Genomic DNA, 50,870 nt, shown 5'->3' on the forward strand with positions numbered 1-50,870 from the left:
ATAATTACTTGAAATTGTCTTTTACTCTTTATTTTCATTATTTTATTTGGTTTAATTGGTTAAGGAGTAATAACTGAATGACTTGAAAGACAGAAATCTACATTATTATTGCTCTGTGAAAGTGATAAAGTTGTCATATTTACTTTTGTATTGTAAAATATATGATGATTTAACAGAAAAATGGTTCAACAAAACTGTGAAATATTCGGGTGTAATGATTATTAAAACTAATTTAGTCTCCCAAGCCTGCAAAGTAGAGCAAAATGAACCATTTAATCAGTGTTTACTCTGATTTCTCCAGTATTTTGTGCTTTATATATAGTTTTTCTACATTTTCTTGTGAACTATGATGGTCTGAAAGTATGATTTTGTTGTTTTTTAATCTGTATTTTGTTAGAAATGGAACGAGTATTGACCCTGTTCGTCGCTGCCTTGATGGTTTACATGGCACCGGGTATCCAGGGAACAGAACATTTGTCCTTCGCCAATAATACACAGGTTATCCTTTATTCCCTTTCATCCAGCTTGTCAGTGTAAATACTGTAAAAACCCTCCTGACCTTTGTACTTTAAACAGAAAGCTGTAGTATAATGAGTGTTTGACAACCTCACCTCCACCTATCAGCTCTCTGATGGATTTAATACTGTCAATTTTAGCTTGAGTAATTTTTTTTTTCTATTTACATTTCAAAGGTTAAACAAATGAGTGCCTAGTTATGATATTTAAAGCTGTTATTCTTGATGGTTTTTACCTGATATAGCTTTAACAAAGCTGTTTTTCATATATAAGGAGTTTTACTGTAAAACTGTGATAAATAAAAACCTTGAACTTCACTTAATGTTCTAGTTTAATTCAGCAAAGTTAACCAGAAACTCATCCAGATAAAACGGGTTGATCTTGCTCATTTTACACCGAGTCAGCATTTACGTCAGCATACACATCAAAACAAACAAAACATAGTATCAAGTGGAAATAGTGGCTTTAAATTTTAATCCCTCACTACTGCAGAGGCCAAAAAAAAAAGGTGCTGAAACAGACTTCCTACTTTAAAGGCATCACAACTAAAGCCTTCAATTAAACATTTTTTATTCTTTAAACCTTGGATTAAGTTGTTTAATTGTAATTTATAATGGAAAAGTAATCCACACCAAGGTTTGTAGTGACCTCTTATCTCTGGAAGTAGACTTAAAAGTAGGAAAACATACTCTGACTCCATAAGCATTTCTATTTTTTTTTATCTTTTATTCAGGTGTCGAACTTCACTCGGCAAAGTTGTGGAGTCACCGAACTGTGTGTTGAGACGCCAGACGACTGTGATCCTGCTGGAAACTCAAGCTGCCTGTTTGCAGCTATCAATGCCAGCATCCCAATGGCTCCCAATGGCACCGATCTGGCTATCAAACTCAGCGGAGAGTCCATGGGATACATCGGACTGGGACTCACCGTGAACTCTTCAGAGGTAACACAGAAACACAAAATACATGCTTGTTTTTGAACATTTTAAGAATACAAGAAGGATGTGTATCCCAATTTTGGGACTGGATCCTCCAAAAGGACTTTGGTGCTCCAGAGGAACTGAAAGCCAGACATCCTGCTCCTTTTCCCCAAATGAAGCAGTCCAGCCTCATAAATGCCAAATTATTATTATATGTTGACTTTCCCAGCCAAAGAATTCCCACCAGGAAGTTGTTCTCTTTAACAGCTAAGAAATGCAAATACCATGTGACGTAGGTCTCCTGATACCATATATGTTTACAGGTTAATGATAACCACCTGACAAAAGACTAGTGTTAAAACATTACTTATTGTTACTCCGTGTCCAAGGCGCCAAGCAAAATAAACCCGACTCTCTTCTGTTATTTATTAATTTAGGATTGTGTGATTTAGGTTTTTGGTTCAGAGTTTATAAGGTTTATGACTTAAATGTAAATGATGCACCAGGAGGGAAAATGTATTGCCCTTAATTGAAAGTATCTTAAAATGTTTTATCCAGAATTTTTTTGTTTTTTCCCCAGGAGTATTTCCTCATTCATATTATGGATAGAGGGCGTATTGCTGTACAGGTTGTAAAGCCTCCTGAAGCCTCATATTGGCCTATCCAAACAAAAACTTGACTAGACAAAACTTTGGCGTTCCTGGGAAGGAACATAGAGTTGAAATACCAGTCTTTGTGTGCACTTAAGAAAAAAGAACAAATAAATAACAGTGACACAGATAATCCTGCTTTCTCATTGTGTAACCTGCTCAGGGGTGTAGCACCAAATTCTGGGCCCCCATACATAAGCCTCCTGAAGATTTAGATCTGCTAATGGGTAATGGACATTTGCTGTATTATGTGCTAGGTTACTTATGCCATAAACTAGATTTTTAAATTATTATCAGCATCAATATCATCAATAATAACTGCTAAGCATGTTTTAAAATGAGTAGGCTCCTGTAATAGTTACAAATAGCATTTTATAATAACTGTTATAAGTCTATTTAGCCTTCACCTAAGAGGGCTATTTTTGTGCGCTTGGATGTGTTAATGGGTTGTCTCCATTCAAAGCAGTCTCACGCATTTCAAGCAGTTCACACACTCTCACGCCACACCTGACCCCCCACCCCCCACACCTCAGCAGATTGGGATGCGATCTCACGCCATTCTTGGGAGAGCTGTTTAAAACCTGGTATTTCATCTATCATAATGTGCTTTAACATTTGGGCTGAACTAACCTTTCCCTGAAAAAAACGTTGTAAGCATCTGGTTGCCTACTCTTTGCCTTCTTTCCTTCTCCTCTCTCTCTCCTTTATCTTCTGGCAGCCTGATTTACTCTTTGAGAGAGACATGTTGCTGCATAGAGCACTGTGTAGGAATGAGTCGCTTAACAACCATAGACTGTTTATAAAAAGTTAACAACCGTTAGCGAGTCCTACCAGGCGGAATGAACCATTTTGCATTTTTGCAAGGGGGTGCAGATATCCTCAGACTATCTTAATTTGATTAAAGCAACCATATTATTGAACTTTCATAGCAACTTTGATTTTATTTTAATATTTATGACGTCGTTTTTTATAACATTTTATAATATGATATTTTTTTATAATACGATATATTTAAACAAAAGCCCAGGGCCCCCCTGTGCTTGGGGCCCTTGTACACCATTCCAATTTCTCCCCCCACTTCGACGCCCGTGAACCTGCTGATAGGTGGATATCATGCATGAAGAGATTGGGTCATCAAATTTTCAGCCACAATAAATGTTATTCAACATGACATTTAAAAAAAGTTGTATAATGTCCTACAAGTGAATCAGTTAGTGGTAAAAGGTTAAAATCTGCTTAGCAACAAGCTTTTTACTTACAAATTTATCAGACAATCCTGTAAGTTTATTACAGGGTTTGGTTTGAAATATAATTTAAAGTCAAGTAAATTAAGCTCTGACTGACTATGGAAAGAATAGCAGAATATCTGAGACTTGTGTTGTTGTATTAAGCGTATTGTGAAACCTCGATATGATGCAAACAAGGAAGCAGAGGCAGATAAAAAAACACAATAGCACCAGAAATGTAACGTGTGACGAAAACTCATCACCAGTTTTAACAAAGACACTTTTTCCTGCTGGAATTAGCCATTGTCTTCACTTTCAGAGACGCCACCTCATTCTTTTGTAACTTCTTCTCTCCTTCTCTCCACAGGGCAGCACCATGCTTTTCATCTGTGCTCAAAACAGCTCAAGCAATGGGACGTTCTTCTTCCGCACAATGCAGAGAAACAATGTCAACACTACCGATGCACTTACTCCATCAGAGAGGGTGAGGCCTTCACTTCACTGTCATATAAACTATTTATTTATTTCACTCTTCATACATAAAGAAAGTTGTTTAGAGGCTCAACAGAAACATTTTATAGAGCATCCTTATTGAATGGATACTCGTATATCGTATATAGATACAAATAGCTGACAAATTAAAGCCCAACATAAAAGTGTCTACTACCGGTGTTTGTCTTATTTAGACGCGTAAAATCTTCCATAGAAGCTCATTTTAGTCTGGCTTGGATCCAGCCCACACCCAACATTGTCTGCACTTTCATGCAGCCCACATGCACATACCACACGATATGATGCCACTTGGGCGGCAAGCTCTTGTTTCCCTAATGTAAGTCACAAGTCAGCCATATATCAACAAAGAAAAACCAGACAAACCAGAACTGGCCTACGTTTTGATGAATACACGAAGCTGAGAGAACTGAATCTTTATCCAAAAAAAGGCCTACATTTGATTTGGGATATTTGGGCCATATTTAATTTAATATACAATTCATCACATCCATTTCTTCTGGGCTAAAGGAGGAAGGCCATTAGTGCGGCATTATTGCCTGAAATGGTCCTCTTCTGCATGATGCGATTCATCATTTTCAAACCTTCAGTGACTCCTTATAACCTGTAAGGGCGTATCTGCATTAGTTACTGTATGTTCATCCTTTTCTTTGTCACTTCTTTGGAGATTATCAAATGCCAAAAATTACACAATGTTTCTACGGTAATGTTGTAATGTAAATGTTGGTTTGTCTGTTTAAGTGCTGATAAGAAGCTGACACTTGACAGCCAGCGTCTGAACAGGAACATTCACAGGATGTCCAGGAAGATGATGTTTGCACAAGTTAGCCTGTGACCATAAGATAATAACCTATAGTAACCCAAGATAATAAATACATAAATCTTTTCCATTTCAATAATTAAACAAACACTATTCTTTTCAAAAGGTTTATGACATATATCAGATCATATATCTTTTTTCAATTAGAAGGTGAACACATATCAATAGCCAGTGGTGGAGGAAGTTTACAGATCTTTGCTGAAGTAAAAGTAGAAGTACTGTCATCTAAAAATAAAAACTTGCAACACTTAACTAAAAGTACATAAGTGTTATCAGCAAAATATACTTAAATTATACCACAAAACAATAAGTTGTGCAACATTTCTTTAAAAATATGATATATTATCTATTTTAAGTACAATCTGCCTGTTAGTTTTCACACCATGCTGAGATGTGCAGGCCTGGATAGTAAATTAACTTCATAAAGACATAACAGTGATTAACAGTAATTTAAATTATGCAAAAATTACAATGTTTTTTCTCACTTAATTTCACATTCATTGCTATATTTTGCTGTATTCTACTGGATTTGTTTCATGTAACTTATTCTTCTTCGCCCGTATCTAAACTAAATGTCACCTTCTTCTCCAGACAGTGACAGAAATCCGAGGCTGGGTGAAAGACAAAATGATCCGGTGTGAGTTCAACATCCCGGATGTTAACGCCACCAGCACCAGGTCCAGCCACGCTACCACCTTCACCATCCTGCTCGGGACTGGAACCTTTGATGGAAGTAAGTCAGACAGACACACATACTGTATTGTACATATCATGTGAATGTGAGTATATAAGCATACATCCTACATGCTTATATTGAGCTGTTGTGTGTGTATATGCGTGGGTGGGTATTGATCTAATCTGTTATTATTACGTGTTATTTTCTTTCATCACTTGGTGTCTTTGATAGTTTTTACTCATTGTGTAAAGTGTCTTTGGGTGTCTTGAATAATCACGAGTTGCCCCCTGAGCATGCAGTATGTTATTACTAGTGTTGGGTATCGGCACTCAAAACCTTTAAGGTATTGACCAATCGATACCTGCAATCGATCCTTTTTGCCCCCAGAGCTAGAAAATATGACAAAATGTATGGCCTTGCTCACAGCCAATCAATGCAAGCGTTCTTCAGTTTAATGCAGCATGTAATTGGCCCACTTTGAAGACTATAAAAATGAATTTGTGTAAAAAATCAAATCATTTAGATGTGGAGAAGTTGTGGTATTTTATGTTATTTAATGCTTCTACTCACATGATGGGTAATGAATGAAGTACTCAGTTGGTATTGGTATCACTTTAAGGTTACTTGGATTGGTACTGGTATCATTTTTTTAACGATACCCAGCCCTAGTTATTACATAAAGTATACTTATAAAGTGCAAACAAAAGTAGTATAATATGCTTTCACTGAGGACAAATTGACAATTCATTGAAAAATAACCTTAACTTAATGTTATTTCCATGTCAATACACACATATATTTTACACCAGATTACTAATATACAGGCCAAGGCAACAACTTTTATCTTGTAGGAAAAAATAGACTTTTCAGGAAGCAAACAAACTTGCAAAGCAGCAAGAGCAATTTGACTGTTGACTTTATTCAAAGTTGAGTCAAATTTTATTTATATAGCCCAATATTACATTGCAATTAACTTGCCTTGAAAGTGAATACGAGAAACTGTGTCTCATCATTTTTTATAACATAGTGCTGAATGAATAAAGAAGAGGTCTATGAAAAGAGGAAGTCTATGTGCATAAATTTACTGGGCTGGATTAGATTAAATAAATAAAAATAAACAAAAAACATCACTTTATATATATTTTTAACCTACTGCCCTCTCTGTCAGGCTGATATTGTTTTCCACCTTTCAATCATCACATGTGATTATTATGTTTGAAAGTGAAAAGACAAATTAAGAAAGTATGAAAACACTCATTTAAAATCTCATTTAATTGATACTTTAAGCATCTCACCCTCACTGTCTAACCTTTCCCTGTTTTCTTTCTCTCTTGTCATTCTTCAGACACTCTCAGCCCCTTTAACGTCTCTCTGGACAGCGGCCCTCTGAACCTCCGCGACCCAACCAGCAATGTTGTTACCACCACAAGTGGCAGGGCACCTACATCAGCAGCGAACGGTAACGTCCAGTATCCTAATCACTTGACACTGATCCACATCTGGATGGTTTCACTCAGACCTCATGAACTGTTTTTATTCAAACTACTTTCTACCAAAGAAAACAGTGCCTTTGAAAAACAGCGTGTTTTGGATTTCATCAAGAGCATCAGGAACACAGTTTAGGCAAAGTTACAGATCCCTTAAATATATTTATTCATATGAAAGATAAAGATTTACATGTCTGCACAAGATATAGATGATGTGAAGTGTACTTTTCCATGACTGCGATCACCATGAATCAATTGAATTCTACTGGACTGTAAGAGTCACAGGCTGAAACCGTACAAACGTAGCAGAGACTATCTGAACGCTACAAGCCGAGCTGAATGAAAGAATTTAAAGGGGCAAAAAGTGTAGTAACATCTAATTTTTCTGACTTAACGCTTCTTGTCTCTTTCCCATCCAGCTGTGCTCCTCCTGCTGAGTGTCCTCTCATTGTCCGTCATGCTTTGAGCCTGAAAGAGAGTCAAGGTGGGGGAGGAAGTTGTGGCCAGAAGGATCCAATGAAGACAATTAATAAGCTGGATTTATGAAAGGAGAACCAACAAATTGCATATAGTACATATATATATTTTTATTGAACTTGTTGAGAACTTATGTTAAAAAGTTTTGCACTGTACCCTTTTGCACCTGAGATGTACTCTGAACTGAGAAAAAGAAAAAAGATGACGTTCAGATACGCATTTGCACTTCTTGGGTTTTTAGTGACTAAATAAATCCAGTTTTCTACATCGAACTTTAGGAAGATGGTCAATAAATTTACACAAACGAAGAGAAGTACTGTAATTTTAGTTTTGTTGCTTGTGTGTGTGCAACAAACAACATTAAAACCGCCCATCTGGCACCGCAAGCAATGTCTGCAAACGTTAAATTACAGGCTTAACGAGTTTGAGCTGTTTTCCAGTACATGTTGGCATTTAACTTCCAACGGTTAACAGATGACAACAGGAGAAAATAAACAAACATCATTTAAGAGAAACCCAAACCAAGCCTGGATTGTAGGATTGTTTAATGTTTTAATATTTACATGTTAATGTTAATGTACTGTGAATGTAAGAATGTAAGATATGTGTGGAGGATACAGGTGAAAATGTCATGTAATCTAAAATAATAATTATATTAATAAAGTTGAAACTATGATTCTAAGTTTATAGCATTGTGTCATGGACTCAAAACAAAAAACAGCTTTTCCACATATTGAATTACACCTCATGGCATGGCACACACATGGTGCACATAACAGATCAAAGTAATTGGGTTACACACTCAGCAATGTGCCCATTTCACCAGGAAACCTGCAATCTAACGTGACGAAGACTTTGTGATTTATCAAAAGAGAAGATCTCTGATGTAATGGGATCAAGAGTTTGAATAAAATGATTCAGAGTCTCCTTGAGCTACTGGTGTTACTCCAACTGTTTGGTACGATTTGTTCGTGAGTACAACAAAGGGAAATATTATCTGGATGAAACTGCAGCTCTTTTGTTTCTTGCCTGTGAATGTTTGTTCAGTGGCTTGTTAGACCAGTTGAGGTGCAGAACAAGAGGGGCCTGATTCACTAAAAGGTTAGCGTGTGAAAAAGCGTGTGCAAACTTGACATGAACCGCAAAAAAATGTGCAGGTTCATCTACGAACACTGCACTATCAGTAGCACTGAGGCTTGCGTCTTTCAAATGTGCAAGATAATACGCGCTGTACACTTAAGTACAAGGGTGTCAAACTCATTGTAGTTCAAGGGTCACATAGAGCCCAATTTGATCTCAAGTGGGCTGGAAAAGTAAAACTACTGCATAATAATCTACAAATAATATATCATCCGTAATATTTCTTTACTATAATAAACAATTTACTGTGAAAATTAGTGCAATTTCAACGTTATTTGTCAGGGTTGTTTTTTTCCCGATTTTTTTGCACAGAAGCTGCTGGTTGACAATATTTTGCACAATGTTCAATATATGAATGGTTTAAATATGACCATAATATGTATGTATTCTTGTATCACTGTGTAATTGTATTCTGGTCAGGGTGGAAAAAAACCCTCTGAAGTAGCAGAACTGGAATAACTGCAATTTTCATACTTTGAAAAGTTATCGAGTGGGCTGGTAATTGGGCTGACGGTAAATGTGTCTATAAATAATAGGTTTCAGGGGCAGGTATTAACTGGCTGCGTGCCGTGCAAAGATTACTGCGATTACTGTGGTGAGGAAGAGACAGAGGCGCAATGACAGAATACATAGAGAACAGGTTTTTTTCACCTGTCTTACGATTTTGAAGTGGAATATGTTTGGTTTTACTAACAGGCTTAAAACTTTCCTTTTTGATAAAGCTTATAGTTAGCCAGCTCCTAGTTTATGCTGCTATAGGCTTAGACTGCCGGGGGACTCCTACCTCCATGATGCACTGAGCTCCTCTCTCCTCCTCTCTCTCTCTCTCTATCCATCCATCTATATCCAATAACATTCATGTACTATTAATGCATTCAATAACCTACACTTCTTTCCCGGAGTTGTCTGTGCTTTCTCGTCTCACAGGCAATCTGGGGCTGTAGACATCCGGATGACAGATTCCAGTCCCTGACCTTCTAGCTTCAATGTTTATTTTCTATGTGCATCTCTCTCTCTCCTATTGTTGCTCTCTCTCCCCTCTACCCCAACCTGTCGAGGCAGATGGCCGCCCACTTTGAGCCTGGTTCTGCCTGAGGTTTCTTCCTGTTAAAAGGGAGCTGCTTGCTCATGTGGGAATGTTGGGTCTCTCTAAAATTAAAACCTGAAGAGTTCGGTTTAGAACCTGCTCTATGTGTAAAGTGCCTTGAGATAACTTTGTTGTGATTTGGCGCTATACAAATAAAGATTGATTGATTGATTGATAACAGCATTGACTTTGTCACAAATACTCTCCCATAAAGCGTTTTTTTCTGGTCATATTTTTTTGCTATATCTCAATGTTTATTAACCTCTTCCACTAGAACCTTTAATTCCATGGGACCAAATTTCATTTTGTACTTGCAGGCTTTCTGCTCAACCAAACCCTCCATTAAGACACGCAAAACCCTCATTTAAATACTGCTGCCTGCACTCTGTTGTCATTGGCGCAGCTATTCTTAGATCAACAGCAAAACACACTGCAGACACAATTTAGTACCCTTTATTTTGGGATCCCCAAGTGTTCAAGTTGGTAAATTAGACAAGAATAGCAGGATGCAATCACGCTCAGTGTGACCGTCTGCTCTATCTGTGAACATCATTTATTTATGGGGCAGATATGTATGCTGACTTTAACAGGGCTGGAATATGTTTGACCACCTTTACATCAAAAAGGTCCAAGTTTTACAAGGACGAGGATGGTGTGATTTATCAAAAGAGACTTTAGTTTTCAGGCACGTTTTATTATTATTATTAAGTGCTTATTGGAAAATATACCAGAGCTCTCAGACGTCTCCCAGATGTAATTACGACTTAACATATTTACAAGACAAAAAAACTGATGACACTAATGCAGTGCCATGGTTCAACGTTTGTCAAGTCTGTTAACTATGAAGAAAGTTTATTTTGTTGTTTGTCTTTGCTTTCTCCCCGCACTGCTCAAGCTTTCAGGCACACAACTTTTTTTTCTCCTTTTTCTTTTTTTTTTTTTTTTAAAAGCAGAGCCCGATTCCTGTTATCTTCCTCACAATGGAAACTCAAGGAGAACGATGGTCAGTTAACTTCTCAGGAATCACTACTGCAGCGTTTGGAAAAAACACAAACCAACGCAGCGTATCAAATTTTAATATTTTATTGCAATTTATTCCTTTACAATGAAACTTAAACTGAATAGTATAAAAAACTGACATCAACATACAGGACACACACGGTCAAACAAACTTACCAATGAGGAAAACAAACACGTCTAACCCTAACAAAAAAAAAAAAAAAAGTACTTCTGTAGTTGAATTTCTGTCCTCGCATTAAGACATGTCCGTCGAGCTGTTGTCTCTGCGAACATTATTAGTCCATGTTTTTTTTTTGCCTTCTTCTGAAGACAAGTAACGACGCAGTAAAAACACAAACCGAAACCTACAGCTAGTTATTCCTTTTACAGTGATACAGGACAACTGGCCAGAAAAATTACAAAATAAAAGAAAGAAAGAAAAACCCAGAAAGAAAAGAAACGGCTTGAGGAACAATGAAACGACAGAGTGTGTGCACCATGCTTGTGTGTGTGTGTTTGCACGTGTGTTTGCCTTTTCGTATCTACATTATGAGTGTTAAAACAGGAGTCCGAGTTCCTACTGGAAGCTGTATGTACGCTGCATGCGTCTTGTGTCAACCGCGCCTACGAGTCCTCTTCGCCGTTGACACTGTCAGCATCGTCGTCTCCTTCCACGTGCTCGCCTTCCTCCTCTTCCTCCTCTTCTTCGTCGTCGTCCTCCCGCTCTTGACTCTTCACCTGCGCACACGGAGTGAAAAACAGATGATTTAGTGATGGAATATGAGCAGCACAAGATGTGTTTTCAAGCTTGTAAATTAGACAAAAAAATAGCAGGATGCAATCAAGCTCAGTGTGACAGGCTGCTCTGCCAATAACTGATTGCCATGTTTGATTTATTTCCTCAAAGGAGAACAAAGTTATTTATGGGGCAGATATGCATGTTCACTTTAGACATGGCTGGAATATATTTAACAATCAAACTTTTATAAAGACTTCATCATTTTTGTTTCATACTTTATAAATTGTTGTTCTTCATGTTACTTCATACACCTCATGTATAATTTACAAGTGCAATTATTTTGTAATGCAGATTATACAAAAGTCAATAAAAAGAAGAGGGGGAAAAAAGGGTTCATTTTAAGAGATTACTTTCAGGGTTACACAAATATACTTGTGTGCTACTGTTGTTAGTTAAAAGGACTGAAAAGGATGTGGATCTTAAATTAGAGATTATTTTCAACAATTGATTGATCTACCGATTTTTTTTATTTTATTGGTTCATTAATAGTTTATTTTGTCTGACCAAGAATTCAAAACCTAAAGATATTCAATTTAGAATGATATAAAAACAAAGAAAAAGCAGCCAACTCTCATATTTGAGCAGCTGGCACCAACATGTCTTACTTGATACACTCGATAGAAATGATTAATTGAATGTCAAGAATGTTAGAAATACATTAACTAATGTCTTGGACCTTATCTTCACTACTGGCTTTAATTAATATGTGCTAGACTTTGTAATCCACCTCAAGATCACCAATCAAACTGCACCGTTTTAAAATAATCTGATTCAGACACCCTGAGTGAAGAAGTCAGTGCATCCTGGTTAAAAAATTGCTCTTTTAGTCTCACCTCGTCCTCCTCCAGCAGGTCTCCCTCCTCTTCATCTTCATCGTCGTCGTCCTCATCTGAGTCATTCATCTCCTGGCAGTCCCGCTCCCTCTTTATTCCGTCGTCCTTCTTGTTGCTTGTGTGTGGTGGCGATGTCACCTCACCCGGCTCTGTTTTCTTTACTTCTGACAGAAAACAAAACGAGTTAAATATTTTTCTATTATAATAAATACTGTAGAAGAGAAAAAGAGAGATGATGGCACCTCCAGTCACAAGAAACATGAACTTTCTGTACTGTAGGTTTTAGAGTTTACAACCCTGCTTGTGAAATATATGAAATTACACCAGCAGGGGGCAGTAAGACTCTCTCCCCTCCCCAATAACACATATCTGATCCTCTGGTAGTTTTTATCCATCTCGTACCTGACTTCTTGCAGTGGTCCTTCTCCATTCGCTCCAGACTCTCCAGCAGATCGTCCACTTTACTTTTAATCTGAGTCAACTCCCGCTTGATGGTCTGCAGCTCGTCTACTTTCACTGCAGAGAGAGAAAAAAAAGAAAAAAAGAGGGAAGAAGAGGATAGTGAGCAAAAGTGAAAACAAAGCATCTATATCTACAGTTAAATACACTCAACTTCTCTCCGAACATAAGCAGCAAATTCTCACATTAGAGACATCGGAACCAACTTATATTTGGCCAGTTTGCTTAATAACTGAGTAAAGAATCAATGATCATAATTAATGCTCATCACTTTCTCATTTCAGCTCAAATCAAACAAGTCAAAAGTGTTCAATTTGACACATTTGTACAATTTACAAACTGGAACCAGCTCATGCCTCTTTTTTGTTTCATAAAGAATAATTGATCATCAAAACTTCATTATTATCTCCTAATAAATTAAATAAGAACAGAATTGTGCAAGCCTGTATCTCCGAACTTAAACCTTATGACACCTCGACAAAATTAAGCAACAACCTTATTGGGAGATGTACCTGCATTTCGATAAACTTTTACATTAAATGGAGATTTTCAGTTTTTCACTGTTGAACCAGTTTATCACTGAAACAGCTTAAATGCTGTCAGTATTCAACAATTAAAATGACAAATGCAGAATCCTTTCCATTTTTTGATGCCACACAAATTACAAAAATAGGTTAATAAAGCTTCAGATAGTCTTAAACGTTCAGTTCAGTTTTATTGTCATACATGTTAAAAACATGAAGGAACGAAATGTGTTACTCGGGTCCAGCAGCGTACAATAAAAATAACGTTTAAATAAAATACACCCTAATATTAAATAATCTAAAAACCTATGTTAGTTAAAAAAACCAACAACCAAGCAGCATACAGTGCTTGTGATTTGACGAAGGGGGAGACACTCACTCGTTCTGGACGATGAAGTCCTCTGACTGGCCTTAGAGGAAGAAGAGAAGCTGCTCTTGGTTCGCCGGCTGCTTCCTCCGCTGCTGAGGCTGACCCGTGGACGCTTGGACGGGATCACGGCCCGCGACAAGGGGGGAGGGGGAGCGGGGACGCGGGACGGGTACGAGTACATTCTGGTATCGAAACAAAGAAGTTGACAATTAGATTTAGAGTCCAAATTAGGGGACTCTACATTTAAGTGCTTTGTGAGAGGAATATACAGCTGTGGTGAGTTTCAATTAAAGAACAAATTTAAATTTTTTTTTAAAAATTAGAAAAAGAAGAGGATGTTCAAGAAATACGGAAAATACTGACAGATAAGTGACAAAAAAAGGTGATTTCATTTTACTCACCTGTTGTAATAATCTCTCTGGAAGTCGTAGTCGAGGTCAAACGAGGAACTGCTGCTACTCAAGACAAAAAGGAAAGCAGAGAGTGTGAGAAACTGTGAAAGAAGATGAGAGAATAACTGCATTCTCTTTAAAAATGTACTCCTGCTGTGTGAGGATCAGCTGTTAATCACGATGACTGACCTGTACATGTCTCCAGCTGAGCGTTTGGTTGTTTTTGACCGGTGTGGTTTGGGTTCTCCAGCAAGGTTGATGTCTGAGGGGAAAAAAGAAAACCAGGTCACTTATTCTGTCAACTTCAATTAGACCGTTTATAAAATGATATCATCATTTATCTTTCAATTATATTCTGAAAGTGTTTCTCAAAAGAAACTGTAATTATAAGAAACAATATCTCCAGTTAGTTTTAACAGCGATGTGAATTCAATCACAGTTTAACTTTTTTGTTCTGGGCAGATGTTATAAAACAGTTTTGATCCGGCAGCTCGTGTTGCGAACTGCTGGAGTTTTTCCCGACATAAACTTGGAATATTTACAGGGGAGATGGCAATTAAAAGCTAAAATTTCAGCTTTTAAAACCCACCAGAACAAGAGATGAAACCGTGAAATAGTACTGTAGTAATGAAAGCGTATAATGTACAAATTTTGTTTTTATTTTATCCGTGGTATTGACCTCATTGTCTCCTACTGCGAGTCCAAAAATCTGAGACCACTTTCCCATTCAAGTGAATAGGAAAAGTTTTTTGGACCCTACTTTTACAAGTCAGAAACCCTCCAAGAAGGGGCCACGAGGTAAATCCCAGAGGTAGTGACACTCTTAACACGATTGAGAAGCAGAACATTTTGTTAAATATAACTCGGCAACACAAAATTATGTTTTTTTCCCCCCTTTGCTCGTTGCTTTTAAATGTGAATTACAGGCTACTTTTACCTCATCAAGCCTCTAAAAAAAATGACTCGAATCAATCAGTCTGACAAGAAAAAGTAACTGTTCACAACTATTAAACATATATGGGTCAATGACAAATAAGGGTTGGCAAGATGAGTTTGTTAAAATGTATTTTTGTTGGTTTTATGTCAGTTGAAATGACATTTGCACCATTTTTTTTAACCAAAAGTAAGACTGAATGCTCCTGAAAATGTCAAATGGTGTAACCACAAAAGAATGATAAATATTAAATATTTTATCCACCTAAAGAGTATTTAAGTGGACTTATACAAATAATTACTTCATTTTAAAACATCAAATGAAAAGAACATTTAAACTTTAATGCATTTTGTCAATATTGAGCAGGACGTATCCTAAAAACAACCATTTTTTCTAAATACATTTTGACAAACGATGTAGTATTTGTTAAAAAACAATGTGTTGCAGAAGTAGATTATATTTGTTCCACGTGTAAATTCACATTTATTTTCCAGCATATAATCAGATTTTTTGGAAAAATTACTGGCTACACCAATTGACACTGGGTTGCATCACTTAATTTACCCAGATGCAACAGTCCCTCGTATTAAAGTTCAGTCACTAAAAAATATGTATTTAATGAAAAGGCCTAATTGTAGGAGGACTGTACTCAACGTCTGACTTGAATTCTCACCAAGTACTTGTCCGACAATCATCCGCCCATCCTCCCCGGTGACAGCAGATCGGGCGTTCCTCTCATTGGCGAACTGAACGAAGGCGTAGCCCTTGTGGATGGAGCAGCCCACGATTTTTCCGTACTTGGAGAAGATGGCCTCTACGTCCGCCTTGGTGACCAGCAGGGTGTTGAGGTTGCCGATGAACACCCGTGAGTTAAGGGAGCGGGGGTCGGTCTTGTTGGTGACGTTGCTGGCGGCCATCAGGCTGGCGGTGGTGGGTGAACGACTAACGGGAAGACACACAAGACACGCAAGATTTTAGATTTAGCGGCACTGTGACACTCATCACGTCTTCACTACAAAACTGAGGATGGTCCCGGCTGTCGTCGAGGCTAATCTCGGCTGTAATGACAATGATTAGCACACAAGATCGGCTGGATTTCCCTGGAAAATTAAAAGGTTAAAGAAACCAGAAAAACATGCTGACATTGAGACGAAAAGAGCAGGAAGTTGTGTGTCAATATGAGATCATTTACCTTCTTTGTAAAGACGTGACACGAGTCCAAAACTGTCCTAAATGTCCTTGAAATTACTGGAGGACTTCTGTCATCTGCTTTACTTTGAATTTAATTAAAATCAGCCACTGCTGGCTGCATAACATTATTCCCTTTCTTTTCATTTAATGACCACCAATTTCCTCCCAATCTAAAAGTAATTCCCCACTAACGGAAAACTTGTATAGCAGTATAAATGGAGTGGAGAAGATCTAATTGTTAGTTGCAAATTAATCCACAATTTACTCAGACTTAAATTTGAGTCTTGAACTAAAGAAAAGTGAATTGATGCCGTTATTAATAACTAAAAAAGTCAGAACCGCATACAAGCTCTGAAGTCAGAAAGTTATCAATATCAGTGTGTTTAATTCTCCTTTTCTATTAAATGCATCATAGTGAAACAAGTAAAATAAGAGTATGTTTAAAATGAGTCCAAAAAAGCTTGTGTATAACAATAATGACAAATTGATTTTTAAGGACTTTTTAAGTGAGCTTTAACGCCTCATTTAGTTTATTTCCAAGACTTCAGCTGGGTTAGGGTTTTGATGTTCACGTTAAAAAAGTGAATCTGCAGATGGAGAAACTTTAAAAAGGCATACAGATGAATTAGAGTTATGTTTTAATAGAAAAAAGGCCACCAATTCACATTTTAAAATGATAAATAGTGGTTTAACTTTTTTCTTTTGCCCCAAATCAACCAACATTAAAAAAAGATTTTTAAGACTCAGTGTACGTGACAAACATTTAAATTCATTCACACATGACTAACAAATGTTAATTCAGAAAAACTCCCACCCATGTGACAGAAACAGGACGTAGCCAGTTAAAAAATAACAAAGTATTTAAACTCGATAACTTCATTACATCTTTTTTTTTTTTTTAGTTTTGGCAAAATCTGTTGCTGCTTTCATGCAGAATTAAACTAGTTTTTTTTTTTTCCCCCTGAGGTTTTTAAAAAGCATTTTACATCAGGAGGACGCAACATTTAAGCTGCATCATTATAGAAACACAAGTACCTTCTGTCTTATGCCCATACTTTATTTATCAATAAGCAGTATTTCCCACAGATTTAAGGATTTTTTTGTACGTCATATGTATAAAAATCTACCTTTTTTTATTATAGCTACCTGGTTCAAAGCCCAAAAAAGCCCAGAGAAGTGAAGTGAGCCCTTATATTGCAAACATGAAAACAGGAGAAGTCACAGTAACCCCCCCCCGCCTCCGGGCTGACATAAAGGGGGAGAAGAAGGGGAGGGTTTTTATTGGGGTTTTTTTCTTTTTCTTTGTTGTGAATAATCATCACTCACTCCATAGCTTTTGTGTGCAGGGCTGTCGTCTGTCTGATGTTTGACACTGTGGGCTGGGTTCAGTTTGGGCTGGTGTCTCGAACCTTCACCTTCACCCCTCTCTGCGATTTTTACTGAGGTGACAGAAAACACACCTCGGTCAAACTGAGCAGGGTTATCGTGTGTGCCAAGTCTTACCTGGTTGGATTATGTACAGGAAGGGGAATGACGAAGTTAAAAAAACAAAACAAAACAACAATAGTAGCACAGCTCTAACAAAAAAAAACAGAGGCGCAAGTTTTAAGGAAATTACACTAGTATTAACCTGTTTCGGGACACAAACCTTATTAATACCATTTAATATATTTACATAAAAGGTGAAAAAGTAATATGTAACTATACAGATAAGTTCAGTGAGTGATTAGGCCCTAGTTGGTCCATATATGCTTGTGACTGTGAGAGAATTCAGAAAGAAATGTATATTATAGTGTTAGAAAAATAAAAAGGGGAAACACTGAGTTTTATCTGGAGATGACCTAATACTTATGAGTGTGTAAATAAAACTATGAAATATACTTATAATCATGTAGACTTATCAAAGTCATATTTACACTTCGCTGCAAGCAAATGCAGGTTTCTCTAAATGAATAGATTATTAAACTTTATACATGTAATTTTCATAGGAGGAGGATTGCTGAGTCATAGATTTTAATGTCTCATTCATTTCATACTCCTAAAACATGGGAGGAATATCAGTTTTGGGGTGACATTGCAGATATAAAACAATTGATTTTTAGTCTGATTATTCATAAAAACAAAACTATACATAGGTTATGACAATAAAGTAAATGTGAGTATATTTTTCAGGATCGTTAACCCAGAAAAAATGTTAAGTTTCACTACTTCAAGATAAGAAACAGGGATACGTTAAATTACGATAAGAGGGAATATCCGTTTGGAGTGACATTACAGATATAAAATAATGAATTTCTAGCCAGATTAATTATTAATCAAAACAATACATAGGCTTTGACAATACGGCAAATGTGAGTATCTTTTCCAGCATCATTAACCCAATAAAAATGATAACTTTTACTACTTCAAGATAAGAAACTGGGATATAATACATTAAAATAAGAGGAATAATCATTCGGAGTGACATAACAGAACTAAAATAATTAATTGGTAGCCTGATTATTCATAAGGTATGACAATAAAGGCAAATGTTAGTATCTTTTCCAGCATCATTAACCCAATAAGAATGATAACTTTCACTACTTCAAGATAAGAAACTGGGATATGATGAAGATATGTACATGGACTTTCAGGGGAATATCAAAATAGACTTTTCTATTATGTCTCTTATAATGGGATGCTTCTTTTAACACTTTAAACATACTATAGGGCCCCTGTTTTTAATGCCCTATCCTCCAGAGGTTGCAGTTCATGTTAGTTAATTATTTCCTTAACGGGACAACCAGCGTTTGTGTGTTTTCATCTGTGACTAAATGGGGCTTTTATGGGTGTTCATGGAGTGACTTGCTTTTACATATAGATAAACCACCATCATACTCATTCAGATAAATAAACCTTTAATTAATAAAATGTGTGTTTTGTAACGTTATGCAACAAAACTGAGGTCCAAAAAAAAAAAAAAGCGTCACAAAAATTATTTTAAAAATTATAGAAAAAAATATACTCTTCATTATTAGATGGTAAAAAAAATCAATAAAAAATATATGTTGGGAAAAAAAATCTACTCCACAAAAAGAAAAATTATTTTAAAAAATGTATTCTACATTATTAAAATGGTATAAATAAATAAATAAAAAATATTTTGGAAGAAAATCTACTCCACAAAAAGAAAAGAAATTCAAAAAAATTAGTGGAAAAAATGTACTCTTCATTATTAGATTGTATAAATAAATAAAAGTAAATTTAAAAAATATGTTGGAAAAAATGTACACCACAAAAAGAAAAAGAAAAAAAAATTAAAAAAAGGTACTCTTCATTATTAGATGGTGAAAAAGCTTTAAAAAAAAATTCAGAAAATTTGAGAAATTAAATGTACTCTTCATTATTAGATGGGAGAAAAATAAATTAATAAAATATGTGTTTTGTAACGTTATGCAACAAAACTGAGGTAAAAAAAAAAAACTTTAAAAAATATAAAAAATGAGAAAAAAAATGTACTCTTCATTGTAAGGTGCTAATATATATATATATATATATATATATGAAAACAATCTATTCCACAAAAAACATAGGAAGAATTACCTAAAACCATAAACACCCTGCAGCCTGGAGCTCAGCAGCGCCACCAGCGGGCAGCGGGAGAAAACAGGCCCGGCCTTGAGGGCTCAAAGCCGGCTAAGCATGGCTACCAATAGCCGGTCACCCACAAAAATGGAAAAGCATGAAAAACACACAGCAATCAGACCAGTTCTTGTGTTTGCAAAAAACAAAAAAGACCCCCCCCCTCTCCCAAAACCTGCATAATATATATAAATATATCTATATGTTTGATTAATGTAGTGACTGGTTGATGAGCAGCAGGGCGGAGCTGAGAGCTAACTCACTTAGCTGGCTGAAAAACCAAAAACAAAGCAGTCCCGTTAAGGAAAAGTCTACAAAAATATAAACGGCCTTTTGCAAAAGAAGGAAAGGTGGTAAAACTGTAGCTTTTTTTTTAAAGGTGCATCCAAATCCAAAACAACTCTTTTTTTTGTGTTCTTTTTTTTTGGAGGAGAAATTGTGTGCAGGAGGGTGAATGGAGCTACCTCCGCTAGCCAGCACAAAATAGGGAGAGAAAAAAACCACATCGTTGAGGAAAAAATCCAAAATTAAAAAGAAAAAAAAACGAAGGAAAAATGAAAAATAGCTGGGAACAAAATACTCACCACGACCTTTACGAGTAAAATGTCTTGCTTTCGGGTAAAATCTGTTAAATAGTAGTAAATAGGTCGTCCTTTTAGGAGCAGAAGCGAGTCGCCCCCCTGTGCAGCGAGCTAGCTTTCTTCTAGCCACGGAGCTAACGGTAGCAGCGATGGCGCAGTAGTGAATGAGGGGCGCTCGTTTTGTGTAGCGGAGCAGTGCGTACCGAGCGGGGTTAATGCGAAATTTCAGCTCAAATTCAATTTACAGCGGATTTATTCGGCGTATAAAACATTACTTAACATCACCAAAGCAACTGTGTGATAAAAACATTAAAATATGTGCATAAGATTAGTTAAAAAAGCTACCAAAACACACACACTCTATAATAATAACTGGAGCATTACATGGGGGCTCCGGTGTGTCCTGATGTTTAAAACGTGCTCACCTGTTGTCTTTGAAAAGCAATCCGTCCTCCTGGCTGCAAACCAAAGCATGTAATGATTTGTGCTTGATTTTTGTTTTCAACTTTAGTAAACAAACACGTTATTGATTGACATTATATTACATTAAATAACACCTCAATTCATGTTATAAGACATTGCTTTGAATAATTATTTGTCTTTTTCCCCACAAAAAACCTGAATTACCAAGTTAGACTTTCTTAAAATGACATCTTCTCCATCATGAAGTAACAGTATCTATGATTATGTCAATATTGTTAATTTCAAAATGTCTCCTTCTTCACTGTAAGGTCAGCTGTCAGTGTTTGTGCACTCGAGGCTTCAGGTTTCCACATCACTCTTGTCTAAGTTTAATATTGGAGCAGGCTCAGCTCCCAAAAGTCACACTCATTGGCCTATTTCTAACTAAGATTCAGGATGAGCACAGAGAAACTTTCCTCTTCTGCAGGTTAATATAAAAACTGATTTTAAGTGTCTGCACATTCATCACTCTGCACAGTGAAGCTCAAACATCCAGCTGTAGAAACAAGTAGAGAAAACATTTTTGAGTTTAAATGTATATTTTAAATTAAATCAGTTTTTCCCCACACAAGTAGTTACATTCATTCTGCACTTTTATGCTGCTGTCTGAACAAATAAAAAATTAGGTTGTATATGATTAGTGGGAAATGTTAATTTACATAGTTGTTGTACTCTTAATTTTATGTAGAGGTGCAACAATTTGCCACTAAATCGATTACTTGCCGACTATTAAATTAATCTCCTACTATGTTGAAAATCAATTAATCATTTTAAGTCAAAATTCTCTGATTGCAGCTTCTCAGAAGTGAATATTTTCTGGTTTCTTTTGTCTTCTGTGACTTGAATTTTTGGGTTGTGGGTGATACAAAACATTTGAAGATGTCATGTTGGGCTCTGGGAAACAATTAATAAAATAATCACATGAATCAATAATGAAAATAATTGTCAATAGCAGCCCTATTGACATGAAGTATGTGTCATTTATGGCCACTGATGCAATACTGAATCATCTATAAGATATTTTGTTCCTCTTTTTGGTGCAGTTTTTGTAACTAATGGCAATTGTTTCCATTTTTTCATTAAAAAATCTCATCATATCATCACAGCTGCTAATTGTCAATCAGCCTGATAGGATTCACCTGAGCACATTGCACTTTGCCTCCATCTCTACATACTGTATCTTTACAAGACAGGAGTTTCTTGTAATACAGAATAAACACCAGAAAATATCATTTACATAAGAATATTATAGCTGACATTAAGTTTTCTAAAACACAGAGCTAAACTCAAGTCATTTTTATTTCTAAATGTCAAAAAAATCACAAATTTAGATATTTGCCATGTGTGTGCAGATGAGAGAAATTACAAGCAAACAGTCAAACCAACTTGAGACCTAATTTTCTTAACTGAGAACAAATAATGAAATTATAAAAAAGCAACAATTTTGTCACATGTGTAATATTATAATACTACTGTATATATTTTAATCTGTCTGGCTTGAGTAACATCTTAAAATATAAAGAAAAATATGGAAATACATACACATACACACACACACTGCTGTCTACAAATAACAATGATGAAAGTGAAAACATTATGAATGGATTTAGCTTTAATGTATGAACTCCTCAGTATAAACCCATGTGTGGTCAAGATATGGTATAATTCTACCTCTAAAGCATTTCTATCTTCTTAGAAAACAACTTAAAATAAAAATGTTATTTCAAATATTGTCACATGGTACAAACCTGGATATAAGTGTATTACCACAGTTAGTCAGCAGAGGACAGTAGTGTTGTTATACAAATAGATTAATGGTGAAACTGGGATAAGACACAACATGGCTGGCTGATATTTTGACAAACTTCACATTCACAAAACAATGAACAATCTTGTGAGTACATTCAAAAACTGATGAGCTAAATGAGACATCTCTTCCAAAACAGAGGGGGGGGGGAGAGAAAACAAAGTTGCAAAAAGCCTAAATCAGATTAGTTCAGATTAATCAGTTAAATTAGATCACACTTATCCTGATTATCATTTGTCATCAGTGCACGATATGTGGAAGACAGATGGTGGTTGTAGCCCGTTTCAGGGTGAGGGAAAAAAAATACACCTCGTTCCCTGCAGCTTCAGCAGATTTACTCTAGCAGTGAACAGTTTAAGATGGATACAAACCCAATAATCATGTGTTACTGTTAATGTGATACAGCATGTGGCAGATGATCTGAACACCCTGTCGATGGTGTTGGTTCCTCTTTGATTCCCATGCACACATTAAACTGTGATGACAGATGTTTAAAAAAAAAAAAAAAAAAAGGGAAAGTCACTTAAAAGGTTCTTGAATGTAATCCCAATATTGTCTGCTGAGTTGTCACGTTTCATCCAAGTTTAACCTGGTTTTGTACTTTAGGGGCTTTTCAAATAAACCCTAAAACACATCCAAATTGAGAGCTTTTGTATCCTAAATCTTACAAATTCATAACTTCACTCGCTATAAACAGAGGAACTAATGAGAACATAATAAACAGCTGTGCAGGAAGGTGGCTGATGATGAAGGAATTCAGGTGAATCACTGAGGCAGTAGACTCGCTGAGGACATCTAGTGTACAGGTGATGCACAACAGACCTTCTTCACAGCACATATTTTGACTCATCTTATCAGAAACAGCACTAACTAATAGTTTTAACGGTGACTTTGTAACTTTAACTGTCCCAAAAGGACGTACAACCGGTCCAGCATATTTAATAACGACCAGATAGAAACAATTTGTGTCACAGAAATATGTATTTGTGTCTTATTTCCTATCGCATTCATCAAATTGTGTGTAATCTCTCAGATTAATGTTGGATTCACCCCCCCCCAAAAAACTGGGAGTGTTACAAAGTCGAAACGTCTGCAAATAATTTATACTGGACAAAACTTTTGAAACATGTGGAAAAGATTTTAGCAATTTACTGTCGAAATATGTCTCATCAGCATCATCAACACATCGTTTCCAGTAACATGTTTAGAGTTTATGTGATTAAACGAGACGACAACAGGGTAAGAAAAACCTTGAAGCAATTATATACTTAAATGTGGAAATACATTAATGGAATAAAAAAAAAAAAAAAGAATTTAATAACCAATCGTAGTCATTCATATATTCATTTCCTTTTTTACACTTGGGTCCCAGTACATTACAGAACACCCTTACTTTGTGTGTCACCATAAGAAATGCAAACATGTAAACAATAAAGATTAATGATGACTGTATTTAAAATAACACGACACAAAACCACACACATACTGTAGGCACACATTGTACCTAACCCAAAGATTAAACATAAACCAGAAGCAGAAAAACATAAAACATGACACTAACAACATTAAAAAAAAAAACAACTCCACTTTACTGCTTCAGTTTCAGGACTCTGGTATTGTCATATTTTACTGGTACACTTGAGTCACCGTTAACGTTATTAGTAACACCTGTGTTTTTCCCCGTTATGACATGTCACAATATCTGCTGTGAAAAAGTCCTATTAAGCTTCCTGACTGACTTTATTGCACCTGAGGAGGACAAGAGGGAAAAGGATGGCGAGTAAAAGGGACCAAGAACAGCTGTTTTCTGTATCTAGTTAGGAGATGAAATCCCTACAACGTCCCAATTTTCATGGAGAATATGTTCTTTTGTGAATTGTTTTCACCCATCTGGCTTTGATTCTTGAGTGTTGTCCCAGAGGAGTTGTTGCTCTGTGCATCATCTCGGGAATCAGAAATATAATTCCAACTTGCAGTTTCACTGTGTAATCAGACACACAGATGAAACGGTTTCTCTGCTTGTTTGTCTCCTTTGTGTATCTCAGTCAATCTTACAGAGGACCAGATGTTTGACAAGCTGTCAGGCTTCATCTCCAAGTTTTGACACGATTGGAGCATGTGGGAGTATACACATCAACTTCTAAATGTCAGTGCTGCCAGTGATAGGATAGCATCACGTATCATTATTTTTTTACCCCAGTATAAAGCAGAGCAAGGCAAGTTTAATTAGATGGCACCATTCAGACAAAAGGTAATTCAAAGTGCTTTACAGTGCCACAGAAATACATGCAAAGTAAGATGTTAAGAAGACATTAAAATTGCATTTAAAACACAATAAAAGCAAAAAGCAAAAACATGCAAATAAATAGTTAAAGATTAAAAAAGAAGTTAACAACCATGTTTTAAGCCCTGATTTAAATGAGCTGTTTTAGCAGCTATTCACCTTGCTGCTTCACCTTGTTCGGTTTTGATCTCGGGAACACTGAGTAAACCTCTCCCAGATGACCTGATGTGTCCGAGAGCTTTGTAATGTATAAAGTATATCAGAGATGTATTTAGGCCAGAGACCATTTAGTACTTTAAGTAACAGAATTTTTAAATCTATCCTTTGACACACAGGAAACCAGTGCAGTGATTTAAAGACTGGTGTAATGTACTCCACTTCCTCGGTGTGAGTGAAGACTTTGGCAGCAGTGTTCAAGATGAACTGCAGCTGTCTGATTTTTTTTTTTAAAGACCTGTGAAGACACCATTACAGTAGTCTAGCCTGCTGAAAATAAACACATTAACCTTTTTTTCCCCCTAGGTTTTTCTGTATCTCATTTAGGCTGAACCCCTTTAATTCTTGCTATATTTTTTAAGGTGGTAGTAGTCTGATTTCGTAATTGTCGAGTCCATAATTAAGCCAACATTTCTGGCTTGATTTGTAGATTTTTGTGTCATAGGGTTAAAGGTGAGCACTGACTTTTAATTTGTACCTTTTTGGTGCCAAAAAACAATGATTTCAGTGTTTTTCTTTGTTCAGTTGTAGAAACTTCTGGCACATCCACTAATCGATTTGTTCAATACACTTATTCATCAAATATAAGGTAAATGGACCGTACTTATTAGCGCTTTTCTAGTCTTTTGACCACACAAAGCACTTTTACACTACATGTCATGTTTTAACCATTCATACACTGATGGCAGGGATTACCACACAGGGTGCTCATCAGAGGAAACTAACATTCACACACTGTTGGCACAGCCATCAGGAGCAATTTTGGGGTTAAGTATCTTGGCCAAGGACACGTCGACATGCATACAAGAGAAGCCGTGAATCGAACCGCCGATTTTCCAATTGGTGGACTACCGCTCTACCTCCTGAGCCACAGCTGCTCCTATAAGGGACTATAGTCATGTGGTGAAACTGTTATGTAGAGTTGTGTGTGTCATCTGCACAAGTACAGTAAGTATGGTAAGAGATATTATAATATTCCATAATCTTAGCAAGCGGGAGCGTGAATATACTGTGTAGAAGAGGCCCCAGAATGGACCCTTGAGGAACTCCACATGTGATTTTTGTCTGCCCGGATTCATGATTACCTATTGACACAAAGGATAATTGACACTATCTTGTAAATATGATGTAAACCAATTGCCCTACCCACTTTCTCCAGTCCATCTAGCAGTATCTTATGGTTGATCGTGTTGAATGCCCCACTGAGATCTTGTAACACCAACACCGAAACTTCAGCTAGTGCAGTCTCAGTGATGTGATGTGATCAAAATCCAGACTGCAACAGTATAAGAAAGTATAAGTAAAAGTATAAGAACACTGTTTAGTGCAAAGAAAGTATTAAGTTGCTGAAAATCCACCTTTTCAATGATTTCTCCTAAGAAAGGTAGGTTTGACATCGTCCTGTAGTTATTTATTACTGAGGCATCAAGATTAGACTTTTAAAAAAAGAAGTTAATAACTGAGGTCATCAGGGCCATTGGAAAAATGGCTGACTCAAGAAAACTATTGATTTGCATCGGATTTTAAAACATCTTTAAAGAAGCTTGAAAGCAGAGAGTCAAGGCAGTGGGTAGTATGGCCAAGATGTTGGACAATTTCTGTCGAGGTTGCATAATCTAGGAGGTAAAAATGTGCCAAATTAACTAATATGATAAACCCATTTCAGCAGAACTCTTGTAGCTGAGTGGTTACAGAGCATGCCATATACCACATGTCCATCAAGGGACCTTTGTTGCATGTCATACCCCTATCCCTCTCCCCTTGTTTCCTGTTGGTCTTTCTGCCACCAATTGTCCAATAAAGGCAAAAAGCCCCCCAAATAATAAAACAAACAAAAAAAATGACATAGCCATTTTGCCTGAGATAAGTTACAGACTGTTTTTCTTACCCAGAATTTCTTTTTCTTTCTTTCTTACCAGAATTTTATCTGTGAAAAAAGATGCATGATCATTGCATGATGTGGTGGATAGCAGTTCAGGAGGGACTGATGCTGAAGGGTTTGTCGGCCTGTCAACGACATTGAATGTGGCACATGCATGTTATTTTTATTAATAAGAAAAATGACTGCTTTGCCCTTTTTTGTTCCACATTACAGATGAGAAGTCTCAGTTTATAGATGTCATTATGAATCTGGAGTTTGGTTTTTCGCCACCGGCGTTTTGCCTGTCTACACTCTCTTTTTTGAGCCTTTACCAGCGTGGCATTCCTCCAAGGTGCTTTTTTTTCTTACCAGAGTCAACATCCTTATACATCTGTATGTATGCAGGTATAAATTACACAGAGTTAACTAGAGACGACAATTATAGAGATACCATAGGGGATTATACCAACCAGAAACCAGAAAATGGTTAGTATAAGGTCAATACTGAGATATGCAAACACACACAGTACAAAATTACAGGGACACCACTGGAAATAAAAATACCATAAAGTGCAAGAAGACCCATGTGAACTCGCTATTGAGTACTAAAGACACTGTCAATTCTAGAGGAATATTATTAAACCATAGAGAAGGAGCAACTACATAATATTTTATCATATATACTTTTAGCCAACCTTTTTGTCTATCATTTGCATACATTTGGAGCAATTTGAGCTCCATTGTCTTGATCAAGGATGCCTCAATCTGTGAAAAGCAGGAGCTGATAAATAAAAGATTTCATGGCTGACTACATGCCACAATATGATTTTAGGTTTATTTATTCTGAACACAAGTTTATGGGGAAATAAAAACGTGATGCCATTAAAAGGGATCACTGTTAATCTAACTCTGAAGATTAAAGACCCATTAGAGTTTATATTAACATATTGTAACGATAATAGAAAAATAAATCAGTCTCTCTCAGGTCTTCACACTGAGATGATGAAAATAGTATTGCATTATTTAGTATTTACAGTATTATACTACAGCAATACCATTTGGTTTGTGGTTCAAATATGTCTTTTAATAAATGTATTTGATACTATAAGCCCAAATAAAAGTATGGAAATGGGCGTGACCTAAACTATAATGCAGGCTAATTCTTAACTTTTGAGCATCGTTTTCCTACTGAGCAGTTGTTGGCCATCACCATCAAGAAGGTTTGGATTGGCGGGTGGTGATAAATCCCTCTGGCTGTAAAGGGTTGCAAGCTTTTCACTTTCTAATAAACCATCAAATCTGCAGTTATAAATGTTACTAAGTTGTTTGTGAACATAAGCGTGCACTCCATGATCATACATGTTGATAAAAGTAATAACCTTATTATGCAGTTTTTACTGTTCATGGGTTGTTAATAAACAGATTTTGGCCCAGATGTCCTGCAGCACTTTTCCAGAAGATCAGAGGTCAAGCTGTCCATTTGAGGAGTTTTCAACTAAAAAAGACAAGTTCAACCTATACGTTGTTCTAATTAATAGCTTATAAGCAGGGTTGGAAATGTTACTTTGGAAATGTAATAGGTTACAGAATACTAGTTACCCTATTTAAAATGTAATTACTAATGTAACTATTTCAATTACTTAATCAAAGTAATTTCATAACATTTTGATGACTTTTCTAATTTTCTAACCAGTGTTTTCAGCTGTTAGGGTAAGTGTACCTATTATGCACCAAAATCTAAGTTCAGGTGTTTTTCATGGATACTGACATGATGTATGAGGGAGATCATTTCTTATGAAGCAAGATTTACATATATTCATTAGGTCATGTAGATTTTGGAATATAAAATGAAGATATTTTATGGAAAAAGTCAAAAGTCTGGTATGGGCTTAATTGGTACTGTGACACCATTTAAGCCCATGTGTGCTCCAAATAAGCCCACGTCATGATTTATTTAATTAAAAATGAGGAAAAAGCCCTCCTGAGCAAAATCTTAGAGGTCTGACTTCAGATGTAACCCCCTTTGTAATCATGGACATTTCAATAAGTAGGCCTAACTGTAATTTAATTGCACATTTAACTAGTTGTGTAACTAGTTACTCCCCAACACTGGCCATCATAATATGATGGCCAGTGTTTAGCTCTTTATTGAGCTCAGGAGACTTACAATGAGCTATTTTGGGTACATTTTCATTGATTTGAAAATTGTGGTATATATATATATTCATAAATGCATTTTGTAGTACTTGAGACGCTTTCCACTTTGGCAGTTAAGTGAATATGAATTTGGCCCTGTCTCTCTTTATTAAAACAAAAAAAAGAAAAGAAAAGGAAAAAAAGGGTTTGCATGTGCGTGCATGTGTGCGCGCTGCATGGAGCAGAGCGCGCTGCTGTGACAGTGGGAGGCACAAACCGCGTGCAGCCAGCGCGAGGCAAAGACCGTCCAACAGGCTGTGAGCGATGATGAGACGCAACACGGTAAGAAGAGCGCTTTAAATGAGACATTACGACACTTAAACGGCATTTCTAACGATTTAACCTGCGGGAACAACGTAGAGAAAGTTGTCATTAAGACTTAAAGTATGTGGTCACAATGAGCGTTACGTTAAGATTCATGTTATGTGTCAGATAAGTTTTCAATTAGTGAGTTTTTATTGCGACTCATCATTAATTTGTCCTATTGAGGACGAGAATGGTGGAAAAAAACAAATAATGTAAGTAAGTTAGTGGAGTATTAAGCAGTATTTGTCAATGTCTGTAAACATACTAAGTGACTTTAACCATTGTTTGGTGGATGTGCACTACTGCTTCAAAACCACTGAATTCTCAAGAGTTTATTATAAAAGAGGAAAAACGTTCCCAGAGAAAAGAGGAAAAAAGTCAAACACACGTTAATACTGTTGATAAGAAACGTGATGATCAGCTTTAATTTTACTTCCATATTAAGGATTACACAACAACTTGTTTTGATTGTGCAACAAGTTTTTTTTGTGAGTAAGGCAATTAATAGATAGGCTGCTTTACTGTAGTGAACTCTTACCCAAATGGTTTCCTGTGATATCCCCCCCCCCCTTATTACTTATGGGACTCTTCCTTTCCACTCCTCTGCAGTCCACTGATTTATGTAATGTAGCTGGAATGAAAAGTGCTGCGCAGGGGGTGGAAATCTGGCTTACTGAAAGTCAAACAGATGAGGAGGCTTGTTTTAATCATTAGGCTCATGGTATCACTGACATGGAGCTTATGCTGGGGAATCGTGGTTTATGCTCTCAGGCCTCGGCCAGTGTTCCCACAGCACTGAGGTGTGTGCTCTCAGGGTTGAATCACAGTTAATTTTATTATTTACCCCATTTAATCTTATATGTGGCCTTTAAGGGGGTAATAAACAAGGTTTGTGCTGCTCAGTATAGCGCAAAATCATCTTAATATGCCTCTGGGATGTTGATCAGGTTGTTGATCAATACCAATGACTCACCGATTGTTTCACCAGATGCTCTGATTGTTTGTTCAAGTGTTCAGATGGAGCATGGCGCTACGAGTGAGAGGCAGCACCGAGCCAAGATTTGTTTCGCCTTAAAAAAAATTGTTTGCCCTGGCAGTGTAGCGTCGCCTCGATTTCACACCAGGGGAAGAGAATAACAAAAGCATTTCAATTTTTAGTGGATTGTTTTTCTACTGCGGACTTTTTCAAAATGTAAACAACGGTTTCAGAGTATTTCATCAGGTTACGAGTGAAAGTACGAACCCCAAAGCTGGATCCCTTAATTCTACAAAGAACTTGTGAGGCTTTACATTACTTGACATTTATTAAGTCCATTCCCCCCACAATTATTTATATGGCAAACAAACAGACCAAGGATGAAATGAAGGAAAGCTCTGTTTTCTAAGACATACAACAATTTCATACATTTGTGTCAAGCTCGACAGGTTTTCCTGTTGACAAAATAATCACAACTCAGGGTCTATTTACTTGCTTGTTCCGGGGCTTTCAACCTTGCTACACAGGCTTCATCAGAAGAAGTTTGCTCAGCTGCCAAAAAACTGTGGATGTTTAAACTTTCCATTACTCTGACCGCCTTTAGGCCTTCTCGTCCATTTTGGTTTTTAAAGTTGACCCTGAGAGTTCATTCATGACTCTGGAAAAACAGCTGAATCTTATGATGGATGATACGGTCAAAAGCTCTGGAACAAGGGAGGAACTGGACATTGAGTTAACATTGTGTAGTCATTTAGTTTTCAAGCCAAAAGACTACTATCATAAAATATTATTACTACTTAAGTGATAACATGTATCCCTGACCTAGGAAGCAGTAGATTGACAAAAATAATCCTCATTCACTTGCTTTTTCTTGAGCTTTCCCGCATCTCACAGTCCTTGTTTTGCTCAACTGTGACAGCTCCGTAAAAAGCTCAACCAGTGTCTTTGACGGATCTATAAATGGATCATAAGTGCCCTCCATCTGTTTTTATGCTTATTTGGAATTTTGCAGATTTTTTTTTCAAATACTGTTGTCATGCTTGGCCGAGGAGGTGAAAAAGATGGCATGTCTGTAATGGAGCCCAAAAAACTGATGGAAATGCAAACACCATTTCGTCACTTTACTCCTCTCAGCATAACAGACCTCCAGTTAAAGGAATAGTTCAACAATTTGGGAACTAGTCTTATTTGCTTTTTTTTTTTGCTTACAGTTAGATGAAAAGATCCAATGTGACTCATAATTGTTAAAAATGAAGTAACATCCATCATAAACTCTGAAAGCAGGAGCAGAAACAGCTAGAAGTTTTCATCCACTGCTTTTTATGCAAATATACTGAAGAAGATGTAATAAAATTACATAATCAAAAGTGACTAGCATCATATTTCTGTGTACTGTAGACCTTCATTGTTGTCCAAAAAAAAGACTCTTTGGAGCAGTTTCCTAAAAAAGCTACGATAACCACTTTGTTAAGTGATGACGGAAGATGTCACCAAGTGTGGCGGTGTGACTCACTGCCGTGTTTTAAATAGTTTTTGGACAGCAACGGTAGTCTACAGAACAGAGAAATATCAGACCACTCTCTTTCCATTATGTATTTTATTACATCCTCTTCAGTATACTGTATTTGTATAAAAGAAGCTGATGACAACACTGACCGATCCAAACATTTTCTTTTGTTGACTTTTTGGAAATCTGAGCAATATTTGGACGGACACAACCTATCACTGCAGGTCCCACTGGTGAACAATGGAGGTCATTTAAAGTCAAAACTTACTTACTAATGCCCCTTTAATACGTTTGTTTATATTACGTCGACCAGGATGAGCTAACGTATTTAATTAAGGGTTCAAAGTCGCTGAGAAACTCTGATCATATGGGACGTATTAGTGTTAGGCAATTTGCTTTCTCTTATATAAATATTTGTTACCATGTCTCTCTGAAAAAACATCCCGGAGTCTGAATTTGTCACATCCGATCTCATGCTAGTTTGAACTGTTGTTTTATGACAGCCGTGGCCGTGTTCATGGCATGCTGCTGAAATGCCTCGTCACTTGTTTTTCTCAGTTGCCTGGACCCTACATACCTTTCACAGACATTAACAGTGATTGCCCCTACAAACAGTACTCATTTTGGTTTGGTGCAGAAATATTATTCCTGGCCAGAGGTGCTCTTTTGCAACACCCAAGGGTGACACAGCTGGGTAATACGACCCGCTGTGAGTATCAGAGGTAACTGTTTCAACATTGTTTCTGGTGTGTATTAACTGCAAGCCAATGTCTTTTTAAATCATGTTTACTCGGTAAAATTATTTCAACTCTCAGAACTTTTCCTCTTAGTGCAGTCCAGTGACTTAGTGGGATTATAAAAGTTCCAGTTAATACATAGAGGGTACTTTATCTCTACAACATGATGATAAACTCCAGATCTTTGCTTGGGGTTATTCTCAAAATACATGAATAGAAAACAAAAGTTTAAAAAAAAATGTGTGTGTGTGTGCGTGTGTATTCAGCCTCTTTGGTGTATATTTAGTTGCAGGCAAACCCGTCTTCTGCTTAGTTGAATGATTTGTCGAGTCAGTGTTAAATGGTAGGAGATGTTTCCCTCGACTGAGTGACAATATCAATAACACAATATACAAATAAATGTTGAAATAATATACAAAACATGTTGAACAATGTATGACAAGTAAAGTTGTACACATTATGCAAAGTGGCCTCTTTACGAGTTTGCAGTTGTTGGTGTATGAACCATTAAAGAGCAGTTTAATGTTGTAGATAGTCCATGACCACTTTTTGTACAATACTGCCTCAATATTGCTTCAAGAGATGTTGTCTGAGTCAGTGTCGGTCTGCGCTGAAGACTACAATTTTTGAAAATGAAAAAAATCTGTCTTTAGTCTGGAGTTAGAAAGAAAAGAGGATACGAGACCTCTGTAGTTTGTTCCTCATCTTTTCTGAGCAGCTTCTACCACAAGGCATGCCTGAATCTGTGAACAGACTGTCAATGAGTTGAGTTGTATTTCGGCCATGTAGACACCAGGTTTTGATAAGGAATACAACTGCGTGGAATAAAAGGAACAATATCTCTGGTTCTGCTGCATCAATTTTGATCCTTTTTTTTCGTGAGTCTACCATACTGGTGCCTGAGTAAAAGTTACTACCACCTTTGTTGCTCCAATGATTGCTGGATTGATTAATTGGGCAGTTAACTCAGCCAAATCTACTGACTATAATTAATTATTCATTTTAAAGCTGCATTAATTGACTTTCATCAACAACTCATCAACCTATTATCACCAAGTGTTGGCAAATGGCTGCTTAAACATCCAGCAGAGACAGAGTAACATTAACCTCCATTTGGACGTATGCTTCTGGCTACCTGACAGATATTCAGTCTCCTTTTAGCTCGGTTTTGGTCTCCGTCTCTGAGTTCTCCCTTTAGTTTCCAACTTTGTCTGCTGTTTGGTACTGAGCAGGTCGTGTATGAAACAATGCTGATGATAGCTGTAAGACTGAAACAGAATAACTATAAAATTGAAACAGTAATCCAAAATAGACTAAAATGCTTCATCAAGCTGAGACGAAGAGCAGGGCTGATTCGTCGCTATGGGCGACCTTTGTCACATTACACATCAGTCATTTCATTCATGCTTCATATAGAAAATATTGATTACTGCAACTTTAAGTTTAGGACAGTTTGACAAACTTTTTACACAATGAAATCCCTCTTTGTTTGTCAAGAGCTTATGTTGTAAAGACACAAGGTTTTTATTAAAGATAACACAATAAAGCTAATTACTTTATTTCCCATGAGGTCCTCAGCAGGAGGTCAGAGTTGCAGCAGCAGCAGCAGCAGCAGCAGCAGCAAGAGAGCAGAGTTTTATCAAAATCAGCAGCAACAATATTACAGAATACCTATTGCTAAATAAACTCAGTAACAAAGAGTTCCAGTAAAAATGAGAATATTTTACGATAAATTAAAAGTATGCCTCTTACAGGACACGTAGCAACAGCCAGTAGCAACATAATGCATGGCTGTTGGGACTGGTACACTAAAGAGAGGACCAGACTCAATGTAGAGCAAGTTGTTGCAATAAAGTTTAAATATTATTACTGGGAGCTACCTAAAACTAACATACAAGCATAACAAATATAGCAGTTAAATTAAAGAGATCTGTCAAGATTAATGACGCCTTGCAGAATCGGTGAAGCAGACGTACACACAGCTTTTCTCATTTCATCCACTCCCAGAGAAAATTAAATTTACATTTCGGAGTTTTAATACGAAGAGTCAACGAGTTTCAAAGGCTGCAAAGGTGCAGCTGGAAAAGCAGGGAGAAATGTTTATCATGAATCTGTAACCTGGAAAAAGTATATGTTAACATTTATTTATATTAATTCCTTTTTTTGTAATTTAAAAAGCTTTTTTTCATTATTACAGTACTGTACTCTCTTGGCTTAATTCCTTCTCCTCTCTTCCTAGATGTATTTCCAATATGACCCCAAACATTTAATTGTCCTTTTGAGGAAGATACTGTTATCTGCTAGTTGTGGAAGATGAATTATTCCATGACTTCATATGTAGGAGTCCTGCATGAAGAGCTGTAAAGTGTTATAGTGACATAGTCCTGACTCCTGTAACATTGGCTGGTTCATCTATGTGAATAAGTGTGGCAAGAAAACAAACACCAACTCATCCTTTTAAAAGATTCAGCAAATGCCAATTTAATAAAGTTAACCTCCCAAAAGCTAGTAGCAAGCTAACGTTGCATAGCCAATGGTGAGCTAAACATGTTTGCTAACCATCCATAAGCACTAACTCCGGATAACTTACTGACTTATCCAGGTGTGTTTTCAGGTGCCTGATGAATTTCATGCATATGGCCGTTCTTTTGTTTGGGCCTTGTGTAAAGTTATTACAGCCAAAGGCTATTACAAATGGCACAGCAGCTGCAGGTGTTCTCACTGAGGTGCTGCCACAGCTTACAGTCATCTGTAGCTCTGACATAGACCAGGGTTAAACCAGATTTCACACCCTATTATAAAAACATTGTTACATATTTAACAAATGCATAAAAACCTTTAAATGTTCACCATAAACACTGCACACTCTGGGTTAACAGTGTGATTTGTTTGTTTTTTGTGATACACACAAATTAATATCCCATGTATGCAATGTTACACTGAATGCACATTTGATATACATGTCACAGGTTTAGGCGTTTACCATAGACTGTCATAAAATATGGACATAGTCACCTCTAGTTTAGCAATTTGACAAAAAAATTTGCGATTTAGACCAGAAATGACTTCGGAGAGTGTTTACTGGGGTAATAAATCAAGTAACATCAAGTAAGAGGTAGGGTCATTTTCTCACAGACTTTCATACAATTGGACTACTTTTTGCAACCAGTGGAGTCGCCCCCTGCAGGCCATTTGAAAGAATGCAGGTTTACAGCACTTCCACTGCTCTCCTGCTTGGAGTTGACGCAAATTACAAATGTTTTAAACTTAAAATTAAGGACATGATTTGGAAAGGCGTATGTACCATTTGGAAAGTATGCGTAAATGAAGAATTGAGAATTTGTGCTGATATCAATCCATCACAGGAGAAGTATGTGCGAAATATCAAGAGCCATGACATGACCTTTTTCTGTCTACTCTGCCATCGCATTGACGGTGACAATTCAGCCGGGATCAATTTACTATGATTGGTAAGTCCATACATTTTGTTGAACATTATCAAGTTACATTTTTGCCTTGCTCTTTTGGATGTTAATGCAAACTCTTGATGCGTAGCTAGCTGAAGATAGCTAATAAGGATACCCGCAGGGGCATCTGTGATGCTTCAACAATTAATGTCTTTCAGAGGCTTTAGCAGGCTTAGTCTCAAAGCTAGAGTGAAGACAGTGGTGTAATAAAAACTAGATAGAAGACACACTGAGTTTGTTGAGTCATGGAGGACACCACAGAAAGAACAGAAAGTATAAACCTGAACTCTATCCCTGTCAACGTTATTCATAAAATGGAGTAGTCCAAGAAGTTTTGGTCCTCAAATGAGGTCACACTCTCTTGCCAGGAGCTTCCCTCAAAAAAGAAGAAGAGGCACTCAGGTAAAAGAAAGAGGAAGACTAATAAGGTGGTGGAGGATGACGAGTATAAGCACTGTAGCCTCACAGGAAGCAGCTCCTCATGCCTTCTTCTTGTGTGTGTGTGTGTTTGGGGTGGGGGGGTTACGTCAGGTACTTTCCTCCCACGCTTCAAAAACATGCAGCTCAGATCAACCACAAAGTCTAAATTAGGACTGAAGCTATTGTTGTTATTTTAGAAATCGAGTATTCTAGCGATTATTCCATTGATTCAATCAAGTAATCAGATAAGAAATGTTTTAGCTTTATTTAAGAGCCATAGTAAATATACAAAAGAGAAAATATGACGATATCTTAAAATGAGCAACTAATTGGTTTCATTCTATTTTAAATCAACATTTTGTTGCTTAAATTACATAGAATAATATTATCTATCAAACTTAAACTCATTTAGTGCAAAAATCTGAAATGCAAAAACAAAACAAAAAATCGTTAACTCTTTGTTTTAAAGTGTGTTTTGGAGATCCGAACACAAGTGGACAGCCAAGAGTTCACACCTGTGTTTATCTAGAATTTGGCTTAAATGAATAATTACTTTTGTAGCTAGCAGTATTAGCCCAGGATTAACTTACATGTTTGTTGAGGGCCATTTTATGAAAGTTGGTCCTTTGCCATCATATTATATATCATATGTAAGTTTGTCCTATCTGTTTTTAAGACATCTGTTTTAAAGTTAACAAAACATTTTCTTTTACTACAGCACCAGAGGTAGAGAAGAGGTTGTGAGACACCAGGGAAGACAGCGGATGGAGTGTTGCTCATCTTGGATGGTTTTGCTGGGTTTCACGTCTGCTTTCCGAGTGTCTTACTGTATCTACCAAGACTGGCTTTAACAGCGAAACATAATTTTTTATAGTTTTATTTTCTTAGTGCAAAAGACTAAGACGCACATTGTGCTGGGTCTTTAAAGTTATTAAAATAAGAATGATGAATGATTTTAGAATTTGTATTACCACACAGTTTAATTTAACAAAGTATTACAAGATATGTGATATCAGTACAAACAGTCTTAAAAAAGTTAGAAATCCAAGACACTTTGAGTCCAGATTGTAATATACATAGTGTTGTGTCTTTTAATTTAGTGGATGATTAGTAGAGGTAGTCAATCTTTGTACAGTGCACACATGAAACATGTACAGTAGCTCATATTGGCTCAATAAAATTAATTCTTCATCGAAAGTCATTGTGATATTGTTTCGTTGGATTTCTATTCATCAGTGATGGTGTACATGACATCATCTAATTATGTCAGTAAAAAAAATGTACTTGTGTATTGTGGCCCCTCCTGCCATTGTTAAAAGCCTATTAAAATGATAAATGTCTTACATAAGTGGAAGGAATTATAAATACTTATTATTTATTCTAATTTTGAATTTTCACTTCTTTAATTCAGTAACAAATTAATGCATTTGCCTTAAATTTGTCTTGTAAAGGAACTGTACTGTAGGTTATCAATTTACACAATAATGTTTCAGATTGAGGTGATTCCTCTGAACACAGCACTAAAAAAACATCCAAATTGTATGATAGTGTTACTTCCTATATGTATGATATATACAGTACATATACACTAAAACAAACAAAACAAAAACAACAACAACAAAACTAATTGATTTTTATGATAAACCGGTGTAAAGTTTTATGTAAATGTAGGGCACATTAGGCCGGTAGTATCATATTTAGGCCCTCCTTGTTGATCCTCTGTAGACCAGTGGAAATGAGACATAATTCATTAGAAAATGAGGGATGCTTACAACACTTTAGGCCTGCGGTATGACCTAAGACGTCTTTAATCATTTTCTAAAATGCTACTCATGCTCCATTTGTAAGGTTTTAAACTTGAAATAATTCTCTTGACAGTATATTATGGTTTGGTAAAGCCCAGATAGGGTTAAAGAAGTCTGAATTTTGGCTCCTTTGGCACATTTCACTTCCAGTAAATTAAATATTGCCAGACTTAAACTGAAATGATACCTTCGGCGTCTGTGAGGGTCCATGTCAATTAAATTTATCATTAAAGGGTGTATTGTGCGGACATCCATGCAACAACTCCAATTTGATCTGCGAGGCCACAATGCTATTCTTCTTGTAGATGTTGATCTTCAGCACATGTGTGCAACACATCCACCAAGTGGACTCCAGATAGTGGTATAAACAGAGCTATTAAGTGTCCATGATGTCCACAGGGAGTTTGGGAGTATATTTGTGGCTTTAACACTCTTAAGAACATCTTGAAGAATCAGGGTAAGATTGCATTCATGATTATACAAAACAACAACATTAAGCCTGACATCCAATAAAATTACTCAATCATATCAGGACATTACCTTTTATCATGATCTATAATGAATATATAATAAAAGTATAATAAACCGCTGGATGTAGAACATAATCTATGTTCATGGGGTTTTTCAGACCAACCACCCAAAATTTGTTTTGACAGTCAAACTGTAATCAGTCGTTATACCCATCACACCAGACTCAGTGCATCACAGAAGAGTTTTAACAGACATCATGTGAAGCTGCTCCTATTTCAAGACGCTGGCAGGCCGGGGAGTCCAATTTGAGTCCATAGGCCCTATTGCTGCTGCTGCTGCCGCTGCTGGCCCTGCTGTATCTGGTTCACGGGCTCTGCTCGCACTGTCTTGTGGTTTGGACTGAGCCACTGTCATTTCACTGGAATTTCCTGCCATCTGCGCTCAGTCAAAGTTTCTCACAGATCCACACCTGCTTGTAAATGTCTGAGTCTACCAGGAGGAAAGGATGGGTAGAGGTGGGGATAGGTGAGCACGGATGAAGGGAGAGGGAGACATCCAAACCCACTTTTTGGCGTACGTTTAGAGCTAATGAAAGGAAAATGTACTTGTTTGTAAAGGAAATGTTATTTAGGTGGAGGACAGCACTTTTGCAGACACCGAGACAAAACGATGGGATAGCGTATTTTAACACCGGCCTAAGAAAATAACTGAAACATATTTCCATTTCCTGCACTCATAAGTAATTTCCTGCACTTACACTCTCATGGTAATGTTTACTGTATACCAGTGGTAGATATGTATCCTGGAGTACAAGCAGCAGAATGAATCTATAAAAAAAGAAGTCTTAAATAAGCTTAAATAAAAGCACAAAAGCGTTATTAGCTAAATGCAAGTCTCAAAGAGTGTTTTGCTTTTTATTCCCACAGTTGGATATTTGAGCTTCCCTGTGCAGAATGATGTATGTGCAGAGTTTGACACTCGAAAGCTGTTTTCACATTCATCTGCCGAAGGTGGAAAGTTTCTCTGTGCTCACCTTAAATCTGAGTTCAAGGTGTCTACCTATGATGATGATTTGCCAGTGTGCAGACACTGAGAATTGGACTTTACAGAAGAAGTCATCTTGTGTTCTAAGTGTATATTGACCTTCTCTCTTTCAAGTTGAATTGTGAGAGTCATTTTTTCCATTCAGGGAACAGAAATGATTATGTTGATAAGAAAGGCAGCAGTGGGAGGGTTCCTCTGCAGCCAACATTTTGCAATTGTTTTTTTTATTTTTTTTTATTGTGGCCATAAAAATCTTCAAAAGATATGTGTCACTTTTACTGACAACTTTGGGAATGTCTCCAAGGTATAAAAAAGTGAAAGAAAAATCAGATTTCAAGTCCAGAATCTCTAAAATTAAACGACCCACTTCCTTCCCAAAAAGGCTGAACAGATGAACAAAACCAAAAAATATGTGCATGGTAGACCGAAACTGATCCACACTGCCTCCAGCAAGCATGCTGAGACCCACTTAATTTGGATTTCTGCTTGGGGGTAATAAAGAAACAGATCAGGTTCATCCTGCAGAAATCTTTCCAGAAATAATAATTAATGGAAGTTAACTGGGTTTCTCATACTTGCGGGCAAACTTCCTCTCATATTATTATATTAGCTAGCAGTTGAACTTTTGAAATGAAAAATATTTGCATATTCATAGAGTCTGTATTTTTAACAAGGGAAAAGGAATAGATGTAATTTATCTGACAAGGTAATTTAAGTTTTTTGTGGAAAAACCACATCAGACACAAATTATTTTTCAAGGCTGAGTCTTTTATATGATTTGAAACTTGTCTGAAGGGGATCTTAAAATATCAAAAGTAAAATTAAGAAGTTAAAAGTATGTGGAAAAATGGCCCCTGTGCTTGTTTTAATATAATAAAACAATATTATCAGATTATTACTGCTGATACATTTATGTGTACGCAGCATTTTACTGTTGGAGTTGGTCGAGGTAGAGCTAATTATAACTACTTTATACACTTTTGTGCAGTTTAATCTGTAACAGTGCATCATATTTTATTTTTTGTGGATAAAGTATTACTTACTGCTGCTTTCTACAATTTATATATTTATTATGTGTCTTGTCCCGTTTAAACAGTGCACAAGTAGTTTACAGAAAATGGTAAATGCTCATTTTTATGTGCAGATATGTGAAAAAACATGTAAAAAAAATTAATAAAAGACCCTCTTGTCCATCCAGTAAAAATAACACTGATTAAAAAAAACCTGTTAACTTCTAAGATACAGTAGATTGCACATTTCTAAAAAAAAGCACTACTCAGAGTAACTGTCTCACTTATAGAGGAAGAGTCCTCAGAGGATCACTGTTTATAAAGTTAACAGCAATTCAATCCTCTTCTGAAGATGACAGGCCTGAATGCTGATCCAATAACACGTCTTTATTTTGTGCAACATGAGACTGTGTTATTCACCTGCCCCCGCTGAGTTTACTCTTACCCAAACTGTCTCTCACAATCTGGAAAGTGCCAAAGAATTTTTCTGGCTAGAGTCGCACAACAAACTATCCTACAGGACTGTGGCATTGGAATTGTAACCTAGCAATGATTCGGTACATATGATTAAATATATCACAATAGGGGATTTTTTTGCAGCATAGACAGTTAGAGTCTCACAGTCTTCTGCTCAGTGTGGCAGTCTAAAACTTGAGGTGAAACAGGGCACTGAGTTAAAACACTTTAAGTCCAGCTAGCACCACATGGGGTTTCAAAAATTCAGCCCACATATTATATTTTTTGTGATTTTTTGTCATTTACATATTTTTATGACGTTGGATATTTTTGTTAAACATAGTCTAAGTTCAAAATCATGAGTTGAATGTATGTAAAATAATATGTATAATAAGTATGTATAATAATATGTAAGACAAAAGTCTAAGTCTCTGCCTGCCCTCAACCCGTTTTTGAACATTTCACGTCTGTATGTGGCGGTCCATTCAGTACAACTTCGTTGCCGAGGTTGTTCGGGAATTACTCGCATATTTCAGTGAAGATATGTCAATGTTGTGTTTACAGCTGGTTAAAACAAAAAAAAAGTTAATGCATGTTTATTTTTACAAATTAGTCAAGGCTCTGGGTATAAAGAAGAAAAAAAGAAGAACAAAAGACGGCAAGCCTCACTAATTAAAAGAAACATCAGTGATCTCATATCCTGGCAAAATAAACCGTACATCACTCACTTCCCTTTTAGCAACTTTCCAGGTGAGAGCAGGTCTGAATGAGTGCATTCTTCATTTTCACACGTATCTGTCTGAGACTTTTGACGTTGCACATATGTGAATGAGAAGGTTCGCTACTCTGTGAGTTTGGAAATTGAATCTGTGATCTCAGTAACCTTGGATGTAAAACATGGAAGCATCTCCCCAACAGATATGGTTTAGATTGACATGTTGGCTGAACTATTGATCTTTTTATGAAAACACTAGAGTAATTATTGTTCCCTGAGAGCTCCATAATGAACACGTTTATCAGTGTAGGACTGATACAGCACTGATATGAGCGCCTTTTGCACCACCTGTGTTACATTTAAGTTTGATTTGGACTAGTTTTGTCACTGAAATATTGATAAACCTTGGCATTGAAGTTACTTTTCATGTAAGAACTGCTAGATCTTTATCTTTGACGTAGTGCTCAGATGAAACCCCTTGCAGATATAGTTGTGCTTAAAAAAAAAATCCTTCAGTATTAGCATCACGACATCTCAGCCTCTTCCAGCTGGACTATCAATACAACCAGACATTGAATAGTTATAACTTTCACTGTTGAGGTCTTGTAGTGGAACTTGTGAATTGCACACTTAATTTCCAAGCAGTGTCATCGGTGGTTTTGAAACGCGGACAGCCCTCTTTGAGCAGACATGACTTAGTGGCATTGGGCATCACCAGTGAATTTTGTCACTTTGGCAGCCTGAACATTATTAAGCTGATCACTCACTTGGATGTTGCAGGGATTTCTACTTAGTATTTCTGGGAAAAAATGTCAAAAGTACCTTTTTGGCTGACACATGGAGCCTTCAGCTTCAGAAAGTAAGGTGGCAGCTTCCAAGTGTGTCGGCCACTTAGGTGATGTAAATCTCTCCAGACTCCTGGAACAAGTTGGACCTGCTGTCTGTAACTTCAAACTTAGCCTATAACACAAAAGTTTACTAAATGGAGATTTTTGCACTCACTAAATTAAAACCAGTTGCACCACACAAACTATTTTTTACTAGTTACTTATTGTTACTTAATATTTACACCTACTAACTGCCAGGTGGAAGACATATGTGACATATCTGACCTGACATTACTTTACTGTACATTGTATTTCACAGACAAAACAAAATAAAAAAGCACTTAGAAAATACAAAATGTTATACCAATAACATCACACCAAATAATGTCTGTTAGATTAGCATATAACTGGATATATCTCTCTTACTGTAAACTGCATAAATCCTACCAGTTCCTAAATGTAATTCGTCCAGGCATGTAGTTATAAATGAAACAGTCACAACCCCATGTTTATTTAATTTTTTCCCCATATTTTTGTAATTTTCAGTGACTTCCTGTTTACATAGGAACACATTACTGATGTGTTTGCTAGATAAGAAATCTTAGTTTAAATGGTGCAATTTGATCATATGAATGGTAGTCAACAGCGTGAGACAAATACTTTTTTGATACCATATGAAATGTTCCATGAATTATACATGAGGTGTTTGTCAATTTAAAAGATCATTTTGCAAGTGAAAAAAGTCACAGTTTGTCATATAAAGCTGTTTGGTGGTCTATTTACAAACCACAACTCAGTCCAGGTGCAGCTGGACGTTGGCCTGTTCTGTTCCCATCCCATTAAATTATACAGCCTGGTTATTTAGGTCAGATTGGGGAATACTAGACCTGATGTGCACTAACTGAAATGTGACAAAAATGTGAGCAGTGCCACAGTTACATGACCTTAGCTTTTTCCAGAACTATATTCCAAAATCTGTTTTTTTGTGCAACAATCTAACATCTTTATGAAGTTTGTATACTAACTGCAAAGTAGAAAGACATGAGCCAGTGGTATGATTCGAAGGCATCTTAATAAAGCCACCTTTATAAATACTTCAAGGATCAACAAGCCTCACATTTTTTTGTGCTTTTCTGCACAGCTGAGCTCATTGACTCGTGGCTTTGGTATCCCTGCACCTGCACGTTACTGATACAGATCCTTTGCACTCATACTTGTCATTGGCAAATAATAATATAATACCATGACTGTTAAAAAAAGTGCTTTGAGGTATTGAATATCTTCAGTTGTGAGGTTGAATATCTGTATTTTGCAGATTCTTTACCATCTGTGGAAAATATTTTTAAAAAACACTAAATTTAGACTGTAAATGTGTTAAAGTACAAGGTTTAGGATAGCCTACTGTATGAATAATCAAACATAAATACAAATATGTACACGTTTAATTGTAGATTTTTAATAATATTATGAAAAACTATTTGTGTGAGTCCTTAAATCGTCTGCAGCAACTGACACACACAAATTACTTGTTAAAATATGGTATTGTTCAGCTCTAATCAGAAGTGTCAGTGACAGTCTTTGTGCTGCTCTGCAGTTTTCAGTGTCAGGTCAGCAGCTTCAGGTCGGGCCTCTTCCCTTAGTATAAATAAATGTTTCAGGAGGCTCCAACTCACGATCCTCCTGTTTAAGTTTCTCAGTTGAAGCTGTCTGACAGGTTGTGTTGCTGTGAAATATTTATAGTGGACTTGCACAAAGACAGAACAAAAACAGAACATTTTGCTCACTTTTTATGCATATTCATCACTTCATACAAAGTACATCATGTCTTTTGGATGAACAAACTCTTGTGCGTGTTCAGACCTTACGTTGGCCCCCCAGTCCAGCTGTTTATCTCACAGCGGGCAGGACTGCACTCCTTTAGCAATATGCATGATCTGAAGAGGTGTTTGTGTTTATTATTTTCTTGACATTGAGGAAAATATGTCTTCTAAAACGTCTGTCTTGCTGTCATAACAAACTGTAAATGCATTTGTCTTACAAGCAGACTGCCGACAGTTTGGCGGTATTTACTGATCATCAAGAACAACCCTGTCTCCAAGAAATGACGTCCATGTACAACCAAACTTTAACCGCAAATATGTTTTTCTAGAGACGTAATGCTGGCTGAATTACATTTTCTATCAACATAATGAAAAAAATGTTGATACTGAACATATGAGTGAACAGTTCAGGGACTATGTATCTAACAGTTTTTTGCAGCTTGCAGTACAATATCAGCTAGTAGAAACTAAAGCAATTTAACACTTTTTATAGTTGTAATTAGGCACTGGCAACACTAAGGTTAAGGTTAAAGTTTTGGTTTAGTGTTTATTAGCATTTAAGCAAAATGATCTTTCACCAATCTAAACCAAAGTGATTTGGTTGCCTAAATCTAACAACATGTAGCACCCAGGATGCAAACTGGGTATCTGCTGTCAGATTCCTGTCTTCTACACCCGCCATTCACCCCAATGTCCTCACTGCAACCTCAGAGTTATATATAAAAGTAATGCTGAAAAAACTTCATCTCAATATAATCCAAGTAACCATTACATCTGTCAACAAAACGTAAAAGAGAAAACAATCTAGTTATATATGAATGTGATTTCTAGGATACATGGGTTGTCAACAGCTAGTCTAATATTAGCCTTTTGACTGCATGACGTCAAGTCCTCCAACCCAGTCTGACAGCAATTTGTGAAATAATCACGAAATTTAATTTATAGATTAATTTACATGGATACGAAATTTAAATTTTTTGTCATGACACTAAGCATGACTGCCAAACCTTAGTTTATTTCATTATTATTAATATTAACTTACTTTTGTCTGTTTTTTATTTGTCTGTGTTGTGTTTTCTGGGAACAAACGCAAAGATGCATTCTTTGTATGCTTGCATTGGATAATAAAACATATTCTTATTCAGATTGAATGAGCTATGTCATGCAGACATAAAATCCCAAAACCAAGATTCATAAATATACAATACTAAAATAAACCACCACTGTAATGTAATTATTGATTATCAAATTGCTATCCCTCATAGTACTTAAAAAGTAACCACATAACTGTAATACGTTACTTGCCACTACTGTCTGTGACAGATCTAGCCCATATGTGACCTCAGTTCTCCGTACACTCTGTGACTCGGTCACACAGGCTTCTCACCACAAACCTTATGGGGGAAATAAAACATGTTTATTTTTTACTCATTACCCAGCAGCGGTTTTCAAATTCAAATGTGTTTTGGTGATCGTACAGGTGTTTACGATCTGCATGGGATGAGAACATGTTTGCATGGGGCGAAACCGATGTTTAAATACAGTGTTTCTGTAGATGTCTTCTTCCATATTTGTAGTCCTGTTTCTAAAAAGTGCTGGAAAGTTTGTGGAAATACATGATTGAAATGTTGGTTTAGCCTTGGGAAAAGATGTTCTCTTCCCGGGCAGACAGTAAGAAAACAGTGTTTGCTCCAGGATCGTGACCAGTCGGACACCTTTGCTTCCTGTCATCACCTCCTCTCTCCTCGTGTTTCCTGTCTCCTTAAAGGAAAAAAACACCATAAATATATCTTGAAATAAAAACATGTATTTGAAGTTTTTCTCAGGGAATTTGTAAATACAGCTTTTGACAGTAAAACCCTGCTGCTCAATATTCAAGGATATTGAAAGCCTTTGTGAACAGTTTGGAGGTTGAAGAGGGAAAAAAGTTGCAAGTTTCAAAAGTTACAGATGGTTGAAATTAAAAAAGTGAATAAGTCAAAAACCAGAAGAAGTCTGTGGGGAATTTTTGTGTTTTAATGTGTGTAACTATAAATGTAAAGCAGGCAGCTGTTGGTGTTGCAATTTCCTCTGAATAAATAAAGGTTAATGACCTGAAAGTAGAGTTAATACTGATTTATTAGCACACTCGTAGCCCACAAAATTGGTTTCACAGGATTAAGCTATTTTGAAAATGGAGGCCCAAAGGCACAAATTATTTAGAGAAGTGTAAACTTTCACCCTCCAGCCAACTTTCTCTGTTACTAAGATACCAGTCTCTCATGTGTTTTATAAAAACACAAGCGACAGTTGTGAAAGTAGTTACGTAATTCCCATGTTTCTTTAATGCCAAGCTAGCCACATTTATGAGATTTTGTTCTCCTGCAAACATATTGTCCTAACCTGAAATATATTGCACCTGTGGGTATTTCTACGCACCAAAAAAAATGCACTTTTTGCATTTTTTACATGATTTATATAAAAACATAATAAAAGGAAGTGTCAGGACTGCAAATCAAACCTCAGTTATCCCTGGAAATGAATAACTGCACACAATCATCAAAATTATTTATTAAAACATTTTAAAATTGGTTCTTTCCTGTTCTTATTTGCTTTATTTCTTAAAATAACACAGGCAATAGAACAAATAATATGTTGTGTTTCTTTCTCTCTTTCAGTCTCAGTGAATAACAAAATGTGTCTTGGAAACAAATACTGCAACTAACATTAAAGCTGCATTAATTGATTTTTTATCGTAAACACAACATTTACATTACACTTATATAACTTATAAAGTTGATATGGTGAAAATGATAGAAAACATTTGACTATTTCTACATGCAGCAGTGTAACATTATCAATCATTTGGAGTCACGTTTCAGGCCACCACTGACATCTAAGTCCAATATTCACTTTTCTTTTCGCTTTGTTTTGTCTCAAACTCCTGAGTGAGACATATGGCTGTTTGAGACTGTCCTCAAAAGAAAAAACAACTATAGGTCATTATGCCAGTTGCCCAAAAACAACCTATAGTTACGTTTGCGTAACAGATGCCATCTAGTGGACACAGAAATAAGTAAGTTCAGATGACGTCTGTATAAGTTGACAAATGTTCTTATTTGGAGGAGGAGAGGTGGACGGAGGCATTATCCAAACAGTGGACTTTGCAATTGGATAGCAATGTTTGTTTCCTGTTTCCAATTACGAGTTGGGACTCTGTTATTATTGTAGACAATGACAATGAAAGTCGCCAAACTTTCAAGACGTAGTAACTTAACCAAAAATCACGTTTGTCTAAATTTAACAAAGTGATCATTTTAACCCAAACCATGATTCTCCCCTTAATCTAACCAAGTGTTTTGTTTTGTTGCGTAAACCTAACCAGACTTTAGTGTTGTCACATCATGAAACTTCATTAAATTTTAACAATGATTTGTAATCTTTTTGGAAAACACAGACAAATGATGATGCTACAGCAAAAGATCAGAAGACGCTGTTGGGTGCATGGTCAAACAATGTATTTGGTTGTTTAATGTGGCGTACTCGATGGGCACTTTAGATGCTAAATGGTCCACTATGTTTACCAGCTTGTCTGTCTGTTGTTTGGTGCTGAAGAGGTAGTGTACCATGAGAGCTTTTTCACTGAAAACAGCTAATTGTGGGCAATAAAAACCAAAACAATGAGCCGAAAGATGATAAAACCCTCTGTGGGCCTGAGGGGAACTGCACAGTCAGGTATTATCTCTCTGTTTGTCACTATGAGCAAACCATTTAACATTACATATAGTAGTACACATGTAAGATCGCACATATTGTTGCAGGGTTCAGCTGCAGGATTCAATGTTAATGCTACAGGAGTCTGTGTAACTGCCAAACCACTCTGACACCTCTATAACACCACTGAGAATTATTTGGGAAGGATAGGTTTCGGAAACAGAAGTTTGCCTGTGAATTCACATCTTTCATTTCAATAAAGAACATTTTCCCATGTTTCAGTTGAACCAAAAAGCACAAAAAAGTTTGTAATTCAAGAACCAAAGTGCTTATTGTTGAGACAAGTACACATTTGCTTGTCCTGAAATGCCACAGCTGTGTTTAGCTAACCTCAGCGACTGAGTCTTTAAAAGACACCACATGAGATGAGCCTGCTATTTTATAAAGTTTGCTGGCTCAGTTGAGGCTTTGTGGGACACTTTTCTTAGTTTTACTGTCTGACTCTTCTTTCTGGATCAGGACCAAAGTGGTATGTGAATAGACACTTGCTTTAAAAAAAAAAATCCCCTTTTTCTATATATGTTGCTGGATTTCACTTTGCCGGATTTATGAAATTGTGGATGGTTACATGGAGATCCGGTGTGATGCTAACAATACAACAAACACAAGTCAAGAAATTACATAAGATGGATAATCAGATTTGGTCTTTGATTTTTATGACATCTGAAAAACGTCAAAACTCTAATGTTGGTTTTAGCACTTAAAGCCAACAGGTAAAAAAATTGCAATTATCATATTTCCAACGGACCAAACCACTTCTGCTGCACAAGTATCATTAATCTTGTTCAGCTTGTTGACACATAGACACATTACAGCCTCTCTAATTAAGATTCAACCACAGTTCCCATAAATGGTCTGCTGCACAGCTCTAGTGGGGGGAACTCCAGCAATTTACGGGAAGAATCATAAAATTGTAAACCAGACTATACCAGGAAACTATGGGCATGAACCTACACTTAGTGATTCCTTCTTCAGCTAATATGACTACAGAAGTGAACTTACTCATCATCTTGGCTGTGTGAGTTTCTGGCTTGTAAAAGAACTGTCCATTGAATCTTTCCGATGACTAATTACATGTGGCAGAGATCCTGTTGTAAATTAGATCATCAATATCTGGCAGATGGCCGATAGCAGTGGAAATCAAGTCTATTCCAATAAACAGTCAAGGGCTATTGCACAGTAGAGCTACTGTATATGTGACACAGGGTTGTTGGGGGGACTTCTGTTTGGTCCACCATTTTCCCTGTCTCCCTGCACTTGAGAGATGTGGTCCATTACTCTTCCTCTCTTAACAAGCATCTGGACCATAAGGCAATCGGCTGCCACACAACGCCTGGCTGTTTGCTGCAGGGGTGGCCTTAATGCCTGTAGTAATGAATCAGCCCGACTGCCACAGCAGCTCAAAGGAAACCAAATATACACTCGCAGCAGCGTCAAATTCAGAAATGTTTGATTGAAGCCTGCTGACAAGGGGGTTGGACATGCTGTTTGTTTGGGTTTTACTTCATGCGAGACCTTCTCCGCTGGTCACCTTGCTCCATTTGTTGTTAATGATTGAACGCAGATTTTCCGATGGCTGGAAATGAGGGAATAACATTCAGAGTGTGACACAGATTCCCCAGAGGTTTTATGTTTCAACTCTTTGATCGCAAGTTGTCATACCAGCTGGGTCACAGCATTGCAACATCACAAAGAATCGATATTTTTTCACAATAGTGATGGACTGTAACTAAGTAAAACTACTATTTTGAAGCATTTTACTTGACTGTTTTCTTTTTTTGCTACTCTATACCTTAACTCTATTACATTTCAAGCAAAAATATTGTACTTTTTACTCCACTTCATTGAGCTGACAGCTGCAATTACTTTACATGTTAAGATATTACATTAAAAAACACTATGATAAGCTTATAAAATACAAAACTTGTCAAATATTAGGCTTTGCATTGTGAACCCTTACAAAAAGCTGTGTATACTTGAGGCCCTTTCTCAGGTTTCAGATGTCTATGAGTTGTTTGTTATTTCACTAAAGTGAAATTTTACTTCAAAACTTCTCAGATGGTTTTATTTAGGTTACTGTTTAAGCTTGAAGGATGTAAAACTCACAAATATTTAACAATGACAACAACTCCATTAATCATCCCACAACCACTCAGATTTCTCTTGCAGGGCCCCGACACCTTAGGTTGGAAACCACTGGAATAAACTACCTAACTAACTGTATATGAAGTAATATAATGCAGCTTACACATTGATGCTTTAGAATTAATAATCTATTTTGTTATATAATATTAATTAAGGGCCTTTTTTTCTGCAGAACACGCACTTGACATGTTAAGTACATTTTTGTGATAATAGTTCATTACCTTTATGTGAGTATGTGAGGATCTTGAATGCAGGATTTTTACTTGTAATGCACTATTTTTACATTGTTGTATTGGTTCTTTTACTAGCTGTTATGTGATATGTTTCAGAAATTGTTTTGTTATTCTAATTTTTGTTTTTTTAAATGACTCATT

At 36.6% G+C, this 50,870-nt stretch overlaps 2 protein-coding genes across 2 annotated transcripts in view; one reads left to right on the forward strand and one right to left on the reverse strand.

Moving 5' to 3' along the window:
* Positions 1-7,909, forward strand: part of LOC133990860 (putative ferric-chelate reductase 1) — an 8,073-nt gene extending 164 nt beyond the window's left edge. Inside the window, exons 2-7 of the mRNA XM_062429269.1 lie at positions 398-498; positions 1,250-1,459; positions 3,679-3,795; positions 5,233-5,374; positions 6,663-6,776; positions 7,224-7,909. Coding sequence (XP_062285253.1) covers positions 400-498; positions 1,250-1,459; positions 3,679-3,795; positions 5,233-5,374; positions 6,663-6,776; positions 7,224-7,270 — 729 coding nt within the window. The 5' untranslated portion in view covers positions 398-399 and the 3' untranslated portion in view covers positions 7,271-7,909. The remainder of the gene's footprint in view (positions 1-397; positions 499-1,249; positions 1,460-3,678; positions 3,796-5,232; positions 5,375-6,662; positions 6,777-7,223) is intronic.
* A 2,672-nt stretch (positions 7,910-10,581) lies between these two features.
* Positions 10,582-20,303, reverse strand: LOC133990859 (heterogeneous nuclear ribonucleoprotein C-like). Its single transcript, XM_062429268.1, has 9 exons — positions 20,215-20,303; positions 17,336-17,448; positions 15,492-15,760; positions 14,074-14,146; positions 13,894-13,947; positions 13,502-13,674; positions 12,542-12,655; positions 12,140-12,300; positions 10,582-11,245 (listed from the first exon to the last, which is right to left on the reverse strand). Exons 2-9 carry the CDS (start codon positions 17,338-17,340, stop codon positions 11,132-11,134), a joined length of 963 nt encoding a protein of 320 aa, XP_062285252.1. The 5' UTR covers positions 17,341-17,448; positions 20,215-20,303; the 3' UTR covers positions 10,582-11,131.
* Positions 20,304-50,870: the final 30,567 nt, after the last annotated feature.

The sequence above is a fragment of the Scomber scombrus genome, chromosome 11 (genome assembly GCF_963691925.1).
Source record: "Scomber scombrus chromosome 11, fScoSco1.1, whole genome shotgun sequence".
In the NCBI taxonomy this organism is placed as follows: domain Eukaryota; kingdom Metazoa; phylum Chordata; class Actinopteri; order Scombriformes; family Scombridae; genus Scomber; species Scomber scombrus.

Coding starts and splice junctions, on each gene's coding strand:
- LOC133990859 (XM_062429268.1), bottom strand. Junction 13,675..13,893: donor CAGAGAGATTATTACAACAG/GTGAGTAAAATG, acceptor TTTCGATACCAG/AATGTACTCGTACCCGTCCC. Junction 11,246..12,139: donor ACCTGCTGGAGGAGGACGAG/GTGAGACTAAAA, acceptor CCGTGTGCGCAG/GTGAAGAGTCAAGAGCGGGA.